Here is a 72,089-nt window from a genome sequence, read left to right on the forward strand (position 1 = left end):
TGATTAAGATGTGTCTGGATTATTTTTAGTTTACCCTAATTAGAGTTTGTTCAGCTTCCTTAATGTGTAGAAGAATGGTTTTAAAACCAGATTTGAGAAATTTTCAGCAATTATTTCAAGATATGGAGAAAACTCAAGTGTTTATTGACAGATAAACAGATGAAGAAAATGTGGTACATACACATACTGGAATACAATTCAGGTGGCCTTAAAAAAATCCTACCCTTTATGATAATGTGGAAGGACGAGGAGGATATCATGCTAAGTAAAATAAGCCAGTCACAAGACAAGCGCTGCATATTTCCACTTATAAGAGAAACCTAAAATAGTAACATTTGTAGAGGCAGAAAAAAGATTGTCAACATCCAGAGGATTGTAGATGAAGTGTTGTTGCTTAATGGGTATAAAGGTACACTTATACAAGATGAACAAGCTCTGGATATCTGCTGAACAACATAATGCTTATAGATAACGATATGGTGTTGTGCACTTAAAAATTTGTTAAGAGAATGGATCTTAAGTGTTCTTGTGATCAAGAATAACAACAACAACAAACCCAAAATAAACTAAACAAACTTACAACAAAAATTTTTTAAAAAGCCAAAGAATCACGAGAAAACACTTGGAAGTCATGCATATGTTCATCATCTTGATTGTGGTGATGATATCTTAGGTAGATGTATATGTCCAAAGTCGTCAAATTGCGTACACTAAATAAGTGCAATTTTCATATTTAAAAGCATAAAATAAATGCTTAACAATAGGGAAATTGTGAAAGGAACACAATAGACTATCACTTTGTCTTAGAAATTAATTATAAAATATACGTTTGAGTAAAGAAAGCCATTATGTTTTTGATAATGTATTTCTGTTCTTTTCTCTTTCTCTCATTCTGCTACTCCTATTATGCATGCATTGGTGGATGCAATGGTGTCCCATACTTGTTGAGGCTCTGTGCAACTTACACATTGTATTTTTCCTCTTCATATTTGTTCTTCTTTACCTAAACTCAATGCACTGATTCTTTTTTCTGCTATGTCAAGTATTTTGTTGATGGCATAGTGAATTTTTAATTCTCCATTATTGTATCTTTCTCATTTATTTATTCATTCATTCTTTTTTCATAAATAAGCTTTAAATTTTAATGTTATTCACTTTTTGGTAAGAAACTCATCATAATACACTTCACTTCTTTCAATGTGGTTTCTTCAGGTCTTTAATTATATTTCTAAGAGCTGCTTTGATTTTTTAGTGTATTATGTCCAACATCTTAGCCCCATCAAAGGCAATGTTATTTGCCTATTTCCCTCCCTGTTCCCATGTATGTGGGGCATACTTTCCAGTGTCTTGTATTTCTCTCTCTTTTTTTTTTTTTTTTGGAAATGGGGCTTTTAAACTACATTTTACAAAAAGTCTATATCCTATTTCCTTTCACATAAACTCCTGTGGCTTTGTGCTAATGTGTTTGGTAGTTGGCCTGTTTATTGGTTCAGTGCATATCTGGAATAATTTAGTGAAGTCTATTATCTTTAAGGTACATAGTCTCTGATATTTCCTTCTATTTCCTGGAATATTTCATGCTAAAAATCACTGGTAGCTTTAGAGTGTCAAATATGGACCTCACCCAACTTAAGCGTGCAAAGTTTTAATGCTTCTTTCTAACAATTATGACAAACCTATGAAGCTAGCATTATTAGTCTCATATTTAAAACAAATAAAATGTGTAATAGAAAATGTAGACCATGAGAACAGATTTTCCAATGGTAGATGAAATTTGAACTGGACTCCCAAAGCTGTTTCCAGAGAACAGGTTATAAAGCTTTTTGGTTTACTAGGAAGTAGAAAGGCAATCAGTAGGAGATGAGGCACTTGTTAATGTACATCTAATTCATGCTTGAAAGAAAATGGTAAAATATAAAAATTAACATTGTGAATTTTTGAAGTTGGTGAAACTTCTGGTATAAGTGCATAAATTTGTACTCCAGGTAGTCATAATAAAGTCATTTCAATCAATATAAGTATACTCATAACAGAAATTTTGGAGATACTGCAAAATGGAAATCACCCTATAGAGAGTTGGTTGGATTTTAGTTTCTCTATGAAAAAAAAAATAGATATCAATTATAAGGAATGCTTTAAAAAGTTACTTAGACATGGAACTAATTCACTATATGCTTTGTAACTAATAAATTTACACCTTATAGAATGATTTAAATTTTATATAATTTATAATAAATAAAAGACAAGATAAAAATGTGTATAAACAATTTTGTATACAATTACATGGAAAAATATGAAGATAAATTCCAAATTGTTAACAATGATTGTTCATTCTTGAGATTATGTATAATTTTTAATGGATTTTGAATTACTCTTTTTATGCTTATTGTCTGCATTTTGCACATGTCATCATATAATATCAAAAGTAAAATGATTGCTACTCTCTAAGCATTATTTATTGTTAGAGAAGTAGAAAGGGAACTGGATATGAAGAAAACGCTCATAAAAAGAAGCACAGGCCAAAACATCTTGATGTTCTAACCAATGTGCTGTTTACCTTTAACTGTAGTCCAAAGGAATGTGGCTGCCACTGGTGGAGGATGTTAATAAAATATGAGGGTAGTCCTGCACCCATCTTGATGAGATGACTTCAAAAATAGCAAACACTTCTCCTTTGTTTCCCTTCTGGGGCCATGTGTGGGCATTTTAGATTTTTTCATTAGAAAGGGAAGTTGAGAAGCTAGAGAGATGATGCAATTTTAAATGTGAGGTCAATGTAGCCATTAATTATTTAAAATGTTATAGTTGAACAGAGTGAAGGGTCAGTTCAAAGACCTTGATGCTAAAATGTGGGTGGTTAGTTAGGGAACAGGGAGACCCCTGTGGTTGGTGAAGAGGGACAAAGGACAGAATGGTAGGATAAGAGTTCAGATCACCTTCAAAGAGCAGGAATAATTTTCACATTAGACTATTCCCAACAACAATGAAGCAGAAGTGAGAAGGGAGGGTGGCTAACTATGCAAATATTTACAGACTTGTCAAGGCTTCGACTTTTATGTTGAGGGAACTTGGAAATAAATAATAAGCATAATTATTATAATAATAAGTATAAGTATAATAATAAGTATAAGAATAATAAGTAAAACTTGAGCAAATTCTCCTTCTCAGCAACTCAGTCAGAACACACATAGAGAACAGTATTTCACAAGCTTTTTCTTTTTTCTTTTGAAATGGAGTCTTACTCTGTCCTCCAGGTTGGAGTGCAGTGGTGCAATCTCGGCTCACTGCAAGCTCTGCCTCCTGGGTTCACGCCATTCTCCTGCCTCAGCCTCTCAAGTAGCGGGGACTATAGGCTCCTGTCACCACACCCGGCTAATTTTTTTTGTTGTTGTTGTTGTTGTTGTTTGTTTGTTTGTTTTTGTATTTTTAGTAGAAACGGGGTTTCACCATGTTAGCCAAGATTGTCTTGATCTCCTGACCTCGTGATCTGCCGCCTCAGCCTCCCAAAGTGCTGAGATTACAGGCGTGAGCCACTGCGCCCGGCCCAAGCTTTTTCATATCATAGCCCACACAAGAAATAATATTTATAAGACATGCTGAGGTAAAGAGATCCTGGCATGGGCAGCAATCAGGTTGCGGGTGCTCCAGGTCAGGATGCCACCCAAGAGACTGAGGGAGCCTATATTTGACAAACACTTCCTAATATGAAGGTTAATAATATACTCAATGACTGCAGACATCTTCTTCTAGGCCATGGACATCAGCAGCAACAGCTCAGGCCAGTAGCAATATGTTAGTGTAAAAGTCCTGCTTTGGCTTGGAATTGATGTAAACAGGAGTAAGCTGATAATTTTCTCTTGGATATTCCCTCTTCCAACTTCTTTCCCTCCAAACTCCCAAGGTAATTATTATTACCACTATTGTATTTGTGTAAGAGTTAAGGTTAAATTGCAAGCATTCACAATGCTTTGCAACTGACCTTTGACCTGAGGAGGTCCCAGACTTAGGGATAGCATATGAAGCAGACAACTGAATTTCTGTCTAAGTCTCTCTGTCTAGGTTCTCTCCAGGCCTCTCTGCTTTTGGACTTATATTCACATCTCATAGTTACCAGAAGAACACAGATAAGAAGCCTGAACTTGAGCCCTTCCTTGGTCTATATTATTCGTCAGAATTATTGGAACATGGACTTCTACACCAAATCACTTAGGCTGCTAAGAAGCACTATTACTTCGAAAGAAAGACGAAGATCAGAACACTAGAAACCAATGAAAATAATTATTGCCAAAAGCAAACATGAGTTGTACATAAATATAATTAGCTTGAGCTCTTAGATAAATGCAGAAATTTAAATCAAATAACCAGAGTAAATGTTCTCTATAGCACACAGAGAAAATTTATTTTAAAAATAGGCCATGTTTAGGTCATATAGGCAGTCTCAACAAATTCTAAGGAATTAGAGACTATGTAGTCTGAAATACATGTGGAAATACTTGAAATTAATAGTGAATAATAAATGTATTATCCATAGGCTTAAAAATTAATGTCTAATTATTACCTTAGTTAAAATGGACATTTTGATGAAAATTGGACACTATTCAATGATTATGACAATGAAAATGTCTCTTATTAATGCAAGCAAATTCAGGTAACAAATAATCCTAAACATGTACGATGGCTCAGGATACACAATAGACATACGTTCTTTCTCACATAAACAATCAAAAGTGGTTCCAAATTTTGAGGAAGCGAGTTTCTCCATAGGACGATTATTCAGAGAAATAGTTTGATAGAAGCTGTTCAGTCTTCAACAGGTAGCTTCTATCATACTGCATTGCATCAGGAGATCCAACATCATTGGCTACAGAGAAATAAAAATTAAACCACAGTGAAATATCACTGAACCTTCATTAAAGTGACTAGAATTTTTCTGGTAATACCAAATGTTGATGAGGATATGTGTCTACTGGAAAACTTGTCCATTGTTATACAAGTGCCAATGGACTCAATTACATTGGAAAGGTGGATTATTTCTCTTCAGCTCATTTTCTCCTATTCACATTCTAATCAGGTTGTCACATGTATCATGCTGCAGACTCTTATTGCGGTCAGTAATGACGTCTATATTTTTAAAGATAAGAGTGGATTCTCATTTATCAGTTTTGTTATCTTCCAGCAGATTTAATATGGTTTATTATTCTCTTCTTGATACTCTTTAGAAAACTTGGCTCCCATGATATCAGATTCTCTTGGTTTTTCTCATATATCATTTCTTACTCCTTATCGGAACCTTTTATTGATTTTTCTTTGTTGTTATGTCTGTGCTAGTACTGAGTGTACTGTTCTTTTCTCTAGTTCTCTAAGTGATCTCATCTACTCTCATGAATTTTTATTCTTCTTCTATTTCAATGTATTCCAAATTTATGTTTCTAATCATTGTTCCTCAGCTTCCAAGTCTTCATATCTCCACTACGATGTTGCAGTGCTGTCAGTGCTCTGCTCAGGTCCTTTTGAGCCTTTCGTATCAGTTCCTCTGACCACTTCCAACTGCTACTGTCTGTATTTCTATGCTAATGAGCTTATCCTTCATACTACCTCTAGAATCCCACTATGGGAGAAGGATCTATGTTCCCACAGTCATAACCTGCTTGATAACACCCTGTTCATTGACTCTGTTCACTTTCCTGTCTTACTTCCCTAGTCTCCTACTGATTTGTCTGGATTTGCCTCCCAAACAAACCACTTTATACTCAAACATTTGCCACAGAATCACCTTCTGGAGGGACCCAAACTACTAATATATAATATATATATATATATATAACATATATAAATATGTAAATACATATATATGTATTTATCAAACTTAATGCATAAATTTTGTATTTTCAAGACATGAGCAGATGAAAGAAAAGAGGGAGGGAAGACTTACATACCCCTCTGATGCTGGTCAAATGGTACCAAGTTCTAGTTATGGAAGATAAGTAATTTCTACAGATCTAATGTATAGCATGAGAGGTAACAATACTGTATTGTATACTTGCAATTTGCTAAGAGAATAAGTCAAATTAAATTTGATCACAAGCACATACATGGAATGGCAATTATGCATAGATAACAGATATGCTATTTAACTTGATTGTGGGATCATTTAACAATGAATAGGCATGTCAGACTTCAAGTTGTACCCCTTAAATACGTACAACTATTATATGACAATGACATCTGCAAGTGTGAAAATCATTCAATTTTCTTACTTTAATATATATTTATTTTGATTTCAATTAGATATTACATATTTATCAATGAAAACCTGCATTACCTCAAAAATGCCATAGTTCTTGTAAATTCTGATACTAGTTTTTAACTTATAATGCTGATTATGAATCCTGCCAACTTTTTAATATTCCCATTTTTCTTAAGAAATGTGTACACCCCTATATTGTAGAACTTTTTCTAGAAGGTAGACACATGTTTTACATGGAAAGAAACTTGATTCCTTGAACATCACAAAAGGCTCTCGTTCCTTCCCAGGAGATGTTCTCTGTAACCCAAGTGGGGGGAATGATCTGGGTCAAGCTTTTGACAGACTGTGATACTAGAACCATTAATTTTTTTTTATTTCACTAAGCTAAATTGTATGGAACTGGTTGGGGATAGCAGGGCAAGAATATTTTTTATTTCCGGGCCAAGCCCTTGCTGAACTATAAACATATCTTTAAATGATCCTTAGGCACAGTTACCATATATATTCATATTAGAGGCTTTTCACATTTGTGGAGGCTTCTTTTCAAATCAGAAAAATTATTTTGGGCAGAAGAATAATAGAGTTGTGCCTTGTATATGTATATGATAGGATTTATTCTGTAAATCTAACACTGGAAGATGACTGATTTACAAACAAGAAACTCAACATAATACAAGATTTCTTAGACTGATGTCACTTTAATTTTTTTTAATTTTTAATTTTTGTGGGAACATAACAGGTATATGTATGTATGAGGTACACGAAATACTTTGTTTTTTTGTGTGTGCTTTTGTTTTTATTTTTGTTTTTGAGACAGTCTCGCTTTGTTGCCCAGGCTGGAGTACAATGGCATGATCTCCGCTCACTGCAAGCTCCGCCTCCCGAGTTCACGCCGTTCTCTTGCCTCAGCCTCCCGAGTAGCTGGGACTACAGACGACCATTACCACGCCTGGCTAATTTTTTGTATTTTTATTAGAGACAGGATTTCACCATTTTAGCCAAGATGGTCTCGATCTCCTGACCTTGTGATCCACCCGCTTCGGCCTCCCAAAGTGCTGGGATTACAGGAGTGAGCCACCTGCCCAGCCTAATGAAATACTTTGATATAGGCATACAATGTGTAATAATCCATATCATGGATACCCATCACCTCAAGTTTTTAACCTTTGTTTAACAAACATTTCAATTATACTCTTAATAGTTTTTAAATGTATAACTAAATTATTATTAACTATAGTTGCACTGTTGTATTGTCAAATATAAGGCCATATTCATTCTTTCTAACTACTTTTTCTACCTTAACCATCCCCACTTATCTCCACCTCCTTTCTACCTTTTGTACCCGCTACTCTATATACTCCATATTTCACAGAGTAAAACCACCTTTCTCTATATCTCCATGAGTTAATTGTTTTAATTTTCACAATGTTGTACAATTTCAAAGTGTGATGCCTTATACATATTCTAATTTTGCCTGATTTCTTTTGCACTATATGAAAAAGGTATCAATGGCACACAAATGATGACAGTGGTACATAAACCCCCCGGCCAGATTTAACAACATTAATCTGTGTTTTTCAGTTTATCCCGTGAATCATTAAACTCTGTCAAGTCAAACTTCTCAGGCTGTTTCATCAAAAAACTTGTTTGGAAAAATGTATCCACTTTAGTATGGCCACATCTCACCTATAAATGGAAACATTAAACCCTGCCAACACCACCCCTTTATTTTTTCCTTTCTTTCCAAAGACCTTGGAAAGTCAACACTTTTCTAATTAAAAACCACAAAGTATTCTATGAAAAACTTCTGACTCCTTGGTTTCTCCAGTGGAGAATCTGATTCAGTAGAACAGGCAAAGAGAGGCAGGGAATTGTGTCAAATGTTAGCTCCTGCCTCTGCCTCCAAAGGTCTATTTGATTTTCTCTTTGGATGCCCAAGGTAGTTAACAGACACTTAGCTAGATTGATGATTAATGCCATGAAAATCGTGGGCCAGCACCTTGACATAGGTGGTATTTGTCAAAATCAAACAGGCTAGTTCTATCACATACTGTTTCTTTCATTACACACTTTCTTGAGAGAATTCTGATCTTAAAATTTAAAGCTTTCGGCCGGGCGCGGTGGCTCAAGCCTGTAATCCCAGCACTTTGGGAGGCCGAGACGGGTGGATCACGAGGTCAGGAGATCGAGACCATCCTGGCTAACCCGGTGAAACTCCGTCTCTACTAAAAAATACAAAAAACTAGCCGGGCGAGGTGGCGGGCACCTGTAGTCCCAGCTACTCGGGAGGCTGAGGCAGGAGAATGGCCTAAACCCAGGAGGCGGAGCTTGCAGTGAGCTGAGATCCGGCCACTGCACTCCAGCCTGGGCGACAGAGCGAGACTCCGTCTCAAAAAAAAAAAAAAAATTAAAGCTTTCCTTGGATCTGGAATTATTGTCCCATCAGTCTTTGAAGCATCGTCAGGCATGGGGTCAAGGAGAAAGGAACTATAGACCACCTCCTGCTCACATTGCAGTGTTTTGGCTCCATTTCTACTTAGAACTTGGTGGCTTGGATTATTCACCAGGCCCCCTCTAAGCACAATCTATTCGGGATATTTTGTCCTCCACGTGTTTGTATGTCATTGTGCTGTACTCATTACTATAATCTTTGTTCAAATGCAGACTACCACTGCTTCAAAGTTCAAAATTTAGAGATAGTTATCTTACCAAACCTTGCTAACCTGTATGCAATAGGCTCTTTTTATTCCCCTTCTTAGTGGGAGATCTGAACTATTCTCCTGGCAATGAAAAAAATGGATATTATATTTATCAGATGTTCCTGTTCATATTGCATATCTGTTTGTTTTTTGCTTGTGTGTTTGTTTTTTGAGATGGAGTCTCACTCTGTTGGCCAGGCTAGAGTGCAGTGGTGCAATCTCGGCTCACTGCAACCTCTACCTGGCAAGTTCAAGTGATTCTCCTTCCTCAGCTGCTGAAGTAGCTGGGATTACAGGTGAACATAAATGTTACATCTAAGAGATTATATAAGCCAATTAATCTGCCAGTTTCCCTCTAATCAAAAAGAAAGTGAAAGCATATTATTGCTTCTTATGTAAAGGTTATATTTATATTTGTAATTGCCAGGCAAGGTGTTGGAGCCCTGGCATTGGAAAATGGTCAACTCACAGGTGAGCAAGAAGAATTTATCGACAACACTATAGGTTTGAAAAAGGAAAGTTTTATTAGGAAGAAAGAATGCTGCAGAAGAATGCAGTGGAGTGCCTCAGCAAGACAGAACTGAGCACACAGTGGTATATTTTCCTTAGGAACATTTATGGACCTGAAAGCAGGAGCTGAAGGGCACTTTGCATGATAAGTGATTACATTTGCAGATATTTTGGTGCCTTAATGTCAGCAAGGGTTGCACAATGAGTTTCAGTATGCATGCGTTCTGGAGATGTATAGAAATTCTAGTTATTTATAAATTTTAAGTTGATAAGGGCCTGGAACCAAGTGCAAACTGTAGAAAATGAGGAAGTCTAATTACTTCTAAATTCTTCAAATAAGGAGCTTTTGTTTCCAGGTGGTCTACTTGATGGTCAGCAAGTGATTTTTGCTCCCCTCAGTAATAAAATGGGATAAAAGACATTAATTTCATGCAAAATAGCTAGATTAGGTAAAACATTTAGAGTGCAGTCATTTTTATGCAATTAATGTTTGAATGACATTGTGAAAAAGTGAATTTTTCTCACCTAATCAAAGTTCTCTACAAACTAACTTAAACCAGTGTTAAATAAATATGTAAAAACTAATTTTCTTTGAATGCTTCAAGAAATAAATTCTCAGAACTGTACTTTTTATTTTGATTTTAAAAAATACTGTAATAAAGACAATCATGAGAAAGCACTACAGAGCAAAATAATAAACTAAGATGTAGTGAGAAAATCAGAGAACCAGAGGAACCGAGAGGGGTTCAGGAGGGTTTATTTAAGGTGTACACCAGCTCAGTGGACTTACATCCAGAAAGCCTGAGCATCAAACAAAGAAAGCAAGTGTCTTTTATGCATCTTGGGGCGGGAAAAATGTGAAACAGGAAGCAGGCTTACAGAATCGAGAACAAAGTCAGTTAATCATTTTGTGACACGTCTTATTACATCTTGGGAAAAACAAGTTTTGCCGCTTGTGTTTATCTGCCCTATGACCTTGCAGCTGCCCAGTGGAAAAACAGGATCTTACAGAGTTTACAAAATATATGGAGGAGAGATACAGTTAATGTTTCACAGAGAGGCAGTTAATACACTTTCTTAACTCTTATTTCCGGGGGGCTTGGGTCTACTTCATCCCAACTCTAAACAGCAAGTTTATTACACAATAGATTTAATTTTATTTATTTATCTACTTTAAAGATATTTACAATAAGTTCAAAATATAATTAACACAATAACAGTAAATGGATTAAATTTCACAGTTCAAACAAGCGATTTGCAACTTGAGAAAAAGTTTTCCACAATGTGCCTGACACACACTTCAAACAATAGAGAAAAGCTGAAGCATAAGAACTTTAAAAATGCAAAATTATGCAAATATAAAAAAGAGAAAATAAGTGTGACAACACTGATATCAGAAAAATTCAAAGCTTAGAGCTATAAATGAGACCGAGGGAGATAGTGTAAATCATATATATAAAATGTTTAGCAATTTTTTCATAGTTCCCATATTATAAAAAAAAAACACAAGGAAGAAAACCAATAAATGTAGCCTACAAATTGAAGCACTTAAAGCCTCAAAATCAAGAATTCAGTGATACAAAAAATAAGAAAATAGGAGGCAAAATTTTACTCGATGACAAAATTAACAAGTTTATTCAAAATAGATATATCTATTTTGATCAAAATGAACTACGATGTGTAGTTAAAACACACTATTTACAGCAGTCAGTTTTCTCTAAAACTTTATGTTCTATTTATCTGTAAGCAGCCTTTTTCACTGTATGCACATCTAGCAAGGTTTTTGGGGAGCTCACTCACATAGAAAATTTTGAAGAAGAACAAGTCTTTCAAACATAAAGTGAGGAATATAACAGTATAGTGAATAAAAATGTATATGTAAATATAATTTTAACAATATTTAAAATTCACCTCAAACTGGGATGAGAAGTGGCTTCCTGCTAAATTTGGGACACAGCGCTATTTATTGTTTTGGAAATATTCCTTGAATAGATGTATCTGTGCTATTTCAAGTACCTAGAATGCTGATTTTTAACATAGCAGACAAGTAGTAAAATATAATTTTGTGAACAATGAAATAATGAACCTGGGAAAAATCAATGGTCCTGACAAGAGACAATGTCAGCAAATAAATTAGAGATATTAAATATTCAATCGTCTAAAAATGTGGTACCTTGAGAGTTGTTCTCACCTTTAAAATGCATTTGTCCCATATCGTGAAGATTTTTTTCGGATTTCAAAGCCCATTCTTGACAGTTACAAGGCCAGATGTTTGCCCTTATGAACGTATCTATTCTGAAAAGATGTATTTAACAATGCAGATAAATTATAGAACCGTATTAAAATCTTGGTTCCCAAAAAGAGTTGGATTTATATCTGTTACCTTTATTTTCTTTTTCTGAAATTACCTGGGAATGGTTTGCGTTGTGTCACAAAATGATCTCTGGTTTCTGTTTGTTTTATTCCTTTGTTTGCACAGTTGTTGTCTGTTTTTGGTGGCCTTTATATGTTTATTTGATAATCCAAAGTTTAAGGGTCGGGTCTGGTAGTATATTAATTGGTATAGGAACCTTAAATCCCTATGGTTTTTAGGTTTTCAGTTACCTTTTGGTATATACCAAAATATGCCAAAGCTTCATAATTATTTCTTATAAAATGTACCGGATAGTAATTTTCAACCTGTTCTCTAGGGTCGCATTAAAGCCCTATACCAGCTTATTTGTATTATTCACTGAAAACAAATAAACTTTTGATAATGTCCAGATTTAACTGATTATACAATCTGCACTTTATGTGCTAATACATTTATAAGGACTAGAGAGGATTTGATCCTGCCATTATGTTGTTAGCTAGTTGTTGTGTAGACTTAATTGTGTGGTTGCTTTATAGTGTCAGTGGCCTATGTACTTAAGTATGTTTTTGTGATGTCAGGTATCATTCTATTATAGGAGAAATTAAGAAATTATTTTAAGGCTGCTAGAAAGGGTAAAAGAGTCCCCAGTAAGACTTTTTCTTTTAATAAAAAAGCAGCCCCTAAAACATTTTTTTCTAACAGAAAGCAGCCTGAAATACCAGATCTGCAAGCATTGATATGCAAGCCACACAGGCTTGCATATGTAAATACAGGTGGCTAAAATCCAGGTCCACCCAATATTAAAGTTCCTGCTGTCTTTGATTTGTTACCACGTGGATGGGTATCATGGCATCTGGCCAGGTAGAGGCATGTGTGCAGGTATCATGGTGACTGGCAAGGTAGAAACCATGTGTGCCCGTGTCACAGCGGCTGGCCAGGTAGAAGCCACTTGTGCAGGTGGCATGGGGACAGCCAGGTAGAAGCCACATTTGCATAATAAAAGGTCAGGGTAGGAGGGCCAGTCTTTTTGCGGGCTATATGAATGACACACCTGGTCAAACAAATCCCCTGGGCCCTACGCAAATCAGACATCACCTCCTTGAGCCTCCCAATATAACCAAAAACTTTCCACTGCAGGTGGGGTTATTCCATTTGCAGCCCTCCTCCCTCTGTATGGGAGAGCTGTTCTCTTCTCTTTTGCTTATTAGAGTCTCCGTTCCTTAATCCACTCCACATGTGTTTCTATGTTGCTAATTTTCTCTGTGCCAGACAAAGAAACCTGGGTGCTTTCCCAAAAAATGGAGACATTTCAATTCCTTCTTTTAATGTTTAGAACTCCCTTAAGAATCTTTTGTAAGGCAGATTTGGTGGCAATAAATTCATTTAGTAGTTGCTTATCTGAAAAAAAAAAAAAGATTTCTTATTTACTTATGAAGTTTTGTTTGGTGGGATATGAAATTCTTGGTTGGAATTTCTTTTCCTTAAAGATGCTAAAAATAGGCCCCTAATCTCCTCTGGCTTGTAAGGTATCTGCTGGAAGTCCTGCTGTTAGCCTGAATAGGTTCCCTTTGTTAGTGACATGCCCCTTTTCTCTAGCTGTCTTTATGACTCTTTCTTTCACATTAACCTTGGAGAATTGATGACTATGTCTCTTGGGGATGGTCTTCTTGTGTAGTATCTTGTAGGGGTTCTCTGAATTTCCTGTATTTACAGGTCAACCTCTGTATTGAGACTAGGGAATTTTCATGAACTATATCTTCATTTATATTTTCCAAGTTGCTTCCTTTCCCTCCTCTTTCAGGAATGTGTGTTTTCAAATATCTTGTCTTTGAGCTCACTGGTTCCTTCCTCTGCTTGATGCATTCTGATATTGAGAGAGTCCACTAACTTTTCAGTTCAGAAAATATATTTCAGTTCTATGATTTTTGTTGCAGTTTTTGAATTATTTCAATCTCTTTGTAAAATTTCCCTTATAAATTTCTGAGTAGGTTTTCTGTATAATTTGGGAGATCACTTAGTTTTCTTGAAAATTCTCTTTTGAATTATTGATCAGAGAGCTTACCTATCATTGTTTCATTAGGGTTAATCGCTAGCTCCTTGTGTGATTCATATGGGAGATCATTGTTCTCTGTTTGCTATTCTTTCTTGTGGAGGTACACCCATGTTTTTGTCTTGAAGTATTAGTTATTTATTCCAGTCTTCTCTGTCTGGCTTCTTTGGTTTCTTGTTGGATATGTTTGCTTCAAGATAGTTTTGTAGTATACCTGTTAATTGTTTTTTCTATGTCACTGCCTCATTTTCAGCACATATTAGTGCCTTAAATCCAGAGTTCCCTCAACACTAGCAAATGTTCAGAACACAGTATGTCTATATGGAGGAGGGCCCAAAGAGGATACCCCAGCAGTGTGGGAAGACTTGCTAGGGGTCTATGCCCTGGAGAACCATGGAATGTATTTCCTATAGCATGGTGTTGACGAACAGTAAATCTGATGTGGAAGATCCTTTGGCTGAGTTACAGAGCAGAGTTTCCAGGGCTGGATTAATCATCATAGAAATGTAAATTTAAAAGATAATAAGATACCATCTCACGCCAGTTAGAATGGCTACTATTACAAAATCCAAAAATACATTCTGGTGAGACTATCAAGAAAAAGGTATACTTACACACTTTTGGTGGGAATGTAAATTAATTCAGCCATTGTGGAAAGCCGTTTGGAAATTTCTAAACAATACAAAACAGCGTACTATTTGACCCAGCAATCCCATTACTGAGTATATACCCAAAGGAAAATAAATTGTTCTACCAAAAAGACATATGCACTGGTGCATTTATTGCAGCACTATTCACAGTAGCAAAGGCATGGAATCAACTTAGATGTCCATCAACAGTGGAGTGGATAAAGGAAATGTGGTAGATATACACCATGGAATACTACAGAGCGATGCAAATGAATGAAATCATGTTCTTTTCACCAACATGCACTTGTATGTTCATGGTAGCACTATTCACAATAGCAAAGATATGGAATTAACCTAGGTGCCATCCATAGTAGATTGGATAAAGAAACTATGGTAGATATACATCATTAAATACTGTGAAGCCATAACAAGAGCAAAATAATGTTTTATTCTTTGTTTTTTGTTTTTTGCAGCAACATGGATGCAACTGTAGACCATTATTCTAAGTAAATTAAGACAGGGATAAAAACAAAATAACCCATGACATCAATTATAAGTGGGAGATAAACATTGAGTACACGTGGACATAAAAATGGGAAAAATGGACATGGTGGCTACTACAGGGAGAGGAGAAGGGGGATGTGGGCTGAAAACCTACCTGTTGTATACTGTGTTCACTAAGTGTGTGACAGGATCATAAGTACCTCAAAAATCAGTATCATGCAATATATCCATGGAACAAACAAGTACTCCATGACTCTAAAATATAAGTTGAAATTATTTTTAAAATTGCAAATAAATAAATATTATGTGAATAAACTAGCCACAGATAAGGTTGAATTATACATTTCCATTCAATTCAAAAACTCTAGTATCGAGAAATATAAAGACTGATGTAATTGAGTTCCAGTGATTATTCTATAGCCTTAGCTCAGTAACCTCAAACTGAATCTGCATATTGCTATCATGTTGGAAACATATAAAAAGTATCAACGACTAGAATCTAATGTAGAAAATTGAGTTACAGTATTGGGAAATGAAATTAGGCACTGATATTTTCAAAACAGTCCCCAGATGCTTTTTATAAATCTATGTCTATGTTAAAACTTGAGGTTCTACTCATATTTGTAAATTGTAATTCTTGAAATTCTACTTTTCTTACCTTAGTTTTCTTGACTACATAGCTCCCGTGCTTGGAAAGATTTTGCAGGTTTTATCTGTTTTAGGGTCAATAAATAGGCTTATCATTTTCTTTCCTTCTTATTTGTTTGTGTCCATTAGATGAAATTGTCCATGCCACGACTTTCTGCTTTAGGTATTGCTTTGATAACATCTGTATGAAGTAAGTTCCCAGAACCTGCCAGGACACTTGATTTCTCTGTGCTGTATCTCTCCTGGCTCATTTGTCTTTTTTATTCAGAGAGATATAAAAGAGACTCCTCAATATAGTGAGGTAGATGAGAAGGCAAGAGTGAACAAGACAGTTACAGTTTTCTTTTGCACCATTCCTTCTTGAGGTGAGTAATTTGGGGCATATGATATGGTGGCTTTTATATATAGAACTGCTGTCAGGATTTTTCCAGACCTTGTCTTTCTTGTAATAACTGTTCCAACTTCTATAAAAGATAAACTGAACTCTCAAAATTGCATATGGGTACTAAATGCCACACAAAAGTTATCCTAAGCATTTTTCCACATGTATTTGTTAACGTATATTTTTTGTTGTTGTTGATTTTAAGGGTAGAGGAGCAAAGGGAATAGTCTTCTCTAATGAAGGGAAAATAAATATAGACTCTCAGAAGCTGTGACTGTTCTCCCCTCTAATAAAGAGTAAAGGAAAATAGAATCTCAGGAGCTGTGACTGTTCTCCCAAGTGGGAGGGTACAGGGAGCGGTCCCTCTATCTTATTGTGTTCATTGAAGCTTTACAGGGCCTGTGTCATAAATATTCTGAATGTTTCTCCACGGATTTCTTTAAGAGTGATTGAGGAGGCAAAATGGCTCACTTCTCATTGTGGAACACAGCTAGTTTTATCATTATGTTGGCATTTTATTTTTCCTCTGGTGAGCACGTTTTGTTATCCTGGGTTCATTTCTCACATCCTAGGAAATACAGGCAAGATTTGATGTCACCTAGGAATATAATTGGTTGTTGCATTTGTTTTAGTATACTTAAATTGGTAAATCAAATAAACACAGGACAAATGCCCTTTTAAAGTAACATTGGTGAATCCCCCTCCCCACATTACAAAAGGAGAGAAACTATAATTAATATTAATCATCACTGAATTGAGTTTAAGTAACTCAACTGGAATTCTTTCTCTGCTGTGCAGGTCATATTCTCCAGTGGAATTCGTTAGAATAAAGTTTCAGGTTTGATACTTTTAGTTATCAATTCTAATATCAAAATACAGTACCAAGTAAGTCTCATTGATAATTTTGGGATAGTCAGTCTACCTTAAATCCAAAAATCATCTGTTATTATCTATTACTGTTACTGTGAATGAAATATGTGGGAACTGGAAAAAGCATTAAAAATAGAGCAGAAAGCTTGACGCTCAATTCTGATTGACTTCTCTCTGTATTTGCAAGTCATTGTCTTCCTCTGTCCTCAGTTTCCTCATCTGTATCATGTAGATAACAAGGAAAATGATATCTTCAAGGGATGGTTCTGTGGGGTTAAAAGATGTAATACATTTGAGACTGAGCGAGATCAACTGTAGGAATCAGGGTTGCTCTAGTGTTTTAATCTGACTTTCCCAAAGACAGTCAGTGCCAGAGGAGGCTCACTTGATGGCTTGTAGTTTCCTCCCTGAAAGACTTGCATCTGTACTGTCTTGTAAGAGATGTGGATATATCCTAGGAGATACTAAGTTTTTAATCTTTTTTATTTGTGCGGATACTGTAATGTCTCAGTTGCTTGGCAACAGGACACCAGTAAGTTACCTCAAAGTTTTTAGAAAGTCAAAAACATTTAATATTTGTAAAATATTATTATTGTATAATTAAATGTTATATGGAAAAATGTTTACTATGTATTAAAAAGTAGAAGTGTCAGTTATTGACCCTCTTTTGGAGGAGCTATAGAAATTCCAGCACTCCAAAAGTACTCTTATTCATGCAGACATTCCTCTTCGTTAGCTTTATGGTACTACATGTCGTGGAAGTACAAGAGATAATCTAATTGTTTATATTTTAGCATTAAATTGTTCCCAAGATTTTGCAATTACAGATAATGTTTTAGTAAATAACCTTGTGAGTATCTATTTCCAGAGCAAATTTCTAGATATGGGAATCCTAGGATAAAAGGTAAAAAGATAATTAATTTTGCTAGATATTACCATAAATTTAACCGTATTGGAAAAAATTATTCTCTAGTTTTCATTATCCTTAAAAATTAGAGTGCCTTGGTCTTCACAGCCTTGTCACCAGAGTGGTCTGTCAAGGATTTTTTATTTGCATACATTTATGGGTTATATGTGTAATTTTATTACATTCATAGATCGTGTAGTGGTGAAGTCAAGGCTTTTAGGGTATCCATCACTCAAATAAAGTATATTGGATATATTAAGTGATTTCGCATCATCCTTTCCACCCCCTCACTCTGCTGAGTCTCCGTTGTGGATCACTCCACGTTCTACGTCCATGTGCACACACTATTTTGCTCCCACTTACAAGTGAGAACATGTAGTCTTTTTTTTTGTCTGATGTGTTTCACCTGATAATAGCCCCCAGTTTCATCTATGTTGCTGCAAGAGACATGATTTCATTCTTTTTTATGACAATTAGTATCCTGTTGTGTATATATCCAACATTCTCATTGACCAAGCATGCTGATGAACACTTTGGTTGATTTAATACCTTTGTTATTTTAAATAGTGCTATAATAAACATGTGAATACAGATATATTTTTGATAGAATGATTTCATTTCATTGCATAGATACTGAGTAGTAACATCTGTAGTGAATGATAGGTTTATTTTCAGTTTTTTGAGAAATCTCCATTCTGTTTTTCATACAGGTTTTATTAATTTATATTACAATCAGCAGTGTTCCCCTTTTGCCACATCTTCACCAACATCATTTTTTGTATTTTTAGTAGAGATGGGGTTTCACTGTGTTAGCCAGTATGGTCTCGATCTCCTGACCTCGTGATCTGCCCTCCTCGGCCTCCCAAAGTGCTGGGATTACAGGCGTGAGCCTCCATGCCCGGCCCCGGAAATTCATTTTTTTATCTTGTTTCATTTTTGTTGATAAACATATTTAAGGCTATGAGTTTTCCTTTGATCACTGCTTTCAAATGCATCAAATTGAATCTAAAACAGATTTTTATCATTTTAATTTTATTTGGGGAATATTCTAGTTTCATTATGTATTTTCCCTTTCTCTCAAATGTTGTTGAAAATATTCTTATTTTTTCCCAGTGTGATGGGATTTTTGTTTTCTGATTTTGTTATTTTTTTTTATTGTATTCAGTTGTGATTAGAATGCTATTTATATTACTTTCAATGAATGGGGCTTACTGATGATTCTTTATTATCTCATTTAGAATAATTTTTACGAATGTCAGTTGTGTACTTCAGAAGAGGATGTATGGTTATTACCAGAGTACATCATTTGATATGTATCCATAAATACTTGTTATGTTTATATTGTTTAGTCTTTGTATTCTAATCTGTTCGTTATGCACTGCTCTGTCTTACATTGTAGGTGGTATGTTGCAATCTCCTATTATTATTGTGTGTATATCTATTTCTGCTACCTCTATGAGTTTTTGTTTCATATTTGTGCCTTCTCAGTTATATAATATATAGATATTCTTAACTGTTGTATCTTTCTTATGAATTGTAGCTTCTAGCATTATAAAGTATCATACCTTATAATGTTTAATGGCTTTTAGCTTGAACTCTACTTTGTTTTATAGTGGAAGTCCAATACATACTTTCAGATCCTGTCCTTATACTTGGCATGTATTTGCATAACTTTTTGTTTTTAATTTTTAAGTTCACTTAGTCTTGGGTGTGTATTATATACATTCCATACATTGGGTATTTGTATGTGTGCCTAATTGAAAATGTTTTTATTTTAATTAGTGAGTATTGCTCATTCTTGCTTATTGATATGACATAAAATTTGCTTCAATAATTAAATATAATATTTTGTTAAAATTACTATGTTTTTATGCTGTATTATTGTTACTTGTCTCCTGTGTGATTCTTTTTTGTTTTTGTGTTCAATAATGCATTTTACGTTAAGAAAGCTTTCATATTTGTTCTAGTAATTAGTCTTGTACTTACACCTTTTAAATGTGTGTAGTTCTCTGTTTTTTAGAAATAGTTATTCGTTTATTGAGTGTGCCTTGTTTGCCTAGGTTTCATGGTATTTCTTCTCTCTTGCCTATTTCCTATACATAAGCAATGATTTCATTAGACTCTTTTTCTCCTTCTCGTCCTTTTTTTCCTAAAAATGATAAGATGTAACTGTTTCAGAATGCATAAACTTTATATATTATTTCACATTTTATCCACTTGTGTTTTAGTATTAAATAAAAATTAAGTATATTAAATGCCTGTGATCATTCATTTGAAAAAAGGTGCCCAATAGTCTCTTGTTAGCTAAAACTTGCCTATTAAAAGATGCTAAGTAAGTTTCAGTATTGCCTAAGTAAGTGTGGTTTTCCTTTTGCCTCAATATTCATTGAGATCTATTCTTTATTGGGCACACTTTATTTATTTATGTTTTTCAACTTTTATTTTAAGTTCAGGGGTACACATGCAGGTATTATAAAGATATATGCACACATATGTTCATTGCAGTACTATTCACAGTATTTATTTCTGCCATATGTTCACTATAACTTGTATTTCTTTCTTGATTTTAATCAAGTGTTATTTCACATATTTTTCAACAAATCAATATCTATTCTGAACCTCAACTTTAAATTCAAGGAGTTCGTTTTAACATACTCAATTATTTGCTGGAGATTATTTAATTCATTTTTGAGTGTTTCAATAAAGTTTTCTCCTACTTCATGGATTTCTATTTTTGAGGCTAGGAATTTCAGCTGCAGCTATGTGACTCTCATTTTTTTTTTTTTTGCTTGTTTTTTTTTATAAATATTTTATTTAGATTAAGACCACATTCGTTTCCTATATTGTGGACACAGTGGTTGTCAATGTGGGTTGGTTTACATAGTTCCCAGTGAAAAGGAGTCCTTTTCAGTCAGTGCAGCAAAATGTAGTTACTTCAGTAAGGTGATGACAGGTAAGTGAGTGAGTGAGGGTGTGTGTTGCTATCCTTTTGCACTCTTTACTCCTCTTTTGCATTGCATTATTCTAAAAGCCCTCCACAGGATTCCTTTAACTTTTACCACACTCTCTCTTAAGGGTGTCTTTCTCCCCTCACCACCACTTCCCAACTTTTTTCCTTTCTTCTCATGGAGAATGCCTTTCTCAGACTTCCATCTTAATCTCACTTACTTTTTATAGCCTTCCCTCTAAACACGTCCTTGACTACCAGGTCTCTATTAAGGATTTCATAGTGAATGATGGACTTTAGTCGATTTTCACCACATCTTAGGTCTTCAGCGCCCCTCTTCTCTTTGTAGTTTATTATAGGATATACATGTTTCCCCTGCGCCATCCCTTCAGCCCTGTTTCACCATCCACTGTACTTTGCAGGAAGCTTGCTTGCACTGGGAGTTCAAGTAATAATTATTTCAAAATTCGGTGATTGTTTTATACACATAAGTAGTAAATATGCAGTTTTATTCTGTCTTCTAATATGCTGAGTACAAGTAATTTATGTGCTTTTGTTAGTTCTTCTTATTAACTAGTATAGTTTTTGGATAATTCCACTAGAGAGATTTAGGTGGTCCCCATTACCTTTGGGCTACTTGGAAGTTCAATACATTTAAACCATATCATTTAAATTTCTGCTGTCAGTTTTTTTTCATTTTAAAAAATTTTTTGTGGATATATAGTGTGTGTGTATGTATGTATGTATGTATGTATATATAGAGAGAGAGAGAGAGTACATGAGATATTTTGATGTGGCATGCAATAGTGTAATTTTCACATTAGAATAAACGGAGTATCCATCTCAAGCATTTATCGTTTGTGTTACAAAAAAATCAAATTATACTCTTTTAGCTATTTAAAATGTGTAATACATTATTGTCAACTGTAGTTCCCTTGTTGTGCTATTAAATACTAGATCTTATTCATTCTATCTGACTGTATTTTTTATACCTATTAACCATCCCCATTCTTCTCTCACCCTCACTACCCTTCCCAAACTCAGGTAACCATCATTCTACTTTCTATCTCCATAAGTTCAATTGTTTTAATTTTTAGCTCCTACAAATTAATGAGAACACGTTAAATTCATCCTTATGTGCCTGGCTTCTTTTAGTTATCAGAATGACCTACAGTTTCATCTATGTTGTTGCAAATGACAGGATCTCATTATTTTTTATGGCTGAATAGTACTCCACTGTGCATATGTGCCACATTTTCTTCCTTCATTCATCTATTGATGAACACTTAGGTTGCTTTTAAATCTTAGTTATTGTAAATAGTGCTGCAATAAACATGAGAATGCAGATATCTCTTCAATATACTTATTTCTTATTTCCTTTCTTTTGAGTATATACCTAACAGTGTTGTTGCTGAATCGTATGGCAGTTCTACTTTTAGTTTTCTGAGAAACATCCGGAATATTCTCCATAGTGGCTGTACTAATTTACATTTCCACCAACAGTGTATGATATGAGGGTTCCCTTTCTCCATATTCTCAACAGCATTTGTTACTGTCTGTCTTTTAGATGCGAGTCATTTAAACTGGAGTGAAGTGATATCTTATTGTAGTTTTGATGTGTATTTCTCTGATGATAAATGATGCTGAGAATCTTTTCATATACCCGTCTGTCATTTATATGTCTCCTTTTAAGAAATGTCTATTCAGATGTTTACCCACTTTTTACACAGATTATAAGACTTTTTACTGTTGAGTGTTTTAAGCTCCTTGTATTTTGGCTATTAATCCCCTTTCAGATGAATAGTCTGCAAATGTTTTCTCCCATTCAGTGGGTTGTCTCTTCATTTTGTTGATTGTTTCCTTTGCTGTGCAGAAACTTTCTAACTTGATGTGATCCTGTTTTTGCTTTGGTTGCCTGTGCTTGTGGGATATTATTCAGGAAATATTTGCCCAGACCAATGTCTTGGAGAATTTCTCCCAATATTTTCTTTTAGTATTTTCATAGGCTGAAGTCTTAGATTTAAGTCTGTAATCCATTTTGATTTCATTTTTGTGATGGTGGGAGATAGGAGTAAAGTTTCATTCTTCTGCAATATGGATACCCAGTTTTTCCTGCACCATTTATTGAAGAGACTGTCCTTTCCCCAGTGCATCTTTTTTTTTTGAGATGGAGTTTTGCTATTGTTGCCCAGGCTGGAGTGCAATGGCACAATCTCGGCTCACTGCAACCTCCGCCTCCTGCAGCCTCCAGGGTTCAATGATTCTCCTGCCTCAGCCTCCCAAGTAGCTGGGATTACAGGCGCACACCATCATGCCCAGCTAATTTTTTGTATTTTTAGTAGAGACGGGGTTTCACCATGGCCAGGGTGGTCTTCAACTTCTGACCTCAGGAGATGCGCCCGCGTCGGCCTTCCAGAGTGCTGGGATTACAGGCATGAGCCACCGCACCAGGCTTCCCCAATGCATCTTTCTGATACCTTTGTCAAAAATGAGTTCACTTTAGATGTATGTATGAATTTATTTCTGGGTTCTCTATCTTGTTCCATTGGTGTATGTGTCTGTTTTTACATCAGTACCATGCTGTTTTGATTGCTATAGTTCTTCTGTAGTATAATTTGAAATCTGGTAATGTGGTTTCTCTGGTTTTGTTCTTTTTGTTCAGGATAGGTTTGGTTATTCCAGGTCTTTGTGGTTCCTTGTAAATTTTAGATTTTTTTTTTCTATTTTTGTGAAGAATGTCAGTGGATTTTTTGATAGGGATTGCATTAGATCTGTAAATTGCTTTCAGTAGTATGAACACTTTGACAATATTGATTCTTCCCATTCATGAACATAGAATACCACTTCATTTTGTGTGTGTGTTCCTTTCAATCTCCTGCATCACTGTTGTATAATTTTCACTGTGAAAATATTTCATTTCTTTGGTTAAGTTTATTCCTAGTTATTTTATATTATTTGTGGCTATTTTAAATAAGATTACCTTCTTGATTTGTTTTTCAGATTGTTCACTGTTGGCATATAGAAATGCTACTGATTTTTGAATATTGATTTTGTATTCTGCAACATTACTGAATTTGTCAATTTTAATGGTTTTCAGTTGCATCTTTAGGGTTTTTCAAATATAAGATTACATAATCTGCAAACAAGGATAATTTAACTTCTTTATTTCCAGTTTAGATGTGTTTTTATTTCTTCTCTTTTGTCTGATTTCTCTAGCTAGGACTTCCAGTACTATGCTGAATAACAGTGGTGAAAGTGGGCATCCTAGTCTTATTCAACATCTAACAGGAAAGGTTTTCAGTTTTTTCCCATTCAGTATGATACCTGCTGTGGGCCTGTAGAACATGGCTTTTATTATGTTGATCTATGTTCCTTCTTACCAAGTTTTTTGAGTGTTTGAGAATTTCTGTCATGAAGGGAAGTTGAATTTTTTCAAATGGTTTTTCAGGATCAGTTGAAATGATCATGCATTTTGTTCTTAATTCTATTGATATGATGTATCCCATTGCCTAGTTTGCATATATTGAAACATCCTTGCATCCCTGAGATGGATCCTACTTGGTCATGATGAAAAATCTTTTTAATGTGGAGTTGAATTCAGTTTGCTAGTATTTGTTAAAGATTTATGCATCAATGCTCATCAGAGATACTGAGCTGTGTTTTTCTTTTCTTTTCTTTTCTTTTTTTTTTTTAATGTGTCTTTGATTTTGGTATCAGGGTAATACTGGGCTCATAGAACGAGTTTGGAAGTATTCTCTCCTTTATTTTTTGGAATACTTTAAGTAGAATTGTTATCAGTTCTTCAAAAGTTTGGTAAAATTTAGCAGTAAAACCTATGGGTCTGTGGCTTTTCTTTGCTGGGAGATTTTTATTACAGCTTCTATCTCTTCTTATTGGCTATTCTGGTTTTCCCTTTCTTCATGATTCAATCTTGGTAGGTTGCGTGTTTCTAGGAATTTATTTGTTTCTTTTAGGTTTTCCAATTTATTGGCAGATTGTTGCTCAAAGTAGTTTCTAAGTATCTATTGAATGTCTGTGACATCAGTTGTAATGTCTCTTTTTTCATCTCTGATTTTATTTATTTGGGTATTCTTTCTTTTCTTCTTAGTCTGGCTAAATGTTTGTTGATTTTGTTTATCTTTTCAAAAAGCCAACTTTTTATTTCTTTGATATTTTGTACTTTTTTGTTTGAATTTCATTTATTTCTTCTCTAATCTTTATTATTTGTTTTCTTCTATTAATTCAGGGTTTGGCTTGCTCTTGCTTTTGTAGTTCTTTAGGATGCATATTTAGGTTGTTTATTTGAAGTTTTTCTATTTTTTTGATGTAGGCACTTATTGCTATAAATTTTCCTTTGGTTACTTCTTTTGCTGTATCCCCACAAATTTGAGGATGTTGTGTTTCCATTTTTATTTGTTTCACAGAAATTTTTAATTTTGTTCTTAATTTCTTTATTGACACATTTGGTGGGTCAAAGTCCCACTATTACTGTGCTCTCTCTTCACAAAGCATTCAGATTTCTTCTGTGTGCCACACAGCTACTGCTACTGGGTGGGTCACTGAAGAAATTATACAAATATTTCCAGGTGTTTATACAGTTTCCAAAGTTCCTCTTGGTGCTCTACCCCACTGTGGCCAAGCTGGTACCCTTTACTCTTCCCTCTTCTTTCCTAAAGCAGAAGGGGTTTCTCACCACAGCCACCAAGCTGACAATGTGCTGGGTCACATCTGCAGTCGGCACGGCCCTGGTTCTCACCAAAGGCCTATGGCAAGTACTTCCTGGTTACCACGGATGATTATTTTGGGGGTCCGGTGCTCTTAGTCAGAGGGTGATGAATCTTGCCAGGACTAGGTCCTTCTTTTCAAGGCAGCAGGTTTCCTTGGCTCAGGTGTGTCTAGAAATGTCATCCAAAAGCTAGGACTTAAATGGAGGCCCAAGACCTCTGCCTGGAGCTCTATTCTACTGTGCCTAAGCTGATACCCGTGTTGCAAGACAAAGTCCTTTTGCCTCTTTCCTCTCCTCTCTTCCAGCAGAAAAAAGGAGTCTCTCCTGGAGCTGTGAGTTACACTGTCTGGGACTGATATCCAGCTGATGTCTCACTAGATCACATGCACCCCAAGTTCTCTGTCTCTGAGCCCAGAACTGCACTCGTAGTAGCCCACGAATTGCAGTCCTTGTGGTCTATACAGCCTTTTCAATTTTGTTAGGACCCTAGGGCACCTTAGCCCATGGTGATGGAGCTAACCATAAAGAAAGTTATGACTGCTGCAACTGATTATTTCTTTCTGGTTAGGGCTGGTCTAAATGCTGACATGATGAGTGTTGGCTGAATTCTGTACCAGTTTGTTTTTTGCTATGACAGGGCAACACTGAACTCCAATGCAAAGTCCCTCTATCACTGTACTTTCTCTTCACCAAGCATACAGATTTTCTCTCTATGCCACATGGCCACTGCCAGGGTGTTGGAGAAGCATGGCACTGATGATTCCAGACAGTCTCTCCCGTGTTCTTCAGTGCCTCTTTCCTTGATGTGATATTAAAAGCAGATACTAAGAATACTCACATAATTTTGGGTTATTATGAAGGTGTTTCCTTGTGTGGATAATTGTTCAATTTGACTTTTTTGCAGTGGGGGACTATTGTTGGAAGGTTCTATTTGGCCACTTGTCTCCACCTCTCTCTTCAGTGTTTTTTTTTTTCTCTAAATAAATTTAGTGAGGCATACTTACATACCATATAATTTACCCAATTAAATAAATAATTTAATATCTTTAAAAAATTAGTTTACCAAGTGGTAAAATAATTACTGTAATTCAGTTTTAGAACATTTTTCATCACTGTGGTTAGGTTATATATACCCTTTTACTGTTAGTCACCATTCCTTGTACCTCCTATTCCAGGGAACCACTCATGTAATTTCTCTCTCTATAAATGTCCTTTGTAAAGTTATTTCACACAAGTGGAATTGTATAATATATGTGCTTTGTTAATGGCTTCTTTAATTTGGTATCATGATTTCAAGGATCATTTATACTGTAGCATGAATCAGTGCTTAATTTTTTTATCCATGAAGAATATCCCATTAGTTGAAGAGATATCACTTTATTTATTCATTTATGAGATGATGAATATCCTTTTCATGTTTTGGCTATTATGAATGGATTTAAAGGTCTTAATGAATTCTAACAACAGCAACAAAAATTTAAGACTTTACCTCTAAACCCATTGTAACAAAACAGTAAGTCAATGAATTCAAAGAGGTGATCTTAGTAGTGCCAGAGAACAAAACCAATAATTTACAAAGAGATTGCAACTAAATTGTCAGCTGATTTCTCAACTTTAATGGAAGACAATGTTAGTCTTTAACACAGATCCAAAAATCTTAAATAAAATCTTAGCATGAAAAAATAGCAACGTATAAAAATGTTGACAAAATATGACAGTTTCTTTTACTAGCAATCTATGATTGACTCAAATAAGGATATAATGATATGCCACAGTAATAAAGAATTATTAAAGCTTTCAGAGAAAATAATCTATATTTGCTAGAATACTTTTAGAAAACCAGAATAGGTTATATTGTTTGTGCATATAAATTTCAAAAACTCCCAAAATTAAATAATACCCAATTTTTTGAATTACTGCATATGTGGTGAAACTATGAAAAGAGCAAGTGAATGATAAATAAATAATTGTGTTTAATGTTTGCCTCTGAGATTGGAATGGAATGAGATTCAAGGAGAGAAATTGTAAGAGTAGTCTACAAAGGTTATGAAAATCTCCTATTTTTAAATTTTGTTTCCATTTACAGGAATGTTTGTTTCTTATGCACCTGTAATAAAAACGTAGATTCATTGTCTTTTCTATGTATGAGATTTCATAACAGAATATTATTTTCAAGTGCGTACTCTCTGATTATTTTATATTCTCTCTCCATTTTACAGCCAAACTGTAAGGCATATGGGGAATCACCATTTGCTTGCACCAGGGAATATGATCCCGTCTGTGGATCTGATGGAATCTCCTATAATAACAAATGCACATTTTGCCTGCAAGTAAGGTAAGGGCACAATAGTAAATATTTTTTCCTCTTGCTTATTAAAATAACAGTGTCAGTATGCTAGGGACTACTTAGTTTCTGTTAATCTACAACCATACACACAGTAAATAGCTTGTATTTTCTACTAAACTTGAAACACTCTTAAACTTTAACTGGGAACCCCCAGCCCTAAAGGTAGATTAACTTGAACTACATACATAAAGATGCTGGCTTGTTTTCAAATACTCAAGTTAGTTAACCATACCAAACATTATATAATCTTTAAAAATAACTAGAACTTGATCTGTATGTTGTAAAGTGAGACTCAAGAGTTAAACTGTGTCTTTCTCATTCTCTCCTTCCTTGACTCAGGGTGGGTCTCTGTACTGAATCAGAACTGAGACAATAGCCCCACAGAAGACAGAATACATTTGCAGGGGCTGGGGAATAGCAGGGTACAGCTGTTTGAAAAAGTGAAGTCCAAGTTCTCCAACTTATATTTTATTTAAGTGCTTAGTCACTGAGAAGCATTTTAGACATTATGCAGGATATCACATTTTTTTTTCCCTCTCTCTCTTTCCAGAAAAAATTAACCTTATGTTACTTTTAACTGTTGGGGTACAAGTTGACCTTTGTCAATGTGGTGCTATACATTCCTATGACATTTCTTGTAATCCTACTCTACTGTTGGATTATACAGAATGTAGTCTGTAGTGTCTTAAATTCCTAGATGAATCCTATTTTAGATGCAGTATAGATTTTAAAAATTGGAATACTCTTGTAATTCCAAAGTACTGCAATTTAAAAATTATAATTATCTGTCAGTGTTCAAATATTTGATGAAGCTCTGAAAGAAAAACTAATATAATTGTGTATTTTAATGATGAAACATAGATATTTCTCAATCAATAAATATTTTGCTCAATAAACTTTGTGATTGCACACAAATGTATAATACAGCTAATGATACTCAAAACAATGTTCTGTAAACTTGTTTTTAATATACAAAAAAAAAAGTATAGGTACCTAAGACCCTCCAGATTGTAATAAATCTAAATCTTCAGGACAAAGGTCTAGTGTCTAAATTTTAACCAGCACCCTAGGTGAGGCAAACATTGACAGAAACTTTTAGTCTTAAAAAAAGTTTAACACTGAGAGCAATCCAGCTTCCATACATATTTCAGGAAAATTTCACTGTATTTGTTCAGGTACAGGCTAAGTCACCATATTAGTTATATAATATATATATAAATTATAGCTAGGCGTGGTGGCTCATGCCTGTAATCCCAGCACTTTGGGAGGCCAAGGTAGGCAGATCACTCGAAGTCAGGAGTTTGAAATCAGCCTGACCAACGTGGTGAAACCCCGTCTCCACTAAAAACACAAAAATTAGCCAGACGTGGTGGCGCATGCCTGTAATCCCAGCTACTCGGGAGGCTGAGGCAGAAGAATCGCCTGAACCTGAGAGGCAGAGGTTACAGGGAGCTGAGATTGTGCCATTGCACTCCAGCCTGGGCAACAAGAGCAAAACTCCATCAAGCAAGCAAGCGAGAGAGAGAGAGAGAGAGAAAGAGAGAAAGAAAAAGAAAGAAAGAAAGAAAGAGAGAGAGAGAAGAAAGAAAGAAAGAAAGAAAGAAAGAAAGAAAGAAAGAAAGAAAGAGAAAGAAAGAGAAAGAAAGAGAAAGAGAGAGAGAAGAGAGAGAGAAAGAGAGAGAAAGAAAGAAAGAAGGGAGGGAGGGAAGAAAAGAAGGAAGGAAGGGAGGGAGGGAAGGAGGGAGGAAGGAAGGGAGGGAGAGAGGGAGGAAGGAAGGAAGGAAGGAAGGAAGGAAGGAAGGAAGGGCAACATGGCACAAGCCAGGCAGAGAATCCACCTGAATAATGAAAGATTAGGGTGGGGGCTACCAGTTTTTCACACCCTATGCAATATGGCACACCTGATCGGATCAGTCTTTTGTGCCCTATGTAAGTCAGACACCTCCTCCCCAGTTCATCTATAAAATCCCTACATTTCACCGCGGATGTGGCAACCCATTTCTTCCTCCAGGACCCCAGTCTGGAGCAGAGAGCTCTTCTCTTTCTTTTGTCTATTCAACTTCTGCTCTTAGCCTCACTCTGTATGTCCACGTTCTTGATTTCCTCGGCCGTGAAACAATGAACTTCAGGTATCATCCCAGACAAGGAGGCCGTTGTTCATTGTTTCATTTCAGATCTTGCTCAAATTCCTCTTAAACACAAATACATCTTAGATTTGCTCTTTTGAGGTAATTTTCTATATCTTGCAGGCATTTGTTATGCCATTTCATTCTTTTTTCTCTTTTCCCTTCTGTGTATTTTCAAGTAGCCTTTGAGCTCACTGATTCTTTTCTCTGCTTGATCCATTCTGCAGTTGATAAACTGTAATTAATTTTTTAGTTCAGCAAATATTTCTCTCAGGTCTAAGATTTCTGTTTGATTTCTAAAATATATTTCAATATATTTGCAAAAAACATTATCTTGCTGCTTTAAATACTATCCTTATCTTTAACTTTTAATATTTTGACTATGTCTTTTTTGTTGTTTAATTTGCATTAAGTTAGTTTAGCTTCCTGGATGTTTAGAATAGTGGTTTTTAAATCAAGTTTTATGACTTTTCAGTTATTATTACAGTTTATGGAAAGAAATCAAATGTTCATTAAGAGACAAATGGATAAAAACTGTGGTACATATATATAATGTAATACTCTTCAGGTGGGATTTAAAAAAGAAATCATACCATTTATGACCACATGAACGAACCTGGAAGACAGAAATACTACATGATTCCACTTACATAAGGACACTAAAATCATTACATTTATAGGGGCAGAAAATAGAATGGTTTTTTTCTAGGGGACTGTAGGAAGGGAAAAAGGGGAGTTAGTGTTCAGTGAGTATAAAGTTATATGAGATGAATAAATTCTAGATATCTGCTGGAGAACACAGTATCTATGGGTAAACATTTGGTGTTGTGCACTTAAAAATTTATTAGGAGGATAGAACTCACATTAAGTGGTTTTCTAATCAAAACAAAACTAAATAAACTAAACTAACAAAAATTCCAAGGGGTGATAAGAAACCTTTGGAATTCATGTGTGGGTTCCTTACTTTGATTGTGATGATAATATCTCAGGTGTATGCACATGCCAAAATTTATCAAATTGTATACATGAAATATATGCAGTTTTTCCTTTAAAAACACAGCATAAATGTTCAACAATAGGGAAATTGTGACATGAACACAATAGAGTATCATTTGCCCTTAGAAATTATCTATAAAATATATCATTGAATAAAATAAGATGTTATTCATTTGATAATTATCTTTCTGCCCTTTTCTCTTTCTCCTACTTTTCTGCTACTCCTATAATGTAAATGTTGGTGCATTCAATGGTGTCCCACATTTACAGAAATTCTGTTCAACTTATAACATCACTTTTTTCCATTCTTCAGATTTCTTACTCTGTTGATCTAAATTCACGGATTCTTTCTTCTGCCAGCTCAAGAACACTGTTGAGCCCTTCTAATATTTTTTATTTTTACTATTGCATTTTTCTATTACTGAAATCCCATTTATTTACTCATCTATTTATTTTTTGCAAATAAGTTTTTAACTTTAATGTTATTCTCTTTTTGGTGAGAAACTGTCATTATACCATTCTTTACTTCTTTGAACATTTTTTTTAGGCGTTTAACTATATTTCTGAAACTGCTTTTATTTTATTTTCTGTTAGAATCAACATCTTAGCCCCCTCAAAGGCAATGCTAATTGCCTTGCTTCCCAACCCTTCCCTTGTATATGGAACATATTTTCCAATGACTTGTAATTCTCAATTTTTTTCTGAAAATGGGACATTTTAATCATATTTAACAGAAAACGTATATACCAATCCCTCCACCACGAAATTCCTGGGGTTTCGTGCTATTGCTTTTGGTTGTCGACCTGTCTATTTCTTCGGTGAATACTTGGAATGATTTAGTGAAATCTCTTACCCTAGAGTACATACTCTCTGATGTTTCATTCTATATTGTAGATTTCTTTAGTGTTAAAAATCACTGGCAAAGTTTAGAGTGTCAAATATAGTCCTCACATAACCAAATGCCAATCATTTTAGTAATTTACTTCTAATATTTATGACAAATCTATGAGATTAGAATTATTATTTTTATATTTAAAATGAGTAATCACTTGTAAAATGTAGACTTTGAGTCTAGATTAGTCAGTGATGGATGAGATTTGAACTGCTTAGAAGAAATAATTCACATATCCCCTCTATCTCAGGATCTATAACCATACTTACTATCTTCTCCTTTCCTCATACGTCAGGGTTCATCAGTTTAAATGATCCCCAAGCCTCCTGCTGAGGGGAGATCTATTAAGAAGCATCTGTGAGATACTTCTCATGATCTACTTTACAGACTTCAGGGAGGCCAGAGAATGCTTTTATCTCATTTGCCCAGAGCCATTCTTCTCACCTCATAAAGTTTCTCACTCTCATATCAATAAAATAGAGTTAGCTGGAGGGAGGTAGGTGGCTAGGGAGGAAAGGTGAACAAGGTAATCACAGTCTCCTGAGCTGCAGCTCGCACAGTACATTATTTCTCTGTGGGAGGTAGGTCATGTGGGGAATCTAGGGAGCTAGCCCTGGGGTATACCTTTGCTGTGAGGACTGCTCAAGAAATATCTTTTCCCATTTTTATCTCAATAAAACGCAATTTCAAATGATGATTTTAAATGCAGCCAGGCTCCTTGCGGGCCACCCAAAGTGTTGAGAAAGGTATGAGCTCCTTCTCACGTCTTTACAGTGGACTTTTCTTGGGTTTTCTCTCACATCTCTAGGGAAGCCTTTTCTTTACATGTTATTTCTTGTTGAAAAATAGGGTTGGAAAAACAAGAGAGGAAACAGTCTCCATTACCTAGGAATCTGGTGAATTGGAGAAGTTTATTTACAAGTAAGAACTTACTAAAATTGAACCCTGGATTCCATTTGATGGTCCATTAGAAATAGGTCATATGTCCTTGTGCCATTTTAATAAGCATTCTGAGGAGTTTTTACCACAGACTTGCTCAAATGTCTTTATTCTCATTATGGAACAAAACTGTTTTCATCATCTTGATCTTTGCTATTTATTCTGGTGAGTATATTTTTCATCCCATAGTGGAACACTTTATATATCCTTGAAATGCAGTAAACTTGCTGGTGTAACTAAGTAAAAATGTGGCTGTTTTATTGTGTTTATTTTATTACTTATTTTACTTTATTTTATTTATTGTTTTATTGTGTTTGTCTATTACTAAAATGACACAGAGCACATTATAAATTAATTTAAAATATTTCATCAGTGCATTGTGTTTTCTAATTTCCCTCATTAGACATTGGAGCCATAGTGAAGGCTTAGTATGGGCAATAGAATTTTGTTCTTTGTCTATTGCTAAACTAAAGAATTTTGACTAATCTGTTGTTGCTGTTATTTTTAGAAAATTAGATTCCATGGACGCTAAATACAAAGTTCAAGGAATAAATAATCTCTTCTAGATCTTGAATTCCTTGGCAATCTGATGTTTTATTTATTTTTAATTATCAACTCTGAGTCTCCAAAATTAAGGCATTATATAAGAAAATAACTTATTCATAATGTAAATGACAAGTAATTTTTCTTAAAGCTCAAGAAGTTCACGAATTTCAGAATGAGGTAGCTGTTAGGTATTGAATTAGATATTCTGATATTTGAGCAGAATTTGTTCATATCTAAGCAACTTCACATAGGTTACTTTCATTACAACAAAGGACCTCTTGTATAAAGCTCTTAAAGTTGGTACCTGCAAGCAAGGTGTTAAGGTCACTTGCATACATTTCTACTACCAATGTATGGGTTGGCTTCCTACCTTTTTAAAACTTTCTTTGGTTGCAGCAGCCACCACTTTAAAACAATCACATAAAGAGAATTGGGTAAGTTACTAGTGGTTTATCTGAAATTTGAAAAATGTAAGTTTTAACTTTTCAAAAATTTTTCCAATCACAACATTGCCCTAGCAAAAGTACAAAATACAGATTATTCAAAAAGTAAATATATATATGTATTGTCATAACACCAAGATCAAGTAACACAAGCTAGCAAGCAATACAAAACCAATTTAATATCTACACAAGGTAATAATGTGTTTATCTTATCCAGTATTTCAACCACTGGCAGTTACTTGCTGTTGTATACAACAGAGATTTGTAAAAGTGTATTCAGGGTAGAATTGTCCACCCTAACAAAATGAAAGGCAATAAAGTAGAACCCCAACTATCAATTTGTAGGAAGATAAACTGTGATGACTTCTCTCTGTTCAGATAGTGAAACATTATATTTAGGTGAGAATAAGTAAAATAAGGCTCTAGATGTCAATATATACAAGAATGTGTGCAAAGCGAGTCATATAGGAATGCATATAGTATTGTTAGCTTTGTGTAAATTATCAAGATATCCAAAACTACAGAAAATACATAAATGTAGGAAATGAATATATTGACATGTAGTGAAATTATGAAGAGATAAGTGGATGGGTGAATAAATCACTTAGTTTGATGATTTCCTTGAGTGTGGCAAAAGTGAGGGAGATGTGACATGGGAGAGAAGATCATGGATGGTAGTAAAGGGTGGCTACATTATAGAAACTCATTCAGCCAGTTGCATGGCATTTTTCTTTTTTCTTTCTTTCTTTCTTTTTTTTTTTTGAGACGGAGTCTCGCTCTGTCGCCCAGGCTGAAGTGCAGTGGCGCCATCTCAGCTCACTACAAGCTCCGCCTCCCGGGTTTAGGCCATTCTCCTGCCTCAGCCTCCCGAGTAGCTGGGACTACAGGCGCCCGCCATCTCGCCCGGCTAGTTTTTTGTATTTTTTAATAGAGACGGGGTTTCACCGTGTAGGCCAGGATGGTCTCGATCTCCTGACCTCGTGATCCACCCGTCTCGGCCTCCCAAAGTGCTGGGATTACAGGCTTGAGCCACCGCGCCCGGCCCATGGCATTTTTCTTAACAGAAAACTCATACAAATATTGATACTGTTTTATTTTATACTGGGATGTGAGCACTTAACTGTTTGTCTTTGAACCTAAATATACATTATGTTTTCCTCAGTTTGGGTGTATGACATTTCATATTACAAATTATGTTTTCTCTCTCTGTTTTACAGCCAGACTGCAGTACATATTTTATTCTTATAAATATTTGCACAAAGGATTATTTTCCAGTGTGTGCAATCAGTGGCATCACTTATTGCAATCTATGTTATTTCTGCACTGCACTGAAGTAAGAACACAATGTTTAATGTTTTCTCTTCCAAAGTAATGAAGAAATCATCACAAAAATAAGAGGGCAATTTATGTTCCTGATAACCTAGGCACAATATATACTAAAAATAACTAACATTTTTGAAAAAGCTGAGGGAACACATGCATACTTTTCCTTATGATTTTTATTTCTGAAAGTAGTACTTGAACTATCAGTATAATCATGCTGGATGTTCTTCATACATATACATAAATTAATTTAACATATTTTTAATTAATTATTAGTTACCAAAGGCACACTAGAAGCCAATATGATGTAATTCCAAACTGTGATGCTGAATGGCGTATCTCTGTGGTGCCATGAAAAATCAACTTTTCAGACCTCCAGCTACAGGGATCCTACCTGAGCAAGAACCAGACGAGTGCTGCACTCTGAAATCCATCATAATGAGCCTATTAATACTAGGAAGAAAATCATGTGATTTTCAACATTTCCTCCTGAAACCATGATGGCTTTTCAAACATTTCTTAGAATTCAAGGCAGTCCAAGACACCTCTACCCAGACTGCCTTCCCTCTTTCCTTTACTCCAGAAAAGTTTGTGGTGTAAGGCTTTCCCAACCTTTATACCTTACTTCCAAATTTCTTATATAGGAGGTACCTTTTATACAATCTTTGCCCATTTAATCCCAAAATTATGTTTGTCTCATGGAGGACCTAGAATAACATACTATAATGCCATTCTTTTGTAGGCCTTCTCTAAAGATTGAGTCATAACTGAGCAAGTAGGAAGGCAGAAGTATCCCCATAATGAGGAAAGGATATAAGTAGGGTTGAAGAGAAGGTGGGGCCCAGTTGCAGGTAGGAGTGAAGCATATCCTCTCCATTGTGTTCCAAGTTCAAATCCTCCTCATTTAGAAGCATTCTGTGTACTACCAGGGAGTTCAGAGTGTTCTGTTAATGATTCATTTTTTTTCTCTCTGACTCTCTCTACAAAGTGGTGGCAAACTTAATTTTGTTCATTATGGTATATGCTGACTTTTTGCTGGAGCTGCACATTCCCATGGCTTTTATTGTGATACTATTTTGCACTGGATTCTACAAACAATGAGTCTCACAATCAGTGTGTTTGATTCCTAGAAGAACAAGTCATTTTTCTTATAGGACACAATATGAAATACCAAATATTCAATACTCTTCTCTTTCTAACTCTTAGGTCTTATAATTGCAAGATTTTTATTCTCTATCTTGAATTATTCGATGATGGCTTAAAAAACTATCTTAATTTTTTGTTTGATAATATAAAGCCTAATACAATGTAAATATGTAAATATTTTGCACAATAAAATGTTAAAATATTTTATTATATTCATTAAAATGCCTTTTTGTTTATGGTAGTAGGTTAAGACATGTGTATATGTACCTATAAACAGAGAAATACTTTCCAAAGACCAAGTTTCACATTACTTAGGTGTTTATAAAATGTACAGATACTTTAGATTTTCTCTGTTCTAAAGATTCAGAACCTCCAAAAGAGATTTCTGCAAAGTTCTCTTGGTCACTATCAAACTTCATTTTACCTTCATCTACTTTAAGAAAACCTATGCAAATACCATATACTCGACTTTAGAAACTGCCTCATGAAACAATCTAACCAATTTTATCTAAGTGGGTACTCTAACTCAACTTGTTCAGGATAAACATAATCTAAAATCATGAGTGTATAAATTATATATAAATTATAATAATCTAAAATCGTGGTGTATAAATGATCATACACTGTAACATTGCACTTGTAAGTCCTGCATTTTTAAAGGCAACACCATTCTATAAAAGAATCACACACATACTATGATACAATTTGTACTAGAGTTTGCTTAAATTCTTTGAGGAATAATGTTAATAACAAGACTAACTGCAAATATCTAAATAGAGGTGACAGTGTTATTTGGTCTGATAAACCATTTAGATTCCACAACAGTGATCCAACCCACCAAAAGTGAATTGCTAACTACTAGGAGACAAAAGAGTTACTCATGAACATATTCCAGATTGTCCTCAACTTACGGTAGTGTTGTGTATCTATAAGCTCATTATAGGTTGAAAATATCGTAAGACAAAAATGTATTTAATACCCTGATAGACCCATCATAAAGTTGAAAAATTATACAGATACTCCTAGACTTACAATGGGGTTACATCTTAATAAACCTATTGCAAAGTCAAAGAAACATAAGTAAATTCATCATAAGTCAGGGACAACCTGTACTTCAAAATCTTTGAGACGTAATTCTCATGTGGAGATTCAGAAATGCCTTTAAACAGAAGGCATTTTAAATTCTTCTTCAAACAGAAGAAATTCCTTTTAATTTGTGAAGAAACAGAACTCTGAATTGTCATATTCTCAAAAAGTTACTCAATAAAAGCTAGTAGGGAGTCTCATCAGCAATAGGGTGGAGTGGCAGATACCAGCCTTCATACACACACACACACACACACACACACACACACACACACACAAAGACAGTTATCCACAAACAAAAATAGCCTTTGAAGAGAGGGCCAAGGGTCCAATTAAGAATGTACAGTAATATGATTATTATGCATTACATGCTTGTATCAAAGTACCCTGTGTATCTCATAAATATATACACCTACCATTTATATATAAATTAAATTATACAAAATTTACTTCACACAGCTTCCAGGCAGAACTCCTCATGCCTCTGTGTGTTATCTGCCCTGGGCCATCGATCTGTCTTACCCCCATAAAGCTCATCAACAGATCAATACAGGAGACTCCTTAGCTAGGTAGAGGTGGTGGAGAAGGAAATTAATTAAACAAAAATTAAACATAAAATTTTAATTAAAAAAATCCACAGTAACACAGTGAAGCAAAACAAAACAAATGAACAAACAAAAAAAATGGAGAGTAACCACACAGAAAGGCTCCTTGGAGAGATTGGTTAGAAGTCTAGAGAAGGCTAGGTACAGAGAAGAAGGATGATGACTATCAGTATCAGTATCAGTCGTGTAACCTTCACTAGCCTGGTCTGTAGAAGCCACTGGAATCTCTTGCAATGAAGGTAACAACAGGAGATCTGACTGAGTTCACACCCAAAAAACAGGCATTGATGTAAGACTCTATCTCTCCCAACCCTGTGCAAGCTCCTAACCCAAGAGTCACAGCATTTTCACTCATGCCTACTCTCCAGATCTCAGCTCCACAGCTCCTTCACAACGGTCAATATTTCAGACTCCAGCTATGTGACCACGTTGCACATGTCCAAGCCTAGAGCACTGCAGCAACTGCAGTTTCGGGCTGGCACTGTCCCAGGCTGTGGAGCCTGGATTTCTCTCTATGCCTGCATGATGAATCCTAACTTTGCGACCACCATGTCAACACCCATACCTCCGGCATTTTAACCACAGTCACAGAAAGCTATCCTACTCCTTGGACTCTAGGACCTGGAATTGGATGTGGGTTAAATGTGTCTAGGTAAAGTCTATTCTCAGTTATGAATTTGTACTATAGTTTTACAAGATGTTCCCATTTACAAAGTTGATAAGGGGGAACCCAAGGAATCTGCATTTGTACTGACAATTTTATGTAAATCTACATTTACTTCAAAATAAAAAGTCTAATACAATCCAGATCTCCAATTAAGTTTCTAAGGTTGCAAAATACTAAGTGTCTAATTTAATTACAATTCCCCAAACTCATTTTTCTTTTTCTTTTATGCTGTTGCCTTTTCCAACTCAGCAGCTTGGAAAGCTTTCACATCTGCTCTCTATCTTGGATCTCTAAGTACTCTTATGACTTCTGGATACATCAGATCAAATTGTCCCAAACCTCCTGCTGAGTGAAGATCTGCTGAGAAAAATGCGAGGTACGTCACAGGAGCTACTTCACAGCTTCCAGGCAGAACTCCTCATGCCTCTGCATGTTATCTGCCCTGGGCCATCTATCTGTCTTATCCCCATAAAGCTCGTCAACAGATCAGTAAAGGAGACTCCTTAGCTAGGTAGAGGTGCTGCAGAAGGAAAAGGTAAATAAAATAAACACAGTCTCTAGAGCTGTCACCACTTTTCTGTTTTCAATGCGTGGGGTCGGAGTTCGCAGTCCTGGTGTCTGGTTGTTGTGAGGACTGCTCCAGATTCATCCTTCCTGAAATAATGGTTTCTATTTTCTGAGGAAAACTGAGATTTCAATGCGGATATTGCCTTAAATGTAGCCAGGCTCCTTGTTGGCTAACCCAGAGGGTTGGGAGAGTGAACAGCTTTTCTTAAATGTGTGGAGAGGATTTTTCCTGAGGTTTCCAAGTCTTTCAGAGCCTTCTAATCACATGTCATATCTTGCTGTTCCTGAAGGTTGGGGAAGAACGAAGGGAAGAGTCCACAATGATTAGTAATCTGGAGGGTTAGAATAGTTCTAACCCTAACCCTAACCTGTGAGAAACTTTCATTTAGAAATGGGTAATTTTTTTCCTGTTCAATGTGTTTTAAATATTTCTAAAGGTTTCATCCACAGACATCATAAAATGTGTTTCTTCTCATCATGGATCAAAGCTATTTTCATCATTGCCTTGGTATTTCTTCTTCACTCTGGTGAGTAAATTTTTCAGTCCTGCATGAAGTATTTCACATTTCTTAGAAAATGTAGGAAATAACTGCTCTAACCTAGGAATGAAGGGCCTGTTTTGTTGGATTTGCCATCCTTAAACTGGTAAAATGAAGTAGGGAATAAGTGTCTTTATATAAAATTGAATTAGTGAATTGCTTTTCTCATTTCCCTATATTTCTTGACAATCTGATTTTTTGCTTGTCAGCTCTGAGTGTACTAAAGTCAAGGCCTTGTGTAAGAAGAAGACTCACTGATCCTTCTGCTGATAAGTTGTCTGTCTTTCTTAAAGCTCAAAGTGGCTCATGAATTTCAGAATAAAGTAACTGTGAGGTGTTGGATAGATCCTTTATATTAGAACTGAGTTTAATTAATGTATTCATATTAAGTAAGTCACTTATACAAGGCATTGACTTGTCTAACTTGGCTGTCTCATCTGTAAAAATGAAAAAACAAATCCAGTAGGGTACCTTCAAAAGGAGATTTGGGGAGTTATTAAACAATGCATAAAATTATTTGTCACAAGTGATCTTAATTTGGGACTAACAAAATATTTACAGACTTGAAGTCATTTTATGAATGTATTGTGTCAATATTGCCAGAAAAGCTTACTTTATTACCTTTAGGGTCATGAGTAAAGAATTTACATATTTTTCTGTTACTAAGAAGTACATGCGCTTCCATAAGAAATTATGCTTTCCCCACCTCTTCTTCTTAATTTTAATTTGTCCTTTGTGCATTGGTTGCAGAAACTTCTTTTGCACCTGCATCAAAATTTCGAGATACGGTAAGTTAATACTGATTAAAATGGAAGTTGAAAACAATCTTTCAACTTTCTTATACATTTTAAAAGCAAATTTCATGAAATGAAAGGTATAACAGAATGATTCTTCAATAAGTAAAGACAAAAATAATAATAAAAAAATCAAAAGAATTTTCCTGTGCTCTTGTTACACTAAGGTTAAGAAATAGCATTTTCCAGCTGTATAAAATGATTTGGCATTATAAACTAGGTAAAAATATCTTATTATTCAAATATTTTATTAATGGGTATAAGTCTTGCACATAATCATCTAATATGCGTTAAAGGATGTTTAAAGTAGAAATGTTGTTCTAGCAAAACAAGATTAAAAAGTTATACAAAGGCCGGGTGCGATGGCTCAAGCCTGTAATCCCAGCACTTTGGGAGGCCTAGATGGGCGGATCACGAGGTCAGGAGATCGAGACCATCCTGGCTAACACGGTGAAACCTCGTCTCTACCAAAAATACAAAAACTAGCCGGGCGAGGTGGCGGGCGCCTGTAGTCCCAGCTACTCAGGAGGCTGAGGCAGGAGAATGGCATAAACCCGGGAGGCGGAGCTTGCAGTGAGCTGAGATCCGGCCACTACACTCCAGCCCGGGCGACAGAGCGAGACTCTGCCTCAAAAAAAAAAAAAAGTTATACAAATAAGGGTAAATGAAATAATAATTTTTCATATAGTCACATAGTAGAATATTACATAGAGGTGAAGAAAATGAACTATAGTTCTGAACATTTGAATAAAGGTCACAAAACATTTAAAAAGCAGATTAAGAATACAGACAGCATTTTTTTTTTTTTGTAAATTACTAGTACTTCCAACAAGAAATAGTATATATAACTAACTGTATCTATATGGTTATACAAATACATGCAAACACACATGTATGAATATATAAGTATCAAGTAAAATCATTGGGAAGACAAGGGAATGATAAATTAAAATTCAGTGTTATGATTTCTTATGGTATAAAATAATGGCAGATAGTTGATCTGGCTCCAAGGAGAAGTGGGGACAGGGAGGCTAAATTATACACACAACTTCAGTCATTTGTATGGCTTTGAAATCTCAATATAAAATACAGTTATTTTATTTTGATGTACTGTTTAGCATTATGTATGTGGAATAAATAATATTTTATTCAAAAAGTTCATTATCTGATAAATTCTATGTTTACTCTTTATGATTAACAGCCAGATTGTAGTGTGTATGCCAGTTCGGCAGGTTTTTTCACCAGAGAAATGGATCCAATCTGTGCAACCAATGGCCAGACTTATAACAATAGATGCCTTTTCTGCTGCGAAAAATTGTAAGTGCACAGGATTAAATATTAGCTCTTCTAAAGTAATAAAGAAACCATCACAAAATTATAGGAAAACTCATGTTTCTAATGACTTGGGTACAAGTCTACACAGAATGTAACTGTACTAGCTCTGTAAAAGTTAAAGGAACACACTTGTACCTTTCTCTAAATTCACATTTCTAAAAGTATTTTCGTATTTGACCTCACAACATAGCTCTAGTAAATATTCTATAAAAGTACAAATCAATTAATTTAGTGTAATTATTGTGAATTACTAATGGTAAATTAGTGACTGGAATAATGTAATTCCAAAGCCTAGGTGCTGAATGGTAATCTCCATGATGTAGCGCCAAACTATAGAAAGTATAACTGAGCAAGAAATCTAATACAGAAATCTGAAGTCCATCACAGTGGGCCCATTAATGCTAAGGAGGGACTCCTCTGATGATCTACTTTGTCACCTGAACTCCATGACAGCCTCTAGACCTTCCTTGGAGCTCAGGGCAGTCCAGGACACTTTCACTCAACCTCCCTTCCTATCTCCTGCATTCTGAAAGAGTTTGCAGTCTAAAGGTTCAGCCAGCCTTCTTCCCTCCCTCCCTCCACATTTTCTCTCACAGATATTTCCCATAAAGTCTGCACATTTAATTTTCAAACTGGTTTTCGTGTCTACAGAAACCACACATAAGATAATCTTTAATCTTCTCCTGTCTTGAGTCAGAGGAGGTCTGAAGGCTGAATCAAGACTAGGCATATAGAAAAAGCCAGGTAGCCCCAGATGGCAATAGAACTTGTGCAGGGAACAGCTGGGATCCCACTGCTTGCAGAAGTGGAGCAGAGATTTTTCCAAACTGTCCTATGTTCAAATCTTCCTTATTGAGAAACATACTATGCAATATCCAGGAAACTAAAAAATACTCTTTTAATAAATTATTTTTCCTTCTCTATTATTTTTTATTTTCAGAGAAAGTAAAGGAAAAATTGAATTTCATCATTATGGCAGATGCTGAGTTTTTGCCTGAGCTAACCATTGCTGAGGATTTTATTGTAATCCTATCTTATGGTGGATTCTACAACAAACTAGCACCTTCTCAATCAGAACCATAAATTTTTAGAGGACCAGTGGACACCTTCTGTAGCTCATAAGATGAAATATAAGATGGTGAAGACTCTTTCTGACTCTAAGAACCTGTGATTAAATAATTTTTATTCTCTATATTTGATTATTCAATGATAGTTGGAAAAACTATTATCTTAGCTATGTGTTTGATATTGTAAAATGTAATGAAATTTACAATCATAAATATTTCACTCAAAATGTTAAATATTATCTTTATTAAAACATTTTTTCTTTTGTTGGGTAGTACATTAATATACATAAATACTTTTGGTAATTATAACTAAAAAGACATTTTTAAAGATGGCCAAATAATATACTACTTGGGTGGTTATCAAAACTATGGATAACTGTGCTCCTGTTTATCCTAAAGATTCAGAACTTCTAGGAGAGGTATCTGGTAATTTGAATTCTAACAAGTACTCCAGGTTAATCTTAGGATTTTATGATCATGAACGTTAGGTAGCATGGACTTAAATTCTAAGACATAGGACATTTCTATAATTAAATGCATTGCAGAGTCGAGTCTATTCAGATACTGTAAGATTTCTGAGGATTGGGAGAAAAAAAATGTATGTATGTATATTTTTCTATGCACAAATTAGTCAAGAGAGAGAAGGTGGAGATCCTAGGATGCCAGACAACTTGGCCTGCCTTCCTTAACTTAGGATACCCATTTGTGATCCAAGTCCAATGTGTCTCCATTTCTCTCATCTCTCAACCAACAAGAAGAAGACTTTATTTGGGTGGTCACATGATCATTTAAAACTTGATTTTAGCAGCAGAAACGTAGATTGACTACTGGAAGATAACTATAAATCTGCCATATATGCCATATTAGGCATGCTCTTCTATTCAGTGAAAAATTTCACATCTAAAACAGTGATCTAAGTGTGAGTTACTTATTCATCTATCTATGTAGTCTTCATTGTTGATGAATGTACATTTTTAGAGCTACACTTTAAAAATGTATTCAGCCAATATCATATTGTGTTTTTAATTATATAGGGCATGCATAAAAACATTATTCAATGAATACTAGTAAATTCACACTTTTTTATTACATTCAACATACTATTAAAAAAAAAAAAAAAAACTCTAGTATCCATACGGCCCTATCTATAATGCTAGCAAAATGTAAAAGCAGATATTGTCACTATTTTCTAGGACAGTAGTTCCCATTCTTATTGGCACCAGGGACTGGTTTCATGGAAGACAATATTTCTACAAACAGAGGGTTGGGTGGGGATGGTTTTAGGATAAAACTGTTCCATCTCACATCTTCAGGCATTAGATTCTCATAAGGAGCTCACAACCTAGATCCTTCACATGCACAGTTCACAATAGGGCTCACATTCCTATGAGAATCTAATGTCCCACTGATCTAACAGGAGGCAGAGCTCAGGCAGTAATGCTTGCTGGCCTGCTGCTCACCTCCTGCTGTGCTGCTGGGTTCCCAACAAACCATGAACTGGTGCCAGTCATGGACTGGGGGTGAGGGACCCCTGCTCTAGGAACATTCGGTGTACTGACAGAAGTTAGTATGCATTAATGAATGGAAACTAACTCATTGCATGACTGTTTTCCACACAAGCTCTCTGAGTTAATTTCCCACATCCTGCATGTTATGTAACTTATTTCTCGTAAGAATCTTGTTAGACACACATTAGCTTCATATTTTAGCTAGAATGAGAGTGAAACCAAGGAAATGTAATAATGTTTGAAAACTGAACTTTGGTAAGAAAAAAAGTGTTTTTAAATTGAGATAAAATGTATCAAACTTAAAGTTCACTCTTTTAAAGTTTACAATTACATAACTTTTAGCATATTCACAATATTGTGCAACCATTATCAATATCTGAATGTAGAACATTTCTATCACTTACCCCACTCCAGAAAACCTGTGCACTTCTCAATTCCCTGCTCTATCTGTTCTCGGCAACTACTAATCTACTTCTTGTCTCTATGGATATTTCTATTCTGAAAACTTTACATAAATAAATCATACAATATTTGTATAACTTTAATATGTTAGAAACATATACATAGTGTGTGGTCTTTTGTTACTGATTTCTTTCCTTTAGCACAATGTTTTCAAGGTTCATTCATAATGTGACATGTGTCTGTATGTCTTTCCTTTTCATGGCCAAATAATATTCCATTGTGTGGATATACCACATTTGTTTATATATTCATAAACTGATAGACATCTGGGTTGTTTATTCTCATTAGCTGTTATGAACAATGTGACTATGAACACTCTTGTACAAGTTTTTGTGTGACCATATATTTTTATTTCTCTTGGGTAGAGACTTAAGAATAAAATCACTTGATTATATGATAACTCTATTTTAACTTTTTGAGGAAATGCCAAATTGTTTCCCACACTGGCTGAACCATTGTACTTTCCTACCAGAACTGCAAGAGAGTTCCAGTTTCTTCAGATTCTCAACAAAACTTGTTATTTTTCATTTTTAAAAAATTTTAGACTTCCTAGTAGATGTGAGTAGTATCTTATTGTGGTTTGATTTGCATTTCTCTCATGATTGACAACGTTTAGCAACTGTTCATGGGTATAGTGGCTATTTGCACATCTTCTGTAGATAAATGTCTATTCATATGCCTTGCTGATTTTTACACTGGGTTATTTGTATTTTTATTTTTGAATTTGAAGTGTCCTTATACAATCTGGATATTAGAACTTTATCAGGTATATGACTTGCAAATGTTTTCTCACATTTTGGGATTGTCTTTTCAGTTTCTTGATTGTGTCCTTTGATGCAAAAAATGCTTTTTAATTTTGATGAATTCTAACTTATCCTAACTTATTTTTCCCTTACTGCTTGAGCTTTTGGTATAATATAAAAGAAATCACTGTCAAATCCAAGATGGTGAATATTTATGCTTGCCAAAAATCAATATAGCATATATCAATTTATGTATTTATCCAGTAATACATATTTTTATTATGTTTCCTTTTAAGAGTTTCATAGTATTAGTTCTTCTGTTTAATTCATTGATCTGTTTTGAATTGATTTTTCTATATGGTGTGAAGAATAGACCCAAATTTATTATTTTGTATTTGCCTATTTAATTGTCAAAACATCTGTTGTTTAAAAGACTATTCTTTTGCCATTTTTTGACTTGCCAAAAATTAATAGAGCATAGATGTATCAATGTATTCATTTATCCAGTAGTACATTTTATGTATTTGTTTATTCATTTTGATAAATAAAAATTGTATACATTGATGGTGCATGTGGTTTTCATAGATATACGTATTGTGAAATGATAGAGTCAAACAAATTAACATATCTATCACCTCACTTACCATTATTATGGCGAGAACATTTAAAATGTACTCTGTTAGCAATTTTTCAAGGAAAGCATACAGAGCTTACGTATCCTTCCAAAATGAAACTTTCTAGTGAATGTAATCCCATTATGTCTATTTTTCCTTAGATTTTCTGTGCTTTTGAAGTCTTACTTAAAAATCCTTGCTCAACCCAGTGTTGTAAAACATTTCCCTTATGTTTTCTTCCAGTATTTTCATAGTTTGGCATTTTATATTTAAGTCTTTAATCCATTTTGAGTTGATTTTTGTATATGGTGAGGGGTGGGGTCTAGTATTATTCTTCTGCATGTGTCTATTCAAATGTTTCAGCAGAATTGATTGACAAGCATGGAGGCAAAAGCAACTTCATCTTGGATACTAATCCACCATGTTGACTTTTGATTTCTCCCTATCTTTTAATTGGAGAATTTGATCCATTTTCACTCAAGATTGTTATTAATAGGTAGGGACTTACTCCAGTCAGTTTTTGCTTTCTGGTTGTTTTGTGAATTCTTTGTTTCATTCTTCCTATCTTGATGTTTATCTCTGTGATATGGTGGTTTTTTATAGTGCTAAGCATTGTTTCCTTTCTCTCTTTTGTTTGCATACCTACTGTATTTGTGTGTGTATGATTACCAAGGGACTAAAAGAGTCTTTTAGTTATAATAGACTATTTTAAGCTAATAACAACTTAACTTTTTTTACATAAAAATATTCTATACCTTCCCCCTCCCACTCACAATTTGTATTTTAACTACCTTAATTTATATTTTTGTATTTTGTGAATTTTTCAACACTAAGTGTAGCTGTTCATGTTTCTGACCTTTTAGACTTTAAACCATTATAATAGAATAGTAAGAGATTTATATAGTGCTATTGTAGCACTGGGGTATTCTGAGTATGCCTATAGATTTACCTAAACTAGTGAATTTTGTACTTTCATGGTATGAATTATTGTCTTTCTTTTCCTTTTTTTCTTTTTAAATTTTTTATTATACTTTAAGTGCTGGAATATATGCGCTGAACATGCAGGTTTGTTACATAGGTATACACGTGCCACGACGGTTTGCTGCACACATCAACCCGTCATTTACATTAGGAATTTCTCCTATGCTATCCCTCCCCTAGCCTCCCCACCCCTGACAGGCCCTGGTGTGTAATGTTCCCCTCCCTGTGTCCATGTGTTCTCATTGTTCAACTCCCACTTGAGTGAAAACATTCAGTGTTTGGTTTTCTGTTCCTGTGTTAGTTTACTGAGAATAATGGTTTCCGGCTTCATCCATGTCCCTGCGAAGGACATGAACTCATCCTTTTTATGGCTGCACAGTATTCCATGGTGTATATATGCCACATTTTCTTAATCCAGTCTGTCATTGATGGACATTTGGGTTGGTTCCAAGTCTTTGCTCTTGTGACCAGTGCTGCAATAGACATATGTGTGCATGTGACTTCATAGTAGAATGATTTATAATCCTTTGGGTATATACCCAGTGATGGGATTGCTGTGTCAAATGGTATTTCAGGTTCTCGATCCTTGGAGAATCGCTACACTGTCTTCCAATGGTTGAACTAATTTACACTCTCACCAATAGTGTAAAAGTATTTCTTTTTCTCTACATCTCTCCAGCATCTGTTGTTTCCTGACTTTTTAATGATCACCATTCTAACTGGCATGAGTTGGTATCTCATTGTGGTTTTGATTTGCATTTCTCTAATGACCAGTGATGAGCTTTTTTTCACATGTTTGTTGGTCTCATAAATGTCTTCTTTTGAGAATTGTCTGTTCATATCCTTAGCCCACTTTTTGATAGGGTTGTTTTTTCTTGTAAATTTGTTTAAGTTCCTTGGATTCTGGATATTAGTCCTTTGTCAGATGGATATATTGCAAAAATTTTCTTCCATATTGTATGTTGCCTGTTCACTCTGATGATAGTTTCTTTTGCTGTGCAGAAGCTCTTTAGTTTAATTAGATCCCGTTTGTCTATTTTGGCTTTTGTTGCCATTGTTTTTTGTGTTTTAGTCATCAAGTCTTTGCATACGCCTATGTCCTGAATGGTATTGCTCAGGTTTTCTTCCAGGGTTTTTATGGTTTTAGGTCTTACAGTTATGTCTTTAATCCTTCTTGAGTTAATTTTTGTATAAGGTCTAAGGAAGGGGTCCAGTTTCAGTTTTCTGCATATGGCAATCCAGTTTTCTCAATAACATTTATTAAATAGGGAATCCTTTTCCCATTGCTTGTTTTTGTCAGGTTTGTTAAAGATCAGATGGTTGTAGATGTGTGTTGTTATTTTTGAGGACTCTGTTCTGTTCCATTGATCTATGTATCTGTTTTGGTATGAGTACCATGCTGTTTTGGTTACTGTAGCATTGTAGTGTGGTTTGAAGTCAGGTAGTGTGACTCCTCCAGCTTTGTTCTTTTTGCTTAGGATTATCTTGGCAATATGGGCTCTTTTTGGGTTCCAAATGGGATTTAAATTAGTTTTTATTCTAATTCTGTTAAGAAAGTCGATGGTAACTTGATAGGGATAGCACTGAATTTATAAATTACTTTGGGCAGTGTGGCCATTTTCACGATATTGATTACTCTTATCCATGATCATGGAATGTTTTTCCATTTGTTCATGTCCTCTGTTATTTCTTTGAGCAGTGGTTTGTAGTTCTCCTTGAAGAGGTCCTTCATTGTTGTAGTGCTCCTTTAAGCATTTCTTGTAAGTCCAGTCTAGTGGTGAGTAATTCCCTCACATTTTTGTCTGAGAAGGTTTTCATTTCTCCTTCATTTCTAAAGAACAGTGTATTAGCCCATTGTCATGGTGCTGATAAACACATGCTCAAGAATGGGTAATTTATAAAGAAAAAAAAAGAGGTTAGTGGACTCACATTTTCATATGGCTAGGGAGGTCACACAATCATGGCAGAAAGCAAAAGGCACATCTTACATAGTGGCAGGCAAGAGAAACTGAGAGCCAAGTGAAAGGGCAAGTCCCTTATCAATTCATCAGATCTTGTGAGACTAATTCACTACCACGAGAACAGTATGGGAAAAAAAAAATGCTCCCATGATTCACTTATCTCCCACAGAGTCCCTCCTACACACATAGGAATTATAGGATCTATAATTCAAGATGAGATTTGGGTGGGGATACAGTGAAACCATATCAGATAGCTTTGTTGGATACAGTATTCTTAATTGGCAGGATTTCTTTGTCCAGTGCCTTTGAATATGTCATCTCATTATTTTCAGTACTGCAGGTCTTATGGGGATTTCTTATATGCGATTTGGTGAACCTTCAAAAAGTAAAAATCTGTAATTATTAAATTAAGTTCAAGAAATTGCATCTTGCCAGAAATGCAAAATCATTTGATATTATCCTGATACAGTGAAAATGTGCATTTCTTATTACTCAAAAATTCCATTTAGGGGCATAAATCTTATTGCACACAAACATCTAAGACAGGTTAAATGTTGTTAAGCATAGAAAGGTTTAGCCTATCAAAACATTAGGAAAAGAAAAAAGAGACAATCCAAATTACCTGTTCTAAGACACCATGTATTTGTACATTGGAATATTTAAAAAGAAAGTGAATTATAGCCCTGAACATCAAAGTAGATAAAGGTCACGGAAAAGTGCAAAGTGCAGGTCATGTAAGAATACAAAATATTGTTTTATTTTTGTAAATTGCCAAGCTATGAAAACTAACCAAATTGTTTGTGTGTGTCAGGGGTGGGGCATGTCTGTGAGTATGTGTGTAAGTGCTGAAACTACGGGAAAAGATGGAAATAAAAAATAGAAAATACAGTTTAAAATTTTTTTTGGCCAGGCGTAGTGGCTCACGCCTGTAATCCCAGCACTTTGGGAGGCTGAGGCGGGCAGATCATGAGGTCAGGAGATCGAGACCATCCTGGCTAACACGGTGAAACCCCATCTCTACTAAAAATACAAAAAAATTAGCCGGGCGAGGTGGCGGGTGCCTGTAGTCTCAGCTACTCGGGAGGCTGAGGCAGGAGAATGGTGTGAACCTGGAGGCGGAGCATGCAGTGAGCCAAGATCACGCCACTGCACTCCAGCCTGGGCGACAGAACGTGACTCCATCTCAAAAATAAATAAATAAATAAATAAAATAAAAATAAAAATAAAATAATTTTTTTTTAGTGTGATAGAAAAATGATGGTGTGAGTTAGGAGAAAAAAGAATGTTTGGCTGGCAAATTCATCAAAATTACATTTTTTGTAAAAGGAGGTATAATAATATTTTTAAATTTTAACAGCACTGTGGTTACATTGGTTATACTCTACATTTAACAGCACTGTGGTTACATTGGTTATATTCTACATATAGAATGTATTTGTCCTATTTTGATGTATGACATTTTATATTAGAAATAAAGAACATTTCTTAAAATGTTAATTATTTGGTAAATTTTGTGATGTGCCTTAATATTTTCCAGCCAAACAGTTTTCTATTGAAATCTGGATTGCATACTTGTACCAGGGAGATTCAAACAATCTGTGCAACCAATGGCCAAATTTATTGCAATGTGTGTATTTTCTGCAGTGAGAAGTAAGAACATTATTGTAAATATGTGTTGTTTAAAAGCAATGAAAAGAATCATTGCATAAAGATAGGGAAATTCATGATGCTGATACAGTTGGCACAGCACATAGACAAAATAACTGCAATAACTATAAAAGATGTATGGCAAACACTTGTAGCTTTACCTAAAATTCTCATTTCTGAAAAAGAGTTTAGCATCAGAGCTCTTTACATAATCATGGTGGATATTCTGCAAATGCGTTAGTCAATCAATTTAAGTTAATTAATTTTATTATAATTTATTAACTGCTGACTAAAGACCAATATGACGAAATTCAGGAGCCCTGAGCCTGTACAGTAAACCTCTGTGATGCCACAAAAACCAAGTTTGCAGATCTCCAGTGACAGAAAGTGTAATTGAGTCAGAACCTATAGCTAAACTGAAATTCATCACAATGGGCTTATTCGTGTTTGAAAGGAATTTCTCTGATGGTGTCCTGAACTCTCAGGACAACCTTCCAAATCTTCCTCAGACTGTGGGACATCTAGGACACTTCCACCAAAATCTCTTTCCTCTCTCGTTCACTCTGAAAGAGTTGTTATTCTGAAGGTTCCTTCAGCCTTCCTGTCCCTATTTCCATTTTTCTTAAGGTATTTCCTCTCATAAAATCTTTCCACTTCCTTTATTATCATTTCCTTCTGAAGAACCGCAAATAAAATTATTAATCTTCTCCTTTAAATATGGGCAGGTTTCAAAATTGAGTCTGGCCTGAGCAAGTAGGGAGGGTCAACTGTCCCCACAATGGGACATATGTAGGTGTGGTGAACAGGTGGGTCCCAGCTGTTTGTAGAAATGGAGCACAGCCTTGTCCTGTCCCAAGTTCAAATCCTCACTGAGAAGAATTTGGTCCACTTCTCAGAGGAGCTTAACCTGATCTTTTAATAATGTATTTTTCTCTCTTTCTTTCTCTACAGACTTTGTGGTGAAAAACTTAACTTTTATCATTATGATATTTGCTGAATTTTGATGGAACTATATAACCATACGGCATCAATGTGAGCCCATTTTGCAAAGGATTCTATTAGAATTAGTAATTAATCAGAGTCTCAAATTCATAGATGTCCAGGTGAAATCTTCTGTGGAATCCAAGATGGAACATAGCATGTTCAAGATTATTTCCAACTATTAAGATTTTTGACTTCGGGATTTTGATTCCTGATGTTCAATTATTCAATGACAGTTTTTAAAATATCTTAAGTGTATGTTTGATAGTGTAAAACCTAATGCAAATTAAAATAATAAATATCTCACTCAAAAAATGTTAAATATGTTATCATTATTTTAGTAAGTAACTTCTTTTTATCATTAAGGTAATATTTTCCATTAGAACATAAAAATATAATCACCTAGTTGCTTGGCCTTTTTCTTTATAAATGCTTTTAAAATAGTTCTTCATTGAATATGATATGTTCATATACGTATTCTTTTATTATTATTATTATACTTTAAGTTCTAGGGTACATGTGCACAACGTGCAGGTTTGTTACATATGTATACATGTGCCATGTTGGTGTGCTGCACCCATTAACTCGTCAATTACATTAGGTATATCTCCTAATGCTATCCATCCCCTCTCCCCCCTCCCCACAATAGGACCCAGTGTGTGATGTTCTCCTTCCCGTGTCCAAGTGATCTCATTGTTCAATTCCCACCTATGAGTGAGAACATGCAGTATTTGGTTTTCTGTTCTTGTGATAGTTTTCTGAGAATGATGGTTTCCAGCTGCATCCATGTCCCTACAAAGGACACGAACTCATCCTTTTTCATTGCTGCATAGTATTCCACGGTGTATATGTACCACATTTTCTTAACCCAGTCTGTCACTGATGGACATTTGGGTTGATTCCAAGTCTTGGCTATTGTGAAGAGTGCCGCAATAAACATACATATGCATGTGTCTTTATAGCAGCATGACTTATAATCCTTTGGGTATATCCCCAGTAATGGGATGGCTGGGTCAAATGGTATTTCTAGTTCTAGATCCTTGAGGAATTGCCACACTGTTTTCCACAATGGTTGAACTAGTTTACAGTCCCACCAACAGTGTAAAAGTGTTCCTGTTTCTCCACATCCTCTCCAGCACCTGTTGTTTGCTGATTTTTTAATGATTGCCATTCTAACTGGTGTGAGATGGTATCTCATTGTGGTTTTGATTTGCATTTCTCTGATGGCAAGTGATGATGAGCATTTTTTTCATGTGTCTGTTGGCTGTATGAATGTCTTCTTTTGAGAAGTGTCTGTTCATATCCTTTGCCCAATTTTTGATGGGGTTGTTTGTTTTTTTCTTGTAAATTTGATTGAGTTCTTTATAGGTTCTGGATATTAACCCTTTGTCAGATGAGTAGATTGCATATATTTATTCACCATATTACATAAAAGGCTACAATGTGTAAAGCATTATATCAGATGATAAAGACAAGTTTATCGGAGAAAGCAGATGCAGTCACTGTTCTCTAGGATCATTCACTGGATCTGTTAAAGTTGTTGTCTATTAGAAAATGGAAACTCTTCTCCATCGAGTGACTATTAATCTGAAAAAGTTGTGTCAGGGAGCCTCCCACATGTCATCTTAATTCTTATAAAAATCCTAGTAGGCATTGACTCCATACTTTAGCCACAATTAAAGTGAGTAATAACTTAAATCAGCCTAATTGAGGTATTTGCATACCAAAAAGTTATTTTAGACATAATAAATTGATTTTTTGTGAATATATCATAGATACGACACCACCATGCAATCAAATTTTAGATCATTTATAACACCCCCAAAAGACTCTTCTGATTCCAGTTAATCCCTCTTCTCACCCCCATCCCCAAGTAGCTACAATTCTGCATTCTCTATTGTGTCACCTTTTCTGGACATTTCATATAAACAGAATATGTAGTCTTTACAATTTGCATTTTCATTAGGCATAATCATTTGGAAGTTTATATACTCAATACTGTGAAGCAGTAGTTCATTATTTTTAAATAATGAATGGCATTGCATTTTTTGTGTTGATAAACTACATCATGTCGTTTATTTACCAGCTGATAGATACTTGGATTGTTTCGACTTTTTTGGCTATATGGTTAATATTGCTATCAACACTAGTGTAAAAGTATTTGCATGGACATCTGTTTTTTTTTTTTTTTTTTCTATTGAGTAAATATTAGTAGTGGAATGGATGGATGATTCACATGGTAGGTGTATGTTGAGGTTTTTAAGAATCTGACAAACTTTTATCCAAAGTATTATCCAAAATGGTGTACCTTTTTACATTCCCATGAGTAACATAAGGTTACACACTTTATCCACATTCTCATGAACATGTTTTATTATCTTTCTTTTTTGATTATAGCCATTCTAATGGGTGTATTTAATATTTCTCCAATCATAAACATATTTAAATTGGTATATGAAATCTGAATATAGTCTATGGTAATAATTAAGAAGAAAGATCAAACATTAATATACCAAAATATTAAAATTGGCTGCCTTTGGATGATAGAATTAATTTTTCTCTCTTTTTTGGAATTTCTACATATTACTTTTTAGTAAGAAGTGTATATCTATTGACATAATTAAAAACTGATGAATGAAAGTAATTTTACAGCCAAGGTTTCAATCACTGAAACCAGATTTAACAGTAAAGAATTCAGACAGCAACTGATATTAAGAATATATAGATCCAGCATAACAAATGCAGTAGGAACACAGACATTAGAATAGGGGAGATGTTGAGTTTGAACTGTACTTTCGTTCACCATTGGCCTCCATATCTGGCTCAACCCTTCTGCTGACCGTTTCTGCAAATCATTTTTAATACCTCTTATCCTACCATTTGCTAGATTATTTTTCCTTTTCTTGAGCTCCATGTTGCTAATCAGTATGATTAATATTCTGGTGAGATTTCTTCTAATCATCTAAATTTCAGGCTATAATGGGCTTAACATATAAATATGTTAATTTTTAGATTTTAATGACTAAAGATCTGTAATTTTATAATATACTTGTAGTCATAGAACCCTTTAATAATCCAATAATAGCTTTGGATACCCTCTTAAGAAAAAAGCACATAGAAGATTTATTTGGTACATGGTTTGATGGGCCCTCTGAGTCAATCAGCGTGTCCTTAAAAAGATCTTAAATCATCTTTTTTCATCATGTCCAGAGACAAACTTTGTTAGAAAAACCTGGAATGTGGTATTGAATTGCAGTTTCTTTAGCTCTGCTAGATCCCTAAATCAGTATTCCTAAAGTGAGGAATCTTCATTTTTTTACATGTAATTCTGAGAGTTTTAGATCTATTCGGATTTACAAATTGTTGACCTAGGTCCTGAAGTGTTATCCCTGAAGGAAAGAACAGAATTCACAACTGTTTTGGCACTTTGGGAACAGAGGAATCACATACAATTTGTGAAAGTCTAGAAAAAAAAATCCAAGAAATCAGAAATTACTCTGGAACTGACTTTATTTGATGTGGAACAAACTTGAAAAGTATGCAGGATTCATCAGATCTGTAAGATTCAAGCTGATCTCACAATGGAACTCCCAAGGAAATTATTGTTTGAGGGGACTTGCCAGTGAATTTTGACTTCCAAGTAATTTGGTTCACATAAATGCTTAGCATTCTCCCTCATGATTCAGACTCAGTTTTCCTTTACTCAATCTGAAAAAAATGAGAGAAATAAAGGATCGAGTAGTTGTAGCAGCATCATAAAGAGAAAATCAGATTATTTAAAAATCACTTGGAAAGGAACAGACCTAGATGCTGGCTTGTGTGGTTTTCATTGACTGCCCCAAGAATCTGTGCACTTTGAGTCAGTTCCTTCTCATCTCTGGGCCAGATGGCTTATCTATAATATGAGGGAAGTCGTGCCTAATGCCCTTCCTCATTCAAACGGCACGGCTACTGGGGACACTGAACTTTTAATTAATTTATTTCTGCAATAAGAATTTACAAAGTACTTACAAATTCTAGAACTCTTGAAACAAAACAAATATTCTTACGTTATCCCCACCTTTCATAGCTGAACATTCAAAAATTCTAAAAGCTAAATTATCTAACATGTTTTAGCTGCATGTTACAATTTAAAACAGTTATAAAATGTATTTCTGTAGGTAGTGTGTAACTCAAAGGTTTGATTCACTCACCAAATCCAAATTTTGCTATTGTTATTTAGGATTAACATATAATTGAGTAGGCAACAATTGGTAATCAATTGGCTTCACAGTCGTTTTTATGCTCTGATATGTTTCATTTGTCTGTCTTCTATTGCAGGAATAAAAACTTCATGCAAGCAGGGATTTCTGTGTTTTGCTTACCATTTTACACCCAGTTCTTAGAGCACTTTCTGCTATATAATTAACATTCAATAAATATTTGCTAAATAAATTACTCAAAAGTAAACTTACTTCTACTTTAATAACTGAATAAACCACATTCTTCCAGGAATTGACTGAATTTACTGTTCAAGGTTTAATTTAAGTATCTTTTAGTTTTCTTTGGGCAAATAATAGCCTTGGTACTATTAAGAGAAAAATACAGAGAAATGAAGAGCAATCATCTTTTATTCCCTGTGAAACAGAATAGCACTTCCTCATATAAACAGATATAAAACCTTCTTACCACTTTGCTTCTTTAAGTATGCAGTGGTTACCATAGGTTTTTCCATCAGAACCACAGACTGGTTTGTAGACAGATTGACATTTTGTTTTTCTAATTGAATTTTCACTGCTGGCACTGCCAGTCTGTAGAAATGTGAAAGATTATCAGGTAGGAGTAGGGTAATTAATTTAATTCAGATATTATAATAAAAATATTCATTATGCACTAATTATTAAGCATTGTAATCAACCAATTATTTTATTGATTCTTGTATTTAATTCTTACAACAGAACTGGAAAAGGGGTATTTTTTGGTGGAGCAAGATAGCAAAGAGAAGATTCCACTGATCCTCCTCCCCACGCCAACAAGGACACCAATTTAACAACTATCTACACAAAAGTAGCATCTAGGTAAGAACCAAAAATCAGGTGAGCTCTCACAGTATCTAGTTTGAACTGCATCACTGAAAGAGACACTAAAAAGGTGAGGAAAGACAGTCTGGAATTGCTGATGCCACCCGTCTCTCATCCCGTTGCAGAGGCAGCATGGCATGGACAGAGAATCTGTGTACTTGGGAGAAAGAGAGCACAGCAATTGTGAGACATTGCACTGAAATCAGTGCTGCCCTGTCACAGCAGAAGGCAAAACTGAGTTGAACTCAAATGATGCCCACCCACGGAGCGAGCAGTTAAATCACGCCTAGCCAAAGGAGAATTGCCCATCTCAGCAGTCAGAACTTGAGCTCTGGCAAGCCTTGCTACCATGGGCTAACGTGCTCTGGGGTTCTACATAAATTTGAAAGACAGTCTAGACCTCAAGGACTGCAAATCCTAGGTTAGTCTTACTGCTTAACAGAGCTCAGAACCAGTAGACCTGGGGGGCACATGACCTGAGACAGCCAGGGTGACTAAGGGAGTGCTTGCACCACCCCTCCCCCAACTCCAGGCTAAAAGGTTCTCAGCTCCAAAAGAGACCTCTTCTTTTCACTTGAGGAGAAGACAGGGAAGAGTAAAGATATCTAAGATGTTATGCATCTTGGATACCAGCTCAGCAACAATAGGAGAGGGCACCAGTTAGAGTCATGAGGCCCCTTTCCAGACACTAGCTCCCAGATGACACACCCTAAGCCAGGAGGGAACTTTCTGCCTTGAAGGGAAGGATCCAGTCCTTTCAGGACCCATCACCTGCTGATAAAGAACCCTTGGGCCCCGAATAATCAGCAGCAATTCCCAAGTAGTACACCAAGGGCCTTGAGTGAGACTCTGAGACTTGATGGCTTCAGGTGAGACTTAATACAATCCCAGCTGTGATGACTATTGGAAGAGACTCTTTCTGCTTGAGAAAAGTGGAAGGAAGAGTAAATAGGGCTTTGTTTTGCACCGTAGGTACCAGCTTAGCCACAGGGGCATAGACCACCAAGCAGGCTCTTAGGGTCCCTAATTATAGGCCTTGGCTCTTGAATGGCATTTCCAGACCTGCCCTGGGTAAGAGCAGAGACAAGTCCCTTGAAGGATAGGTCTAAGGCCAGGCAGCAATCACCACAAGCTGACTAAGAAGCGCTTGGACCCTAAGGTAACATCGGTGGTAACCTGGCAGTATTCCCCATGGGCCTTAGATGGTGGTGACCACAGGGTGAGGCTCCTCTGCCTGTGGAAAGGAAGGGGAAGAGTGTTAAAAACTGCATCTTGTGGTTTGAGTGCCAGCTCAGCTGCAGCACAATAGAACACCTGGTTGACTTCTAAGCTTTTTGAATCCAGTCTGTGGCTCCTGGATGGCACCTCTCTCTGAACTAGCCCAGGGACTGGGGGAGTTCACCACCCTCTAGAGAAGGATGCAAGCCTGGCAGGCTTTGCCATCTGCTGATTATAGAGTTCCAGGGCCTGAGAAAACATACATAGTAGCCCAGCAATGTTACAGTGGTGAGACCCAGTGCTGTACTGTCTTCAGGACTGACCTAGCTACTGATGGTGGCCACTGAGATAATTGTGTCACCCGATACCCAGTTCTAGGCAGGTCAGAATATAGAGAGAGACTATTTGCTTGTAAGAAAGTGAGAGAAGAAAATAAGAATCTCTGCCTTGTAATCCAGATAATTCTTCTGGATGTTATCCAAGATGATCAAGGCGGTACCTCTATGTGTCTGCAAGAAACACAGTGTTACTGGGATTGGGGTGCCCCCTAATGCAAATACAACTTAGATCACAAGATCACAGCACTCAAGTTCTTTCATATATCTGGAAAGCCTGCCCAAGAAGGATGGGCAGAAACGAGCCCAAAATGCAAAAACTACAATAAATGCTTAACTCTTCAATGCTCAGATAACAACGAACATGCAGAAACATCAGGACCACTCAGGAAATCATGACTCACCAAATGAACCAGGGGCCAAGGGAGAGGCACCAGGGACCAGTTCTGGAGAAACAGAGACCTTTTGGGCAGGTAATTCAAAACAGCTCTTTTGAGAAAACTCAAAGACATTCAAGATAACACAGAGAAGGAATTCAGAATTTTATCAGATAAATTTAACAAACAGATTGAAATAATTGAAAAGAATCAAGGGGAAATTCTGGAGCTGAAAAATACAATTGGCATATCAAAGAATACATCAGAGTCTTTTAATAACAGAATTGATCAAGTAAAAGAAAAAATTAGTGAGCTTGAAGACAGGCTATTTGAAAATACACAGAGGAGAAAAAAATAATAAAATACAATGAAGCATGCCTACAGATCTAGAAAATAGCCTCAAAAGGGCAATTCTAAAAGTTATTGTCCTTAAAGAGAGGCAGAGAAAGATATAAGAATAGAAAATTTATTCAAAGAGATAATAAAAGAACTTTCCAAACATAGAGGAAGTTATCAACATTAAAGTACAAGAAAGTTATAGAAAACCAGGCAGATTTAACCCAAAGAAGATAACCTCAAGTCATTTAATAATTAAACTTTCAAATACCAAGGATAAAGAAAGAATCCTAAAAGCAGGGAGAGAAAAGAAACAAATAGCATACAGTGGATCTCCCGTATGTCTGGCTGCAGATTTTCTGTGGAAACCATACATGCTAGGAGAGAGTAGCATGATCTAATTAACATACTGAAGGAAAAAAAAACTTTAACCCTAGAATAGTAAATCTAGAAAACATATCCTCCAAACAGGCAGGAGAAATAAAGATTTTATGACACAAACAAAAGCTGAGGGATTTTATCAATATCAGACCTGTGTTATAAGAAATGCTAAAGGGAACACTTCAATCAGAAAGAAAAGGCTGTGAATGAGCAATAAGAAATCATCTGCAGATACAAAACTCACTGGTAATAATAAATGCACAGGAAAACATAGAATATTATAACACCATAATTGTGGTATATAGACTACTCTTAAGAAGAGAGACTAAATGATGAACCAATCAAAAATAATAACTATAATGACTTTTCATGATATCCAGAGGCTGGGTATAGTGGCTCAAGCCTGTAATCCCAGCACTTTGGGAGGCTAAGACAGGTAGATCACTTGAGGTCAGGAGTTCAAGACCAGCCTGGTCAACATAGCGAAACATCATCTCTACTAAAAATACAAAAATTAACTAGGCTTAGTGGTGCACACCTGTTATCCCAGCTACTCTACTCCAGAGGCTTAGGCAGGAGAATCGCTTGAACCTGGGAGGCAGAGGCTGCAATGAGCTGAGATCACACCACTGCACACCAGCCTGGGCAACAGAGTGAAATGCTCTCTCTCTCTCTCTCTTTCTCTCCCTCTTTCTCTCTCTCTCATTCTCTCTCTCTTTCTCTCTCTCACACACACACACACACACACTTCCAATGCTCTGTTGCCTACAAGAAACACACTTCAGGCCATGTGTGGTGTCTCATGCCTGTAATCCTGGCACTTTGGGAGGCTGAGGCAGGTGGATCTCTTGAGGTCAGGAGTTCTAGACCAGCCTGGCCAACACGGTGAAACCCCATCTCTACTAAAAGTACAAGAATTAGCTGGTCATGGTGGCTTACACCTGTAATCCCAACTACTTGGAAGGCTGAAGGAGAAGAATCACTTGAACCTGGGAGGCAGAGGTTTCAGTGATCTGAGATTTTGCCGCTACACTCCAGCCTGTGCTACACAGTGAGAGTTTGTCCTCCCATCCCCCCAAAAAAAGAAAGAGAAAAAGAAGAAAAAGAATAAGTACAACTTCATCTGTAAAGATACACATAGACAGAAAACAAAGGGATGAAGAATAATACCGCATGCCATGCCAATGGGAACCACAAAAGAGCAGGAGTAGTTAGACAGAATAAATTTCAATATAAAAGCTATAAAAAGAGAAAAGGCCACTTTATAATGATAAAGGTGTCAATTCAGTAAGGACATACAACAATTGTAAGTATATATTTACTCAACACTGGAAAACACAGATATACAAAGAAAATATTATTAGAGCCAAAGAGAGAGAGATCCCAAAAGAATAATAGCTGGAGACTTAACACCACACTTTCAGCATTAGACAGATCTTCCATACAGAAGGCACAAGAAGAAATATTGTATTTAATCTACACTACAGAACTGATGGACCTAATAAATATTTACAAAACATTTCATTCAATGGCTGCAGAATGCACACTGTTCTCCTCAGCAGATAAATTATTCTCAAGGATAGACCACATGTTAGCTCACAAAGAAAGTCTTAAAATATTCAAAAAATGTTGCAATAATGTTAAGCATCTTCTCTTACCACAATGTAATAAAACTAGAAATCATTAATAAAATGAATTTTGAAAACTATCCAAACACATGGAAATTAAATAAAATATACCTGAGTAACCAGTGAGTCCATGAAAAAATTAAAAATAAAATTAAAAATTTTCTTGAAACAAGTGATAATGGAAACACAACATGCCAAAACCTATGGGATACCGTAAAAGCAGTACTAAGAGGTAAGTTTGTAGCTATAAGGACCTACATCAAAAAAGAAGAAAGCCTTCAAGTAAATAACCCAATGATGCATCTTGCAGAACTAGAAAAGCAAGAGCAAACCAGATCCAAAATTAGCAGAAGAAAAGAAATAGTAAAGATCAAAGCAGAAATAAATGAAGTAGAAATGAAGAAAACAACGTAAAAGATCAATGAAGCATAAGGTTTTTTTTTTTGAAAAGTTAAACAAAATAGACAAACTGTTAGCCAGACTAAGAAAAACAGAGAGAAGTTCAAAAATAAATAAAATTAGAGATGAACGACGAGGCATTACAACAATACTGCAGAAACTCAAAGGATCATTAGTGACCACTATAAGCAGCTATATGCAAATAAATTGGAAAATCTAGAAGAAATGGACAAACTCCTAGACACATACAACCTCAACTTGAACCATGAGGATATATAAAACCTGAACAGATAAATAATAAGTAACGAAATTAAGCCATACGAAAAAGTCACTCAGTAAAGAAAAGCTCAGTATCTGATGGCTTCACTGCTTATTTCTATCAAACAATTAATGATGATCTAATATAATTTCTACTCAAACTATTCTGAAAAATAGAGAAGGGAATACTTCCAATCCTACGAGGCCAGTATTATCTTGAAACCAAAACCAGACAAAGTGACATCAGAAAAAGAAAACAATAGCCCAATGGATCTGATAAATATTGATGCAAAAATTCTCAACAAAATACTAGCAAACCATATTCAACAACACATTAGAAAGATCATTCATCATGACCAACTGGGATTTATCCTAGGGGTGCAAGGATGCTTCAACATACACAAATTAATTAATGTGATATGTCATGTTAACAAAATAAAGAACAAAAACTACATGATCATTTCAATTAATGCTGAAAAAGCATTTGATAAAATTCAACATCCTTTTATGATAAAAAGCCTTAGAAATCTGGATATAGAAAGATTATACCTCAACAAAATAAAGGCGGTGTACAGCAGACTCACAGCTAGTGTTAAGCTAAATGAGGAAAAACCAAAACCCTTTCCTCCAAGATTGGGAACACAACAAGGATGCACACTTTCACAACTTTTATTCAACACAGTACTGTAAGTCCTCCTGGTGCAATCAGACAAGAGAGACATAAAGGGCATCCAAATTGGAAAGAAAGAAGCCAAATTATCCTTGTTTGCAGGTAATCTGATCTTATGTTTGGAAAAACCTAAAGACTCCACCAAAAAAACTATTTGAACTGATAAACAAATTCAGTAAAGTTGCAGGAAAGGAAAACAACACAGAAAAATCAGGATTTTACATGCCAATAGTGAACAATCTGAAAAAGAAATCAAGAAAGTAATTCAATTGACCTTAGTTACAAATTAAATTAAATACATAGGTATTAACTTAGCCAACGAAGTGAAAGATCTCTATAATAAAAACTATAAAACATTGGTGCAGAAATTAAAGCAGACACTAAAAACTGGAAAGGCATTTTACGTTCATGGATTGAAAGAATCAATGTTGTTAAAATGTCTATACTACCCAAAACAATCTACAGATTCAATGCAATCCCTATCAAAATCCCAATGACATTCTTCACAGAGATAGAAAAAACAATGCTAAAATTTATATGGAAACAAAAAGTACCCAGAATAACCAAAGCTATTATAAGCAAAAGAAAACAAAACAAAAAAGAGAACTTGGGAAATCACATTACCTGAGTTCAAATTATGCTATAGAGCTATAGTAACCAAAATGGCATGGTACTGTTATAAAAGCAGATACATAAATCAGTGGAACACAATAGAGAACCCAGAGATAAATCCGTATGTCCACAGTGAACCCATTTTTGGCAAAGGTGCCAAGAACATACACTGGGAAAAGGACAGTCTTCAATAAACAATGCTGGGAAAACTGGATATCTATATACAGAAAAATGAAACTACAATCCTATCTCTCACCGTATACCAAAATCGACTCAAAATGGATTAAAGACTTAAATCTAAGACCTCAAACAATGAAACTACTACAAGAAAACTTTGGTGAAACTCTCTTGGGCATTGGACTGGCAAAGATTTCTTGAGTAATGCCTAACACAGACAACCATAGCAAAAATGGACCAAAGGACCACATCAGGCTGAGAAACTTCTGCACAGCAAAGGAAACAATCAATGAAGTGAAAAGACACCCACAGAATGAAAGAAAATATTTGCAAACTACTCACCTGGTAAGGGCTTAATAACCAGAATATTGTAAGGAGCTCAAAAAATCTACAGTAAAAATTCTAGTAACTCAATTAAAAAATGGGCAAAAAAATCTGTATAGATATTTTTCCAAAGAATAAATAAGTAGATATTTTTCAAAAGTATAAATACAAGTATATGTAAAGGTGCTAAGCATCATTAATTATCAGACAAATGCAAATACAAACTACAATGATACATCTTCCCAGTTAAAATGGCTCTTTTTCAAAAGTCAAGCAGTAAAAAATTCTGGCGAGAATGTGGAGGAAAGTGAATCCTTGTACACTGTTGGTAAGAACGTAAATTAATATAAACACATGGAGAATAGTTTGGAGGTTCCTCAAAAACTAAAAATAGAGGTAACTTACGATCTAGTAATCCCACTCCTAGGCATATATCCAAAAGAAAGGAAGTCAGTATATTTAAGAGATATCTCCACCCCCATGTTTATGGCAGCACTATTCACAATAGCCAATATTTGGAAGCAACTTAAGTTTCCATCAAGAAATGAATGCATAAAGAAAATGTGATACATATACACAGTGGAGTACTACTCAGCCATAAAAAAGAATGAGATCCTGTCATTAGCATAACATGGGTGGACCTGGAGGCTATTATGTTAAGTGAAACAAGCCAAACACAGAAAGACAAACTTCACATGTTCTCACTTATCTGTGGGAACTATATTTTAATTGAAGTCATGGAGACAGACAGTAGAAGGATGTTTACTAGAAGCTGGGAAGTGTAGCTGGGAGAGGAGGGGAAGTGAAGATGGTTAGTAAGTATAAAATATAGAATGAATAAGACCTAGCATTCACTAGCACTACAGGGTGATTCTAGTCAAAAGTAATTGAACTGGACATTTTAAAATAACTAAAAGAGTATAGTTGGATTGTAACACAGAGGATAAATGCTTGAGAAGATGGATACCCCATTTACCTTGATATGATTATTACACATTGCATGGCTGTATCAAAATACCTTGTGTAACCCATAAATATATATACTACCATGTACCTTCAAAGCATTAAAAAATTACAAACATTTTAAAAGAGTATATTTTGTCCTATTTTATACCTGCACGCATAAAGGCATAATGGATTTAAGTGACAAGCTTAAAATTATGGGTAGATTAAATGTCCAAGATGTGATTCAAACTCTGTTATCTACTCCAAGTTGCCTGCTCTTACTATAAGTCAGACTGCCTCTATTTTAATTTTCTGGAGGCAATTCTTCCTCTACATGGAAAAACAATTGTCAGGGAAAAGTCATACAAGCAAATACAAAACACATACAGTCATAATTTGTTGATTCCCTTTTTTTGGTATATCCATTAAAAAAATTATATAGGAAGTAGGATTATGCAGGACTCATTTAAATAATTCCTGATGCATTTTCTTTGGATGTGAGCTAAATGGCAGAAGCCTGTGAATATAAGTAAGCTTTGACTAGCAGATGAGAACAGAGACATTAATGAGAATGATGAGACATTTTTGCTAGAGGATGTGGTATTCTCAGAGTTGAGATGTTACAGAAAGATAAAAAATGCCTCCATATTTTCCAAATCATACAACCTTTTCATGAAGATCAATTTATTTCACACTTACTCTGTTAACTGGACATGGTTATTTCTCCTATTTTAGAATAAATACAAAATTACAAAATTTTAAGTGACATCCTAAAAACTCAGAGACCTGCTGGTGATGGCATTAAGATCTGAATGGTAGGGAGTCTCTCTGAGAGATTGCTACTTCATGCCAGCCAAGTGATAATAACTAAGAGAACAAATGACTTTCGTCTGGAAGGCTTGTGAGGGATGAAAATTTATGAGGTAAAAAAATAAAGTTTCCATTAAGATGATAAATTAGAGAAAGGGTTCTAGAAAACGGTTTTGAATGTGAGTATCAAATGGAGTATTCAAAGCAATTATTAAATAAATCAAGAGGCTGATTGTTGGAAGAGAGGCAGGCAAGTGAAAGTAAAAGCGCAGCAGGACTCAGAAGGGAATACAGGAGACATGTGCATCAGATAGCTGTTCACCTATTTGAAATGGTGGCTTCCAAGTAACAGGCATGTATCTATCCATCTAACATGCAATTCAGGAGAACTTACTATATGCCACACTTATTCTAAGTTCTGGGGTTACAGGTTTGAAAATAAATGGTACTTTCTTCAAGAAGTTCATTATCTAGCTGAATAAATAGACACTAAATTACAAAGCAATAAGGTGTGTTTAACAATAGAAGAAATCATTAGTATTAGGAATACATGAGTGGAAAATCAAAGGGCTCTGTATGACATGGGTGGTGTGTGAGCAACAGTGACATGAAATGAGGCTAAACAGTATGCAGTATAATCATGAAAATCTGTAAATTCTGTGTTTAGGAGTTTAAATTACGTCTTCTAGGTAGTATGAAGCCACTGGGGAATTTCAAGTAGGGGTCTAAAATATCAGAGAGGATTTTTGATTTAGGAATATTACTTCAGTGATTTGTAGATTATAGATGGGATAAAAATGGATATGAAAACTAAACTTGGCAAAGTTGCATGCTCAGTTGATGAGGATCTGAGTTTCTCTAGTATAGGTAGAGAGGTTTGAGTGGAAAATAATAGAGGGAAATGAAAGATAGAATAGAAGGGCAGTACATTCATTAATAATCATAAGTGTTATGCATGAAAATAATCAGCTCCAAAGTTCTTCTCATTTTGTTTAATCAGTGTCATTGCAAGTGATTTTTCGTTAACACATTGTGGTTTTTAAAGCATTTTAAGTCTTGGAAAAGAGAATTGCTGGGTCAAGTTGACTGAGAAAAAGAAGTTATTAACACTAACCTGAAAGTCCATTATATTGCCATCGAAAGTGTTGTCGATATTTTTTCTTTGTCGTTGGTTGTAAAGTGACCTAAATTTTCTTTGTCGGCTAGATGACCCTGGTTTCCCCTGATGCCTAGAAGATCCCAGATCTCCTTGCTGGTTAGATGACCCTGGCTTCCCCTGATGCTTAGAAGATTCTAGATCTCCTTGCTGGCTAGATGCCCCTGGCTTCCCTTGTTGACTAGATGCCCCTGGCTTCCCTTGATGGCTAGATGACACTGGCTTCCCTTGATGACTAGATGAGCCTAGATTCCCTTGTTGGCTAGAAGACTCTGGCTTTCCCTGTTGGCTAGAAGATCCTATATTCCCTTGCTGGCTAGATAATCCTAGATTTCCTTGATGTCTGGATAACCCTGCCTTCCCCTGTTTGCTAGAAGGTCCTTGATTCCCTTGTTGGCTAGATAAATGTAGATTTCCTTGTTGGCTACATGATCCTGGCTTCCCTTGTTGACTAGATGCCCCTGGCTTCCCCTGTTGGCTAGAAGATCCTGGCTTCCCCTGTTGGCCAGAAGATCCTAGATTTCCTTGTTGGTTAGACGACCCTGGCTTCCCCTGTTGGCTAGAAGACCCTGGATTTCCTTGTTGGCTAGAAGATCCTAGATTTCCCTGTTGGCTAGATGACCCTGGCTTCCCTTGCTGGTCAGATGATTCTGGCTTCTCTTGATGGCTAGATAAACCCAGATGCCCTTGTAGGCTAGAAGATCCTAAATTCCCTTTCTGGGTAGATGACCCTAGATTCCCTTGTTGGCTAGATGATCCTGGCTTCCCCTGTTGGCTAGATGACCCCACCATCACTTTCCGGCTAAATGACCCTGGTTTCCCTTGTTGGCCAGATGACCCTGGATTTCCCTGTTGGGTAGAAAACCCTGGTTTCCCTAGTTGGCTAGAAGATCCTGATTTTTCCTGCATATTAGAAGATTCTGGATTCCCTTTTTGGTTAGATTTTCCTGAATTATTTAAAATCTCAGGCTGGTTTAAAACTCCTGCTCTCCCTGGCTTAAAGTTTCTTAGTTTCTCTAGCTTGTTAAAATATCCTGGTTGTCCTTGAAGACTAAATGTTCCCGGATTTCCTTGTGTATAACTACCTCCTTGCTCATTAGAATCCCTTTGTCCTCCTAGATGGTTAGCTTCATGTTTTTTCTCCAGAATAAGTGCAGGTTCTGAATTCTCTTCTAGTTTGAAAACAGTGGTGTTTGAAATCTGGGTTGAAGATGCTGGAATAATAACACAACCAGAAAGAATGAAAATTAAGTTATTTAATTAAACCATTTTAAATCAACATTTGTCCAAGATATCGTATGTTTTTAATGTTTTCTTGTTTTTTAACCAAACCCCAAGATAAAATCTTCTTATTCTTCCTCATATCCTGAATATTTGGGTTCCTTTTTTTTTTCTTTACTGTACTACATGGATTTCTAAAATTAGAGGATCAATCCAACTTACCCCATTTCTAAATCATAAAGTCTGAATTATTTGAATTGAGCCTTCATTCTACCCCAATTCCTTTAAGTGGTTTTCTGATTAATCAAACTGGCTCTGCTCAATGCTCATTATAAACTTATTTTTTCACATCAAGTACTTTATTTCTAATTTTCCAGCTTCACTTTAAAGGTGACGCCATCAACTTTCCAGACAGGAAAAGGCTGTCAGACGTGAGCCCCACTTTATTCTTCACTCTTCCATCTCTATACATGTTATCTGTAGCCATCTTTCTTTCCATTTCCCCAAAACAGATGTTTTCTTTCTCCTTCAGAACATGTTTTTTCAATCAGCTTTATGTTCACCATTTCCAACAAAAGGCCTAGGATCAATGACGCTCTCTCTGGTAGTTATATTTCTTCTTTCTGTTTTGGTCAAACTACTTAAGAGAATGGTAAATATCACAATTATTTGTTAAAACCTGTTTTATTGCTTCTCCAACTTATTTGGGAAGCCCACCTATGCCCTAATGAAATATATATAATTGTGTGTATGTGTATATGTTTTATGTTTTTTCAGATTATATTCCAAAGTAAGCAGGATCTAAAAAACAATAAATAAACAAATGGAGTGACTTTAGAGCTAAGTATAAAAGTAATGCATTAGGTCTATGCTTCTTATCCTTTTTTTTTTTTTTTTGGTAGAAGTGTAATTTTTCTCATCCTTTCCTTCTTGCTTGATAATTCCTCTTTCTTTATTCACTTTCCTAATGTGGGGTTCTCTTAAAGGTTTTAATTAGGCTTACATTTTGTTTTCCGCATAGGCTTTCTTGGTAGTTTTTTCAATCTATGCATTTTTAAATCATTCCGATGTTGATTATTTCAGATGTATACTTAGGGTCTCACTTGAATTTTCAATTGCTCTGCTTTACATTTCCATAGATATGTACATTTGTACCTTCAAGTCAATTTAAGTAAAGTCAAATGATAATCAATTGGTATGCACTGAGCATGCTATGGTATACTACTGCAGGTGATTAAGGTCCTAGTCAAGACACAGAAACTTAGTAGTTAGCAACCTGCTTAACTAAACTGTGGTACAGTGTGGATATGGTTTGTGGGTATAACTTAGACATTCATTCAATTTAACAAAAAATATAAATTTAAAGAATTCGTTATTATAAAAGAACCTTAGAAAGAGCTAGGAATGAACAAGATATTCATGGCCCTGCCCACATGAAGCTGAGAAGTCCAGTAGTTGGGCAAATAAGTAAGACTTTATATTCTAGTAGAATGATCAATGCTATCAAGTGAGGAGTAAACTAGACAATAGTCTACTAATCAAGGAAGCAGAGTATGGAATCCTTTCTTCTTCCTGGAGGAGGAGGTACATAAGAAACGTAAGATTCAACCAGAGAAATTAATGAGAAAAAATAATTTTCTTTAGCTGAGACATGAGTACATGTATGGATTCTTTCAGTTCTAGGAATAAAACATTGCTCATTAACAGTTACTAACACCAAGTAGAAATCAATTAAAGTAGATATATGGATGAAATAGGAAAAAAAAGTTGGCAACATATTTTTATTAATGATTTTCAGTTTTTTTAATGGATGATACAAGTAAATGGAGCCAAATCCTAAAGATGCAAAGAGTAAACAGTTTAAAATGACTCTCCTTTTCTTTCCGGTCTGTACCCCCACTCCAAATGCCCCACAAAAATAATTTCCTACCTAGGACATAATTATTTCCTATTTCCTAGGAAATGGTAAAAGTAACGTGCCTAAGACACCATCACATTTACAGGTTTTTGTGAATTATTTGATGGATATCCTATGTATTTACAAACATATATGAATATAATTATCCACACAATTGGTGGTACACTCTACACAGAGTTCTACTCCTTGTTTTCTCCAAGGACAATCAATATAATGATGGTTTTGCTACATCAATACATATAGAGCATGTTTATTTATTTCCCCTCACTGGTTGCATAGTATCCTATTTTATGGGTTTACCATAATTTACTTAACCAGTGTTCTAGTAATAAACAGGTAGTTTATTTCCCTCTTTTGCTATTGTAAATAATGAATCAATGAAAATCCTAATAATATGTCATTTCTTACATAGATAAGTAAATTTATGAAATAAAAACTAGGGGTAAATTTTTGAGTAATAAGAGGCAATTAAGATATTATAATGTGGTTTTACCATCTATTTTTTAAACTAAAACCTTGGAAAATAAGTATCTTCAGCTTTGCTTTAGTTTGCATTTCTTCCCTTCTGATTTTACAAACTCTAGGATGTGCTTAGCATTGCTTTTCTGGTTCATCTCTCTTCTTCATCTTCCAATCTATATAATCACTGAATCTGGTATTAGTTAATACACTTTCTTCCATCACAAAATACTTTCTAGCACTTAGCAAGGCACTGAAGGTCACAGTAGTTCTAGTACTTGCCATCATGAAATATGAAATATATGTTCTATAAAGGAATTTTATCTGAATATCTGTTTTTCCCCCTTACACACACACACACACATACATACACACACACACACACACACACCCCTATTGCTCTCCTCTTTTCTCTAATTCTATGACTTAACTCTCCTTTTTTTTTCTTGACTCTGTTACTTCAGCAGCTCCTCAGTGGCATTACTGTACAACTTTTCTTACATGTAATTCATTTTTGATATTACCACAAGACAGATATTTCTTAACAAGATGAATATTATCACTCTTGTACTCAAAACTCTGAAACAGCTTTGCAGTTTTTCCAATGAGAAGAGAACCACTATTTTGATGTTACACATATAAAAAGAGGGGGGTCTGAGGCACTTTACTTTTATTATTTCATTTCACTAGGTATAAGAAAGATGGTCAAGTGGGAGCTTATGATTTGGGGATAAATTAGAATCAGCTTCATTATCGTAATTTTTGTCTTGAGAAACATATTAACTGTGTTGTTTATTACCTTGAGAAATTTACATCTCAAAGCTAGAAATTTACATGTCTGAAAATCACCTAACTTTACTGAGGTAAGGAATAGAGAAAAGTAAGTTGAGAGTCAAGTACCTTAGAAAACACAAGTAATGGTAACTAAAGCTATTATCTGTATAGTTCCTGAAACAATCCTATAGGAAAGAATAATAATTTCCATTTTACAAATGAGAAAATTGAGATTCAAGTAAGTTAAACAAGTTTTCTCGAATCACATGGATGGGAAAAAGAATCAGGATTTGAACACGTTATTATTTAACATGCAACCCAGGATCATATCACAAAACCATTTCCTTACAAATTAGGAACTTGAACATTCACAAACTCATAAGTCCCTTAGTCTAAATTCATCTTTCCAGTCTAATGTCTTGCCTTTCCTATTCCCTTGTATCTGTTTCTCTTCAGCCACACCAAACTATTCAATCTTATTTCATTCAGTCACTGTTTTTATGACTCCGGATCTACATTTATTTTGTTGGAAATTTACCTTCTTCCATTTCTCTAACGGATTGCCTATTTTTAAATATTTTGACAATGTATTGCTAAATCACTTAACATTTTTAATTCTTTGCTTTGAGATTTGGAAGGAAAGCTATTGACTGTGACTTTCTTACCTGAGAACATGGCCAGGAGCATGAAGAGAAAGAAAATGAAAGCCCTCATGGTACCGCCAGTTGTTTCAGACTTGGCTGTTGGGTGGAGTTAGGCCTAACTCTGCAGTAGGTGCTCTTCAAAGAAACCATGCTCACTACCACCATGTTATATATTGGAAAAATTCTTCACCCTAACTGGCAAACACTGTCACTGTCTTTCATAAATTACAGAGTAATTTTCATAAACTGGAAGGTATTGCTTCTTGAATAAACTGTCATTTTCAAAATTAGCTCCATCCATGCCCCAACTCCCATAAATATTCAAACTTTAATATCTGTGTATTAGATATCTTCCTTCCAGAAGAAAATTAAAATGATGAAACCCATCTGGGAAAGTGGTAAATTCGGTGTTCACTTTTTTATTGTTAAGGGATGGCTTATCTTTAGTTAGTATTATTTGTTCTCCACGTTTATGTGGCCACAAGAGAAACTTTCAAGTGATTTATGTGTCAATTATTTACCTTAAATTATCTTTTAAAAGCAAGTAAAAATGCATTGAATATCTGTCATTAGTAGTAATGAATGCCCATAGTATTCATC

General features: G+C 35.3%; 2 protein-coding genes across 2 annotated transcripts; one reads left to right on the forward strand and one right to left on the reverse strand.

Annotated features, from left to right (window-relative positions):
* Window positions 1-39,596: 39,596 nt before the first annotated feature.
* On the forward strand, window positions 39,597-43,814 carry LOC117064585 (sperm-associated acrosin inhibitor-like). The gene is made up of 4 exons (XM_033178629.1): window positions 39,597-39,682; window positions 40,445-40,482; window positions 41,690-41,805; window positions 42,764-43,814. The coding sequence occupies exons 1-4, from the start codon at window positions 39,616-39,618 to the stop codon at window positions 42,807-42,809; spliced, it is 267 nt and encodes an 88-aa protein (XP_033034520.1). The 5' UTR covers window positions 39,597-39,615; the 3' UTR covers window positions 42,810-43,814.
* Window positions 43,815-55,376: 11,562 nt separating this feature from the next.
* Window positions 55,377-71,559, reverse strand: MARCOL (MARCO like). The gene is made up of 4 exons (XM_033181568.1): window positions 71,511-71,559; window positions 66,432-67,687; window positions 56,456-56,577; window positions 55,377-55,495 (listed from the first exon to the last, which is right to left on the reverse strand). Coding segments are annotated over exons 1-4 (1,428 nt in total). The 3' UTR covers window positions 55,377-55,494.
* Window positions 71,560-72,089: the final 530 nt, after the last annotated feature.

This window comes from Trachypithecus francoisi, unplaced genomic scaffold (genome assembly GCF_009764315.1).
Source record: "Trachypithecus francoisi isolate TF-2019V2 unplaced genomic scaffold, Tfra_2.0 Lachesis_group2, whole genome shotgun sequence".
In the NCBI taxonomy this organism is placed as follows: domain Eukaryota; kingdom Metazoa; phylum Chordata; class Mammalia; order Primates; family Cercopithecidae; genus Trachypithecus; species Trachypithecus francoisi.

Coding starts and splice junctions, on each gene's coding strand:
- LOC117064585 (XM_033178629.1), top strand. CDS start 39,616: ATGTGTTTCTTCTCATCATGGATCAAAGCTATTTTCATCATTGCCTTG. Junction 39,683..40,444: donor GGTATTTCTTCTTCACTCTG/GTGAGTAAATTT, acceptor CATTGGTTGCAG/AAACTTCTTTTGCACCTGCA. Junction 41,806..42,763: donor CTTTTCTGCTGCGAAAAATT/GTAAGTGCACAG, acceptor TTTTATTTTCAG/AGAAAGTAAAGGAAAAATTG.
- MARCOL (XM_033181568.1), bottom strand. CDS start 71,559: ATGAGGGCTTTCATTTTCTTTCTCTTCATGCTCCTGGCCATGTTCTCA. Junction 67,688..71,510: donor GCTCCTGGCCATGTTCTCAG/GTAAGAAAGTCA, acceptor TTATTATTCCAG/CATCTTCAACCCAGATTTCA. Junction 56,578..66,431: donor GCAATATAATGGACTTTCAG/GTTAGTGTTAAT, acceptor ACATTTCTACAG/ACTGGCAGTGCCAGCAGTGA.